Below are 72,089 nucleotides of genomic sequence, written 5' to 3'. Positions count from 1 at the left end.
GGAAAAATGTTTTGGGATTGTATGGCCGAAGCACGGTAATGTATGGAGGTACAACATGGGCTGTGGGAAAACTGGGAAGGAAGAGACTCTAAGCACTTCAAATACGGTGCTACAGAAAAATAATATTGGGAGGACTGGCAAGAAATGAGGAGATCTGCCATAGACTTGGAAAGGAATATGTAGCATATACTGGTAATAAGAATGGACAGTATGATAATATGTATAGGGGAAGTTAAAGATTGAAACAGAATCAAGAAATAATTGAGTAAGTTGGGTCTACATGCTATTATGAGATGAAGAGTGTGGTGGTTTTTGCGCATCATCAACATGAACAAATGCAATTAATATGGATGATATGATACTCTCTGGTATTCTGAGGTTTGAATTCACTCTGTTTTTCTTAGCAGTTGTATTGATTTGATTTTGTAAATGATACTGACAATATTATACACATGTATAACGCATCATTAATACTACAACTTCTCCCCGATAATTATTTTGTTCAAATTGCACAAGAATTCCACCTGACGTAGTGTAAAAATGTTGACTGTAAGTTGTGTTCATATCACTAACATTACAGATCGTACATCAGAGCTTTTATAATTTTTGTCTTCGATGGATTTAATTATCGATAGCAAATTGGTCATGAAAAGAAACCACAGAATGCCACCCGCACACAACACTGACGTATGCTACCAGAAATATTTTTCTCCGTGATTCGTGCGTCGTTTAATTTTGGCCTCATACATCAGCAATGAAATCTTGTTCAACAATAAATACCATCAACACTGTTCTTAGAAAATGCAGTCTGATTCGATTAATTTTTTTCTTTTATAAATAGAGTTCAGTACCACCGGTGCACATTTATTTCTTACACATCGGAATATTGTTTGCAGTTTCAAGTAATTTAAATTTGCCACTGTGATAAAAGTTAAGATGGCGGCCAACAAAAGATAGAGGATATCTTTTTTAATTAAGATTTTCCTTTGCTCAATAAACAATCATTTAAATTGATGTCACCAATAAAAAGATATTAAATTGCTTTGCAATTAGTTTAACAGAAACCCATGCTATTTTCAACTAGAAGTACAGACGAAGTTGCTATACAGGGTGGTCCCGAATTCATGGTACAAACTTTAATGGTAGGTACAGGACATTGTAACAAGGATTTATTGTATAGGAATGTATAGTCGCAGGTGACGCGGTGAGGCGTAAACAGGGGAAAGAGAAATGGAGTGATCGGTTGGTGTCACTGCCGGTAGAGGGCAGTAGATGAACATGATGTATCGCAGTAGGGACAAGCGCCATTCACAATTGTGCTGCCGTAGACGATGGGTGACTTTACGTATGCAGAAAAAGCAGACATGCATTACATGTACGGCCGTGCAAATGGTAACGCCAGAGCTGCGTTACGAATGTATCGCGCGGAGTATCCTAATCGACGAATGCCGGATCATAGAATTTTTCAACGGTTACATCGTCAACTTTGTGAAACAGGTACGTTCGACGTCAACAGACATGACGCTGGTCGATTAAGAGCTGTACGCACTCCACGACTGGAAGAACGCATCTTGAACATAGTGGCTGATAGACCCGAGTCAAGCACAAGAACTGTTGCGCGTGACGTACATGTGAGTCATCAGACTGTATGCAGAGTGTTAAATGAAAATCGCTTACACCCCTTCCATTTTCAAAAAGTACAAGCATTGAATCCGGCAGATTATCCTCTTCGCGTGAACTTCTGCCAGTGGTTGTTGCAGCAATGTGCGTTGCAGCCGGATTTCGTAGGTCATGTGCTATTTACAGATGAAGCGACATTTTCACGCGAGGGTGTCTTTAATGCGCACAATTCCCATGTGTGGGCAACAGATAATCCACATGCAACGCGTCCACATGCGTATCAACAACGTTTCGGTATTAATGTGTGGGCTGGTATTGTGAACGACTTTTTGATTGGGCCATACTTACTACCCACGCGACTCTGTGGCGAAAGCTATCTTATTTTTCTGCAAGAAGTGTTACCAGAACTGCTGCAAGATGTTCCGCTCGCCATTCGTAACCGCATGTGGTTTCAGCACGATGGAGCGCCAGCACACTTCAGCACTGCTGTACGGAATTACCTGAATGCCACGTTTGGTGCTAGATGGATTGGGCGTGGTGGACCAGTCCCTTGGCCACCCCGATCTCCTGATTTCTCTTGCCTCGATTACTTTTTATGGGGACATCTTAAGAGCCTTGTTTATGAGACTCCAGTTGACTCAGATGAGGATCTCGTTGCTCGCATATCTGTAGCTGCTGCAGGTGTGCGTGAAATACCAGGCATCTTTGAACGTGTACGCCAATCGCTGCACCGACGCTGTCAAGCATGTATCGCTCATGGTGGACGCAATTTTGAACACTTACTGTAAACATGACACTTGTCAACAACGATTTCAATAAAATCTTTCGTTTTCCTTTCGGCCGTTATTTCCCCTGTTTACGCCTCACCGCGTCACCTGGGACTATACATTCCTATACAATATATCCTTGTTACAATGTCCTGCACCTACCATTAAAGTTTGTACCATGAATTCGGGACCACCCTGTATAATGGCAACTAACAATAGCTGTGCTTCTTGCAGCTATGATAAAACAATTACTACAAAATTATAATTGAAAGAGGAAATGAATTTTCAATAATTACTCATAAATAGTTTTAACGCATTTGGCTCTATTTGTTTTTACCAGCAAATGAACATAAAAGTACAATAATTTTACGTTAAATGTTTTTCATTCAACAGACGTCAAATCGATTCGCGTCTTGCGTCGGCGACGTACATCAGAAGAAGACGACAAAAGGGTACAAAACAAAAGAAAAGAATGACATAGATTAACAAAGAATGTGAAACAAATATTGTCTCTGTTTTACATAATTATCATCTTTTTAAGAAATAATTACATAATTGAATGAATATTATTGAGTTACGTAATTTTCCACGCGTTCATATTCCACTAAGAGGTTTGTACAGGACAGGAATTTGTGGCGGGCAGCATCAAAAGAGTCTGGAGACAGAAGACGCCAGTCCACACATCGGGCCACTCTCCCCAAAAAAAAGCGAGAGTAAGAGATTGAGAAGTTAACCACCACTTCAGATACACGTTCCCTCACACGTACTTCATAATTCAGCTCTCTAGGTCGCACAGCAGAGGACGCGCCACGAATTAAAACGGTCGTCGCCACTGGAGACGTCATTCGGAGAGCGGGAAACCCGGATAGTGGGCACTCGGGCTCCGGAGTGGGATTACCTCGACAATGGGGCAGGGAGAGGTCTGTAATCCCGAGCGCGCGGTCGCGCAGCAACTGCTGGCTCTGGGTACCCCAGTGCGGCGGCCAGCAAGCCACAGTAGAGCGCCTGTGAATGGCGGGCCCGCCTCAGCCCGTGAAATGCCAATATACTCGGCCGGCGCGCTGCCGACGCAGCACTCCCGCGATATTCAATATCCGCCTCGGCCAGGCGGCTGTCCGCGCTATGACAAAGACTCCATCATTCCCCAGAGACGGCCTGCTGCTGCTGCTACTGCTGGCTGTTACTTAGAAAGAAGGATACCCTGCCCGCAACAGGTTGTTACCTCACTTTTATGAACCATGACACACTTTCTCAAACACTTACTTCTCTTGTCAGAGTTGCTATGTTTTCGACAGCACGCCACCACATTCAGATGCCCATGAGTTGCCAATATACACTACTGGCCATTAAAATTGCTACACAAAAACGAAATGCAGGCGATAAACGGTTATTCATTGGACAAATACATTATACTAGAACTGACATGTGATTACATTTTCACGCAATTTGGGTGCATAGATCCTGAGAAATCAGTACCCAGAACAACCGCCTCTGGTCGTAATAACGGCCTTATTACGCCTGGGCATTGAGTCAAACAGAGTTTGGATGGCGTGTACAGGTACAGCTGCCCATGCAGCTTCAACACAATACCTCAGTTCATCAAGAGTAGTGACTGGTGTATTGTGACTAGCCAGTTGCTCGGCCACCATTGACCAGACGTTTTCAATTGGTGAGAGATCTGGAGAATGTGCTGGCCATAGCAGCAGTCAAACATTTTCTGTATCCAGAAAGGCCCGCACAGGACCTGCAACATGTGGTCGCGCATTATCCTGCTGAAATCTATGGTTTCGCAGCGATCGAATGAAGGGTAGAGCCACGGGTCGTAACACATCTGAAATGTAACATCCTCTGTTCAAAATACCGTCAATGCGAACAAGAGGTGACCGAGACGTGTAACCAATGGCACCCTGTACCATCACGCCGGGTGATACGTCAATATGGCGATGACGAATACGCGCTTCCAATGTGCGTCCTCCGCGATGTCGCCAAACACGGATGCGACCATCATAATGCTGTAAACAGAACCTGCATTCATCCGAAAAAATGACGTTTTGCTATTCGTGCACCCAGGTTCGTGGTTGAGTACACCATCGCAGATGATAGTGTCTGTGATACAGTGTCAAAGGTAACCGCAGCCATGGTCTCCGGGCTGATAGTCCATGCTGCTACAAACTTCGTCGAACTGTTCGTGAGGATGGTTGTTGTCTTGCAAACGTCCCCATCTGTTGACTCAGGGATCGAGACGTGGCTGCACGATTCGTTACAGCCATGCGGATAAGATGCCTGTCATCTCGACTGCTAGTGATACGAGGCCGTTGAGATCCAGCACGGCGTTCCGTATTACCCTCATGAACCCACCGATTCCATATTCCGCTAACAGTCATTGGATCTCGACCAACGCGAGTAGCAATGTCGCGATACGATAAACCGCAATCGCGATAGGCTACAATCCGACCTTTATGAAAGTCGGAAACGTGATGGTACGCATTTCTCCTCCTTACACGAGGCATCACAACAACGTTTCACCAGGCAACGCTGCTGAATATTACAACGGGAACCAGCTTCGACCTAATCCAGCAAAGACGCAGACTTGTTTATTTCATCTAAACAACAAGGAAGCAAACAGGGAATTACAATTGGAATGGAACTCAGTTAAACTTCAACACTGCCCAAACCCAGTTTATCTTGGAGTCACGTTAGATCGAACATTGTCTTACAAGAAACACGTAGAGAAAACTAGAGCGAATGTCAACACACGGAACGGCATAATCCGTAAACTTACCAACTCACACTGGGGAGCAAACCCTGAAATTCTACGTGCATCATCCCTGGCATTGTGCTTTGCTCCAGCTGAATATGCATGCCCCGTCTGGAGAAGATCGACACATGCCCAGAAGCTAGACGCAGCACTGAATGCCTCATGTCGATTAATCACGGGATGCCTGAAGCCTACAAACCGTGATCTCATTTATATGTGTTCTGGAATAGCCCCCCCCCCCCCCCCCCACAGATCAGACGGCAAACGTTGGCGATGGCCGAACGAAGCAGGCAGTGCGAAGATAGAAGACATCCCCTGTACGCACATCAGCCAGCGGAGGCAAGACTTAAATCTAGGAAAGACTTCATAAAAGTTGAACGTCCACTAACCGAAAGTCAGTCTACAACTAGAGAATCAATTTGGAAACAGAAATTGGATAAAGGCAGTCTGAAAAGTTGGAACATTAAAGAAAAACTTCCTGCTGGATCACAGTTGGAATGGAGAGTCTGGAAGAGCCTAAATAGACTTAGATGTCAAATGGGAAGATCACAGGATAACCTGATCAAGTGGGGATACGCCGAAGAAGAGCCCTGCCAATGTGGAGGAAAACAAACCATGACACACCTGCTGACCTGTCCATCTTTGCTGGCCCCATGCACTTTCCAAGACCTGTGGTTGGCCAACGACGCTGCAGTGAAGTGTGCCGAACACTGGAGAGAGATATGAGCCTTGCTTTAGACAATAATGACGACTTACAATATGTGAAGATCATGAATGTATATATGAATGAATAACTATCATTTACTTGTATTTGTAATCTAGCATATATAGCGTATTAATTAATTACAGATGTAGCTCAGACACGATTAAATAAATAAACCAGGCAACGCCGGTCAACTGCTGTTTGTGTGTGAGAAATCGGTTGCAATCGTTCCTCAGGTCAGCACGTTGTAGGTGTCGCCACCGACGCCAACCTTGTGTGAATGCTCTGGAAAGCTAATAATTTGCATATCACAGCATCTTGTTCCTGTCGGTTAAATTTTGAATCTGTAGCATGTCATCTTAGTGATGTAGCAATTTTAACGGCCATCCTAAGTACTACATGATAATATTCGAATCACGCTTCTTCTCCCTCTTGGAAATTTATTTACGAGTGTTTAATTAACAGCAAACAGCACGCCGTAATATACTGGGTGTTAATGGTATAGGTCCGGATGTTGCGATCATTGGCAGCTCTTAATATGTACCCACTTCAGGGTTTATTTATTTATTCATCGTTGTAACTAAGCCGCGTAGTAGACTACACCAGTCAGTTTAGACTCCAAGCGTCGAAACTCCTTTACCTGGCCTGCTTTCCAGAGGAAAACGAACGTTAATTGACTTGCTTGTGCCAAGAGCACTGGGAGCTACGTGGTAGTTATAATTAAAGTACAGATACTCATGGAGTTCTAGTTGAGTTGAAGTTATCGTATGGCAGCGAATTTTGATAGATATGCTAATACGTTAATGAGGAACCGATTTACCCCGAAAAAAAAGTTACCATTTCGGCCACTAGGTGAAAATCTGGTGCAGCATGTGTGCCGGCCACTGTGGACGAGCGGTTCTAGGCGTTTCAGTCCGGAACCGCGCTGCTGCTACGGTCGCGGGTTCAAATCCTGCCTCGAGCATGGATGTGTGTGATGTCCTTACGTTTAAGTAGTTCTAAATCTAGGGGTCTGATGACCTCAGATGTTCAGTCCCATGGTGCGTAGAGCCATTTGAACCATTTTTGAATACTGTATGTATCTCTGCAGGCTTTCGTGGCCGTTGTCACTGAAGTTAAAATCTTCTGGGTTATTAGGCGGCGTCATGTTTCTTAAAAAATGTTCGACGTTTCGACACCCTCTGCTGGGATCTTCTTCAGGACCTATTGGTGTCAACTACTGCTAGAACACTGTGTGTTTTTAACTTCTCTGTATGTACGCCCTCTGAAAGGCCTGAGAAAAGGCCCGATGTTATTAAATGGTTTATAGAAGATGATAGTGCAGTTCGAAAACCCTGTTCGGCTTCATGTGGCACTTGAGTGACGAATGCGTCCTATCCCGGTGGAAGTTATTGACGGCGTTTACTGTCGCCGTAAGTGACCTAGCAGCACGTGGTCTAGGTATAATCAGTGCTCGTGCTGTGTCACGAGAATTTTCCATCTCAAGGTAAATAGCACGGGAAGGTTTGTGTTCTATTTTACACAGTCTCCCGTACAGGATCCAGACTGCGCAGCAACTGAAACCTCATGACTCTCAGCAACTCACTGAACTTGCTCTTCGGTTTCTGGCACAGAACGGAATTGATGACATGTGGCTGGACAATGTCCTATCGAGTGAACACGCACATTTTACAGTACAGGGTGCAGTGAATACGCAGAACTGCATAATTTGAGGTACTGTTAAACCCCGAGTTCTGCACGAAGAGCCACTGCACTCGCCTTATGTGACTGATGAATTCACACCCACCTTTTTCTCGGTCCGTTCTTCTTTGAAGAGGGCCTGTCAGGTGTACCGTGATCTCCTTGTACAGCAAGTTATTTTGCTTTGAAAGGGCACCAGTATGAAAACAACTGTTTTCATGCAAAACGGGCCAACATCTAATGTTGCTCGCGCAGTGAAAGATCTGCTTAATTGAACCTTCCACGAACGTGTTATCTCCAGATGTTTTCCTGATTTATAGCCTGCAAGATCACGTGATCTTAATCCGTATGAGTACTGGCCCTTGGGACATCTAAAAGGACGTTTTTGTCAGTGACATGTTCGCTCTCTATCTGATCTGAAGGCCAATATACAGGAGAACGTTGCTCAGATTCCACCGGAACTGCTACGAGCAACTGTTTATCACATCATTTTACAGATGCAGCATCTCATTGACGTCTCCGGTGCTCATTCGGAGCAAATTGTGTAAGTGGCGGTTTATAACAAAATCAACAAAACGCCTTTGTCACTTGTTTGACATTTGCTGCCCAAATCCTGTTCCTAATTCACTACATATGCGAATGTTTCTTTCTTGCATTCACAGCAGCGGATTAGCATACGGTGGCCAGAATTATAACTATTTTTTCCAGCTTAAATCGGCTCCTCATTAACACATGAAAATGTCTACCAAGCTTCGTAGCCGTGTGATAATTGCAGCTCAATCTGGATCTCTGCGAGTAGCTGCATTTTAATTACAGTCATCCATGCTATACGTGATAGCTGTATTTATTAGTCTGCAAATGATGTAATGTTTGTTCAGTACACTGTCCTCAGTCATCAGTAGAGATATCTGCATTTATACATTTATTTTATTTTTTTATTTGTGTATATGCAAGGGTCGTTCAAAAATAATGGAACATAGTTTTTTCTCAGAACTTCTTTATTCCTAAGAGTTAGAATTTGGTGACAATATTAGTCAATACTTCTTCTAGATGCACCATTTTTATGCCGAGTCCCCATAATGTTACGGCGACTTTATGGAAGAATCTGGGTTTCCTATTGGTAAAAGCTCTTGCTTGAACTTGTAGTCATTTTTTCACTGCATAAATTACATTTGCATCATCTTCAAGCAGTGTCTCATGTAGAGTCCTTAAATGGGTCAAACAGATGGAAGGGCGAGAGTGCTTTGACGAGTGGCTTTTGGTGTGAAACGCTGGACATGGCCGATCACCTAACGCTTTAACTCTCTTTACCCATCGCCCAACTGTATTCCTATCAACTGAACAACTACCACACACTGTATACAAACGTTTATGAACGCTCGCCACCGTTTCTTTTTCCGTAACCATGTTGCTTGTACCGAGTGTCTTGTTGAGAAGCTATCCTGAGGGTTCACTACGGCTGTACCATCTGTTGGAATTGTTAGAGGCTTCTCACACGTTCACAAGAAGCATAAATTTGAAGCACCGGAAAGGACAATTACCTACACACATAATAACAGCTGTAAAAAAATGGGGCATTATTTATTCTGAGAAGCTTGTATGACACATCATAGTGCACAGCAATTTTTCCATACGGGTAATGTGTTTTAAACGTAACATTTTCGAGTAAACCCCATCTAATTGGGCTCAGATTTCACCCATGGCTCATGTTTGGGGAACGTGATATATGCATGATGGGGCAGACGACATTTAACACACTTACATCGCCCGAGATGGGTAGCTCGAGCAGTGTCTGTCCCTCGCCCTCCAACATCACCCGATCTCGATAGTGCTCGATTCTTCTGTCTGGGGTCATCTCAAAAGTGAAATGTGCTGCGCTCCCGTAGGTGTGGTTCAAAAGCCGGAGCTCTAAATAATAGTCTTTTCAGACTTTACGTGAGAATCCATGGGTTTTTTAAAGAATTCCCAGTTTACTGCTGGGACGACAGTCGTATTGTATCCAAATGCGAGGACAAGTGGTGCAGCACCTTCTCAGACAAGTAGCTTGTAAAACTGACACGATGAATTAGTACTGTAACATTCATGAAGCGAAGTCATGGTTGAAATTTGAGCTCAATTTGAGGGAAAGTTTTCTTTTTCCTCTCTGTTATCATATACGTTCGTCCATTTCACTTTTAGTTACAAACTATGCTACACGCTGGAGCATACATAGGATAACAGTTACATGTCACTTTTTTGTAGACAGAATGCCTGACTTCTTTTTTCAAAAATTCGTAACACCCGTGTGAATGTGCAACGTAATTGCTCAGGAGCTTAGGACTTAATGTACCATTGATAACGCGGTCATTACTGACGGACAACGAGATAGCATTGTGCAACGATGGCGCAGGAAACTGGACGTGTTATTTTCAAAGGCATCACTCCGAGAATGGCCTTAATGAATTTATGAAAACCACAGAAATCCTTAATCTGGATGACCGAACGAAGAGCCGAGCGGTTCTAGGCGCTTCAGTCCGGAACCGCGCGACTGCTACGCTCGCAGGTTCGAATCCTGCATCGGGCATGGATGTGTGTGATGTCCTCAGGTTAGTTAGGTTTACGTAGTTCTAAGTTCTAGGGGACTGATGACCTCAGACGTTAAGTCCCATAGTGCTCAGAGCCATTTGAACCGAACGAAGATTTTTACCCTTGATGCTCCCGAAAATGATTCCAGCCTCATTTAAATTATTTCGCGAAAGGTCAAAATATCTAAACACGGTTTCCACGACGTGATATTACGCAGAACGTGATGCAATACTGTTATGCGGTTTGTAGTCTTAAATTACAGCAGCTGTGTTCTTAACGACTTTCGAAGGCCTTTGACGAGACAGGTACAGCGATTTAGCACTTATCATTGTTCTCGTTGAAACTTTTCGGAAAACTATATGACATGAACCGGTATAGCAGTGCTACACCTCTAAGCACTCTTGTGAAAGGTTTCAGTTTTAATTTACTATCAATAAATGAGTGGCAATGAATGAAACGTCCGCTAAACTCGCAGGGCAAAACAGGTGATTGGGATTGTGGAAAGGGCCAAATAAGGTGTCGGTCAGATTCACTCAAATTGTAATTTACTGTAATTTAATAACACCTTTAAACCAAAACGGCGCATAGCCGAACCTTTAGAACTACGAGTTCCAAAAAGGCAATTATTTCACGGCTGAAGGCCTTCAAACAAGAAATCTTAAAACTACAAGCTAAATCTCAAGCGGTAAACACATGCATTTAAAATTGCAAATAAAATAATTAACATATATATATATATATATATATATATATATATATATATATATATATATATATATATATATATATATATATATATATACTCCTGGAAATTGAAATAAGAACACCGTGAATTCCTTGTCCCAGGAAGGGGAAACTTTATTGACACATTCCTGGGGTCAGATACATCACATGATCACACTGACAGAACCACAGGCACATAGACACAGGCAACAGAGCATGCACAATGTCGGCACCAGTACAGTGTATATCCACCTTACGCAGCAATGCAGGCTGCTATTCTCCCATGGAGACGATCGTAGAGATGCCGGATGTAGTCCTGTGGAACGGCTTGCCATGCCATTTCCACCTGGCGCCTCAGTTGGACCAGCGTTCGTGCTGGACGTGCAGACCGCGTGAGACGACGCTTCATCCAGTCCCAAACATGCTCAATGGGGGACAGATCCGGAGATCTTGCTGGCCAGGGTAGTTGACTTACACCTTCTAGAGCACGTTGGGTGGCACGGGATACATGCGGACGTGCATTGTCCTGTTGGAACAGCAAGCTCCCTTGCCGGTCTAGGAATGGTAGAACGATGGGTTCGATGACGGTTTGGATGTACCGTGCACTATTCAGTGTCCCCTCGACGATCACTAGTGGTGTACGGCCAGTGTAGGAGATCGCTCCCCACACCATGATGCCCTGTGTGCCTCGGTCGTATGCAGTCCTGAATGTGGCGCTCACCTGCACGGCGCCAAACACGCATACGACCACCATTGGCACCAAGGCAGAAGCGACTCTCATCGCTGAAGACGACACGTCTCCATTCGTCCCTCCATTCACGCCTGTCGCGACACCACTGGAGGCGGGCTGCACGATGTTGGGGCGTGAGCGGAAGACGGCCTAACGGTGTGCGGGACCGTAGCCCAGCTTCATGGAGACGGTTGCGAATGGTCCTCGCCGATACCCCAGGAGCAACAGTGTCCCTAATTTGCTGGGAAGTGGCGGTGCGGTCCCGTACGGCACTGCGTAGGATCCTACGGTCTTGGCGTGCATCCGTGCGTCGCTGCGGTCCGGTCCCGGGTCGACGGGCACGTGCACCTTCCGCCGACCACTGGCGACAACATCGATGTACTGTGGAGACCTCACGCCCCACGTGTTGAGCAATTCGGCGGTACGTCCACCCGGCCTCCCGCATGCCCACTATACGCCCTCGCTCAAAGTCCGTCAACTGCACATGCGGTTCACGTGCACGCTGTCGTGGCATGCTACCAGTGTTAAAGACTGCAATGGAGCTCCGTATGCCACGGCAAACTGGCTGACACTGACGGCGGCGGTGCAAAAATGCTGCGCAGCTAGCGCCATTCGACGGCCAACACCGCGGTTCCTGGTGTGTCCGCTGTGCCGTGCGTGTGATCATTGCTTGTACAGCCCTCTCGCAGTGTCCGGAGCAAGTATGGTGGGTCTGACACACCGGTGTCAATGTGTTCTTTTTTCCATTTCCAGGAGTATATATATATATATATATATATATATATATATATATATATATATATATATATATATATATATAGGCGAATACTGACGAACCGATCCCACAGACCGAACGTGAGGAGAGGGGCTAGTGTAATTGTTTAATACAAACCACACAAAAATGCACGGAAGTATGTTTTTTAACACAAACCTACGTTTTTTTAAAATGGAACCACGTTAGTTTTGTTAGCACATCTGATCATATGAACAAATACGTAATCAGTGCCGTTTATTGCATTGTAAAATGTTAATTACATCCGGAGATATTGTAACCCAAAGTTGACGCTTGAAACCTCCGACGTTCAGTTGTGAGAGCCGGTGGACTGAGTCAAAGTAGTGTCATGCGCATACTGCATCGTCACCGCTTTCATCCGTTTCATGTGTCGCAATTACATGGTGATGACTTTAATCATCGAGTGCAATTCTGTCAATGGGCATTAACAGAGAATGCGTTGCAGTTCTACCCGTTTACCGATGAGGCGGGTTTCACAAACCACGGGGCAGTGAATCTACGAAACATGCATTACTGGTCCGTATACAATCCTCGCTGGCTCAGACAGGTAAAGCGACAGCTACCGTGGACTGTAAATGTATGGTGCGGAATCATTGGCGACCACCTCATTGGTCCTCACTTCATTGCAGGGGCCTAAACAGCTGCAACATACATCGCGTTTCTACAGAATGGTCTGCCAACGTTGCTCGAAAATGTCCCACTGGAAACGCGTCGACGTATGTGGTACAGCATGATGGTGCACCTGCACATTCCGCAATTAACACTAGGCTGACCCTTGACAGGATGTTCGACGGGCGATTCATAGGACGTGGAGGACGCATAAATTGGCCAGCCCGTTCTCCTGATCTTACACCTCTGGACTTCTTTCTGTGGGGTACGTTAAAGGAGAATGTGTACCGTGATGTGCCTACAACCCCAGATGATATGAAACAACGTATTGTGGCATCCTGCGGCGTCATTACACCAGATGTACTGCGGCGTGTACGACATTCATTACGCTAGAGATTGCAGCAAATGATGGCCACCACATTAAACATCTATTGGCCTGACATGTCGGCACACACTCTATTCCACTCCGTAATTGAAAACGGAAACCACGTGTGTACGTGTACCTCACCCCTCATGGTAATGTACATGTGCGTCGGTGAAAAACACCAATAAAAAGGTGTTAGCATGTGGACGTAATGTGCTGTTCCAGTCTCTTCTGTACCTAAGGTCAATCATCGTTCCCTTTGGATCCCTACGTATTTCGGTGCTCTCCGATACACACGATCGAACAGCGAAGGAGTGGTTCTCAAGCGTCAACTTTATGTTACAATATCTCCGAATGTAATTAACATTTTACAATGCAACAAACGGCACTGATTACGTATTTGTTTATATGTTCAGATGTGCTAACAAAACTAACGGGGTTCCATTTAAAAAAACCTAGGTTTGTGTTAAAAAACATACTTCCGTGCATTTTTTTATGGTTTGTATTAACCAATTACACTAGCCCCTCTCCTCACGTTCGGTCTGTGGAATCGATTCGTCAGTACTTGATGTGGTTTTTCATTCTATTTGATCATTCTGAGAGCTATTCGCTGTGTACATTGGTAGAAAACAACTCAGTGTTCAGACTTCTATCGACTTGGTGTGGAGACCTCCCGTGGAAGGTGGAGCCGGGGGCACGATATTTGCATCTGCTGTCAGCGTGTGAGACGCGAAGGGGCCTTTAAGCTTTATGTCCCCATCCGGGGGACGCATCACCATCAGCAGCGTGCCATGCGCTCACTTCAAGAGACATTCTGGAGAGATTTGATATTTAAACCAGGACATTGGTGCAAAGTCTGATGATCAGGAGCCTTAGACCACCGCCTCTCCTCCGCTTGCCGACCAGATACCGGCCATCAAAATATTTTCCACCTGCAGAATTCGAGCCAGCTGGCCGCTGGGTCGAGTGCCACAGCACAAATATGTGTTAGCGTCCTGGGAAATCAAGGTGGGTTAATAATCTTGGTCGTGGGTTTTCATTCGTAGCTCCATCACCATCTACGACAACGTAGTTGTAATGGTCATTATGAGTTGCAAATTAATTTGCACATCACTCACTTGACACTACCTCCATTTGCATAACAGAATTGTGAGTACATGGTTCATGGAGGGGGGTGGGGGGTGGGGCGAAGGAATGAAAAGAAGGACTCAGACTAAAAAAGGTACACTACTGGCCATTAAAATTGCTACACCACGAAGATGACGCGCTACAGACGCGAAATTTAACCGACGGGAAGAAGATGCTGTGATATGCAAATGATTACCTTTTCAGAGCATTCACACAAGGATGGCGCCGGTGGCGACACCTACAACGTGCTGACATGAGGAAAGTTTCCAACCGATTTCTCATACACATACAGCAGTTGACCGGCGTTGCCTGGTGAAACGTTGTTGTGGTGCCTCGTGTAAGGAGGAGAAATGCGTACCATCACGTTTCCGACTTTGATAAAGGTCGGATTGTAGCCCATCGCGATTGCAGTTTATCGTAACGCGACATTGCTGCTTGCGTTGGTCGAGATCCAATGACTGTTAGCAGAATATGGAATCGGTGGGTTCAGGAGGGTAATCGGAACGCCGTACTGGATCCCAACGGCCTCGTATCACTAGCAGTTGAGATGACAGGCATCTTATCCGCATGGCCGTAACGGATCGTGCAGCCACGTCTCGATCCCTGAGTTAACAGATGGGGACGTTTGCAAGACAACAACCATCTGCACGAACAGTTCGACGACGTTTGCAGCAGCATGGACTTTCAGGTCGGAGACCATGGCCGCGGCTACCCTTGACGCTGCATCAGACAGAAGCGCCTGCGATGGTGTACTCAACGATGACCTTGGGTGCACGAATGGCAAAACGTCATTTTTTCGGATGAATGCAGGTTCTGTTTACAGCATCATGATGGTCGCATCCGTGTTTGGCGACATCGCGATGAACTCGCATTAGGAGAGTCTATTCGTCATCGCCATACTGGCGTATGTCCCGGTGTGATGATATGGGGTGCCATTGCTTACACGTCTCGGTCACCTCTTGTTCGCATCTAGGCACTTTGAACAGTGGACGTTACATTTCAGATACTTTACGACCCATGGCTCTACCCTTCATTCGATCCCTTCGAAACCCTACATTTCAACAGGATAATGCACGACCGCACGTTGCAGGTCCTGTACAGGCCTTTCTGGATACAGAAAATGTTCGATTGCTGCCCTGGCGAGCACATTCTCCAGATCTCTCACCAATTGAAAACGTCTGGTCAGTGGTGGCTGAGCAACTGGCTCGTCACAATACGCCAGTCACTACTCTTGATGAATTGTGGTATCGTATTGAAGCTGCATGCGTGCTGGTGGCTAGCGACCTTCGGCGGTACAGTGCACCATCTCCAAAACTGAGTCAGAATCATAGTATAATGTAGGGCTTCTCGGATAGCTTTGTTATTGTGGTGATTTTATTTGTATGGGCATTGGGCCTTGGTCTAAGTCAAGGATTATAGAGGAACGGCAACCAGAGCTGAGTGGGCCTGTGTGTCGGGCAGGCACGTTTCAGTGGAACAATGGAATTTTTAAGGGTCACCGACAGCTGGTGAAACGAGAATTATTACAGGCTCCTAGAAAGCGGGAAATCTTTTCTATACATGGCTCTGACATTCACAACAAGATTCACAACCATTTTAAAAACTGTAGACTCAATTAGCAAAGTGTTGTGGGATTGCCTCCAGCCACACCACGTGAAAATGCCACCTGAAGATAATTTTCTAAATTCTGTAAATGATATATATAGAGTACAGTACTTCCAAAATGCAGTTGCTGATGTTGGCAGGGAATGCATTCGTCCAAAATGCCCAGAATGTTCTGGTAGAGTTTTATAGCTACAAATATTTTCATTCAGTCGTACTACAAGTAGCTGCAGATCCTTGCAGGAAATTTATTATAATCGATATTGTGGGATTTGGGAAGGAAACCGCAGGTGGTAGATTTCATTTTTCTAGTGAATTTCCTTGATGATGAAGGGGAACGTTATACACCGCCATACTCTGTACTACCAAAGACATCAATTGTGTTGCCTTTTTTTGTCACTGGAGATAAAGCATGTCCATTGTTGAAGCATTTCATCAAATTTTGGGTTTTGACATGATTATCTTGTTCTGAACTCAGGTTCTATGGGATTCTAAATGACTATAGATGCCAATCGGGGAGTTGCAGATTTTTTCATGTTGCTGACACACAGTTGTTCTGGTGGGAACTGGCTGCTTAGCTTTGCCCAACTTCAGTTTTCGATGCTTCCTAGCATTGTGCTTAGCAGTTTCTGTTTTCCGCCTCAATTGCTCGAAGCGCTGAATTCCTTCTCAAACATTGCGACATTATACTGGACGATTAAGTGCAGTAGTTTCCCAGTTACCGGTTTCAATCTGATATTTTTTCACGTTGTCCTCTAATAAATTGTTGTATAGTTTCTTTGATCTTCCTAGTTTTCTTTGACCGTCGCTTCCATAATTTGTTTTGCTAGACGGGATTCAGGAATATGAACAATGTGGCTCGTACAACGGATATTATGCTAGATGAACATGACTTCGACGCTAGTCGATTTTGCTTCTTGCAAAACCCTGATATCAGTGTGCTTATCTTGCTATTTCACCCTTAGGCTCCTACTCAGGCAGCGCTGACAGTACTTTCCCAGACATCATATGTGACTTCTGTAAGTCGTCTGTGCTTCAAACCCATATGCGCGGGATAGTATGACTGTAGCTTGGTCGTAATGCTGATGTTATGGTTAGCAAAGACCCTTATCCGAAGATGAGCGACAGCTGTACTGGCACATTTGAGGCGGTGTTAGATTTCAGCATAAATACTTACATTTGCTGAATGATGGCTGCCAAGGTATGGGAAGTGTTTTATGTCCTGCAGGACTTTGTTTTGGACTGTGATTCTTCGGGGTATGGTGATAGAGTTGGTGCAGACTGATGGTCCGTAGTCTATGGAGACTGGTCACACCACCATCAAACACGTCGTCCATTTCTATGACCTTCGGCAGCTTCCCGTCTACAAGATGTAGTTCCAATAAATATTTAAAATAAAGTGGGAGCTATCACACAACCTTGCTTCAGACCCCTTGTGATTTCGAAACTATATCCACGGCTATTGTTGACGAACCATGCCATTCATGTGATTCTTGAGTTTCTCCCGGCGTATTTGATAATCAAAATATCCACGGGTGTACTGCCGGTCTACAGTGTCCAACGGGCACAATATTTCGGCGATCATGCATGTCGCCATCATCAGGTGAACTGACGGACTGAGCTCCTGTGAACGTGCCGGCACGGAGATCCGTACGATATGGCTGCTCAGAGGGAACTGGTTTCGGTCGCGGCGGCGGCCGATTTAAATACCCTCCGCCCGCGGCGCGCTCCCTCCACCATCCGCGCCTCGCGCCACGGTTGCGCGGTGGAACAGATTGCGACGGCGTCTGAAATGACGTCGGTGTGATGGCTCTGTCCGCCTTGGTCTCACAACTATACGTTTGCTCGATTTACTCTTGATTAACCCAATCGCTGGTTCCCAAGCCTTGCTAAGATTATAGCCACAGTCACGGTTTATGAGCTCGTCATTGGTGCGAATTTCGATGGCCTCTCTAACAACGCTGTCCCAGTATCTCGACGTCTGTACCAGAATCCTCGTGCGTTCGTACTCCATAGCGTGATTTTCCGACAAACAATTTTCAGCGACCGCCGACTTGCTCATTCGAGTGTGCCTCTGGTGTTCACGGCATCGATCCTCGACGGTACGCATCGTCTGACCAATATACGACTTGCCACATTGACACGGAATCTGGTACACGCCGGCCTTCCTCAAACCGAGGTCATCTTTGGTGCTCCCCACCAGTGCACGAGTTTTATTCGGAGGACAAAACACAGTTCCGACCCGGTGTTTCTTCAAAATGCGGGCGATTTTCCCCGAGAGGGCGCCTGTATATGGAATAAATGCAGTGCCTACCTCCTCCCTCGTGATTTCATCCATTTCCACAGGTTGTGCTGTAGTGGTTGGGCGGAGAACACGTTGAATCTGCCACTCTGAGTACCCATTTTTTCGAAATATAGTTCTCAGATGTTCCAATTCCTGGGATAGAGTCTCTGCGTCAGAGATAGTGCGCGCCCTATGTACTAGAGTTTTAAGTACCCGATTTCTCTGTGAAGGGTGGTGGCAGCTGTCTGCGTGCAAATACAGGTCAGTGTGCGTTGTCTTCCGATACACCCCATGACCTAGGGTGCCGTCAGCCCTTCTCTTGACCAAGACGTCAAGGAAAGGTAATTTATCCTCCGTTTCAGCCTCCATAGTGAATCTGATGTTGGGGTGTATGGAGTTTAGATGTGTAAGGAAGTCAAGGAGTTTATCCATACCATGTGGCCAGATGACGAACGTGTCGTCCACGTAATGGAAAAACAAGTAGGTTTCCATTCGGGTGACGACAGGGCTCCCTCCTCGAAGTTCTACATGTACAAATTCGCTACCCATGGCGACTCCCTCCGTTTGTTCGTTCTCCATTAAAAAGAAAATACGTGTAAGTCAAGACATGCCTAAAAAGTTCAGTGGTATAGTTGTGACGACCACGGCGGACAGAGCCATCACACCGACGTCATCTCAGACGCCGTCGCAATCTGTTCCACCGCGCAACCGTGGCGCGGGGCGCGGACGGTGGAGGGAGCGCGCCGCGGGCGGAGGGTATTTAAATCGGCCGCCGCCGCTATGGAATCCAGTTCCCTCTGAGCAGCCATATCGTACGGATCTCCGTGCCGGCACGTTCACAGGAGCTCAGTCCGTCAGTTCACCTGATGATGGCGACATGCATGATCGCCGAAATATTGTGTCCGTTGGACACTGTAGACCGGCAGTACACCCGTGGATATTTTGATCATGCCATTCATGTTATCGTGCTGCAGTCTGACAACATTTGTGTGCTTCACAGGACAGCCTATTTCAGCTAAGCTCGCCCAGAAGGCTTCTCTCTTGCCTGAGTCGAAGGCCTTGACAAGATCTATTCCATCTAATCCATCGGCTTTGTTGTCTTTGAGTTGCGTAATAGCTTTCAAAACTTCTCATAGAGAAGGGACGTCGCAATGATGAGTTTGTGTATATTCTTGCAGAATTGTGGAAAGTATGATTTCATTGCTCTCTGGGCCTTTATTCAAGAGTTCGTGGAAATGGCCCTTCTATCCTATCTTAATAGAATTTCTGCCCTTCAGAAGAATGGAACCATCCCTAGATTTAAGTGGGTTTAGACTGGGCCATATATTTTTCGTCATGCTGAAGAATGCTTGAGTTCAGTTAGTTTCTACTAGATGTTGTTTGAGATATCGTCGTCTGCCATTAGTATTTCAGAGCACGAGTATTCCTCTTCACTTCTTCCTTCTCTCTTTGGTATTCCCTTTTCTTGACGACAGGCTTAGGATTGCTCCGCCAAACCTAGCGTGTCTTTCTCTTTTTGTTTAGTGGTGCCTCAATGTCTTCGTCATTTTCGTCAAATCAGTCTTTGTGTTTGGTCTTGCAGTGTGAAACTGGTTCTTCCGCAGCTGACATTATTGCAGCCTTCGTTGTCGCCCAGTGTTTTTTAGTGCTTTCAGTAGCCTTTTATCCAAAAGTTTCTAGAAATCTTCTTTATCGCTAGTGCCCTTAACACGATTTGCGTTCATTTTAGATCTTGCACGTTTTCTCCGTTTCCTATGTTGTCAGTGAACGTGAAGGCTCATCACAGACCGTATCCGTCGGTGGACCATGCAATAGTCCTTAGCACTTGCCAGTTCTTTCGTGATTAAGATATCGCGTTGGTCTTGGGAGCTCACAAATCGGAAATCGAACCCGGGTCCTTAGGATTGACATTCTGTCTCGCTGGCCACTAAGCTACAGGGGACGGACTGCCTAAAGATGTATTAAAAGCTATTTGCTCTGACTCCATTGTTCGTTCGTTCATGAGCATTAAGAAGATTGTCTGCTTTTTACTCGAAACTTAATGTACTGTTCTCTGTTATAAAAGAGTTGCATTGAAATTACTATTGCGAACAGCGTGTCTCATTGCACACAATTACGTAAAGGCAAAACTAACTGGCTATCACTGTGTAGGAAATTAAATCAAAACTGTTAAAAACCACTTCAAACATCAAACTGTGCACTGACCAAAAAAACTTAAACACTAAAATTACGAAACAACACTATGAAACGCACACAGTTCATTGGCCAGTTAAAAACCTGAACTACAAAGAAAATGCTCAGTGGAAACGTGAGATGAGAAACGAAAGAACCAACAACATACGAAAAGAATCTCACTCGAAAAATTACAGCAGCAACAGCAACAGCTAACATATGATAAAGTAAAACTAAACTACTGGAAGAAAAATTGGGATGATTACCTCGTACCCCAAAAAACTTGTTACGTGTAGTGAAAATACTAATTTGTTCATTATAATGAATTATATTATAATGAATTATATGAATTATAATGAAATATGTTTTAATAAATTATGTTATAATGAATTATGTGTCACAAGAGCATAAACCTCACAGAAAACTAAAAACTTAACTTTCTTTACAAAAGTCCTAAAAGGTAATGCATTTACGATTATGTAAATCGAAATCAGTTAAACAGAAATGACCTAAACAGATACTGGGAGGTGGACTGTTATGTTTGCAAGAATCGCTAACATTATCAGTATGGGGCACAGCAACAATTATTACCTTCAAAATAAATCCATAAAGCAAATCCATTCTCTGTGTTCTGTAAATGCTGCGTCTGTAAGACCTTGCATCAAATTGATAATTCAAATGTTGAAATGACTCTGAGCACTATGGTACTTAACATCTGAGGTCATCAGCCCCCTAAGCTTAGAACTACTTAAACCTGACTAACTTAAGGACATCACACACACATCCATGCCCGAGGCAGGATTCGAACCTGCGACCGTAGCAGCATTGTGGTTCCGGACTGAAGCGCCTAGAACCGCTCTGCCACACCGACTAGCGCAAATTGATCATTCCTAGCAATTCTCCTCCTCCAGTAGGCACTACGCTAAAAGTTCTGCCATCTTACTCCATTTTCAACACTCACTGCTCTCCACTCTACAACTGAGCCAAAGATATACAAGTTCAGAGATACTACTGTCACTGCCATGAGTCGACTGTTCTACAGATACCACAGATTCTCACTTGTAACATGAAATTTCCACTTATTCTGAAACTATCGCCAAATAAATGCCTAGTCCACCTGTATATGTCCGTCCTTCAGTATTAGTGATACCTAAGATGTGCTCTGAGCATTTCGTGAGATAAGAAGTTTCGTTACAATTGACAATTGCACTCCCCTAACTCCTCTTCTTCAGTAACTTTGCGCCGTAGGGTTGAGTCTTTATCGGTTCATGCGTTGAAGTCTCCCAAGAGAATGAATTTGTCAGCTTGGAGAATTCTTGTTAGAAGCATTCCAAGTTGGGAGCAGAAGGTTTCCTTTTCATCGGCTTTACAAGCGATGGTCGGAGTGCATGCACTGATAACTGTGACTCGTTGGTTACTCCTGAGTTTGAAGCGTAAGTAATGAGTCTTCAACTTCCGCAAGAGGGTAGTTCATAAAACTGAGGAATAAACTCATTTGCGACAGCAAATCCGACACCATGAACGAGGTGGGGGGGGGGGGGGGGTCATGAATTTCTTCTACTTTTCAAAAGAACTGTAGCCGCTTCCTCGTTCTTTGATCTGTCCTTCGCTTGGTCTTCTACTCTCATTCAGTGCTACAACATCGATCTTAAGTCTTTTAATTTCACAAGAATGAAAGTTGTACGCCTTACTGGCCGATTTATCGTATCATTATCCAGTAGAGTTTTGATGATCCAAGCAGCAGTTCATCTTTGTATTCTGTCGCCACATATGTTATTTCATCTGAGTGTCACTTCCTAATCGGTTCAAAATTTAGGCTGACTATGTTCTGGACACAATTTATAACACTTCCGATTCGGAGTTCCTGAATAGACCTGCTCAGTCACGAACGCAGAACACAAGTAACTTTACAAAAAAATGGCTCTGAGCACTATGGGACTCAACTGCTGGGGTCATTAGTCCCCTAGAACTTAGAACTAGTTAAACCTAACTAACCTAAGGACATCACAAACATCCATGCCCGAGGCAGGATTCGAACCTGCGACCGTAGCGGTCTTGCGGTTCCAGACTGCAGCGCCTTTAACCGCACGGCCACTTCGGCCGGCAGTAACTTTACAGCCTCCCCTCAAACAAAATAGTAATGACACATTTCTTGAGAGCTTGTAGACCTGTATCCAGTAGCAGTTACGACGACTGGAGATTCCGAACCTTCATCTGCATTTCCAGCCTTTGGTGTAGTAGAGAGGGGCTCCTTGTACTGAGAGTATATCGAGGATTTTGTACTGTGGTTTACTCCCTTAGCCTTTTAGGACCACAAAACAGTTGGTTGCGTCTCTTTTAACCCAGAAAGATGGGAGCTCCACCGATATGAATTCCACACTCTAAGCCTTCGCCATCGTTGAGGTCTTCACCAATCCTGACAATTGCCCTCACCAATGGTTTTTAAGTGGTTCTACCCCTCCCCCTCGTCCTTTCTCAACCGGACTTGGGATCGGCTATGTGTTTTTTTGATCCAGGGACAGAATATCTCAAGAAACGCTTCACCAGATAACGATGTTTAATTAAATGTGCTTTTGGAATAGTTAATGCTTAGTGAAGCGTATTTTGGAAATCAATAAAAACATCGCCAGAATTTTCTAACAATATTGTGAAACGTACAAATGGTTCAAATGGCTCGGAGCACTATGCGACTTAACTTCTGAGGTCATCAGTCGCCTAGAACTTAGAACTAATTAAACCTAACTAACCTAAGGACATCACACACATCCGTGCCCGAGGCAGGATTCGAACCTGCGACCGTAGCGGTCACGCGGTTCCAGACTGAAGCGCGTTAACCGCACGGCCACACCGGCCGGCTAGTGAAACGTACATATTCTCCACAACACTGTCATTGACCTAGAAGTATCCGTGAATGTCGATTGGCATACACAGTAAAACTCGAGCGTTCCATGCAAGACACTTAACAGACAGGGTGAAACTTTGAGCTCCAATTAATGATGCTCTCCAAATGATTAATAAAACATGCTTTTCATGTTTTTATCAGCTAAGCAGCTTCAACTTAATTATTGCTTGTCATTTTAAGTCAATGGACGAAATAAGAGACTAAGGAAATGTATTCTGTACTCCCAGTTTGTAATTCTGCTGCCGCCTCATCAGATAAATCATATGAGATGAATCACTTACGATAATAGTTGTTTCGTTGGGACGCCGAGTGAAAACAGCTGCAACGAAGGCTTGCGCAAATGCCATTTTCTCAAGAGTACGACAAAAGAACATAAACGCCAGTAACAGTACTTTTTCTGCTACCCGCAGCAAGAGCTGAAAACTGTATGCGTTGCCAGAACGCAGCCAGAGCTACCTGATCGCTCTGGTCACGCTCTGAGAAACAAACACGTTTGCTTCACTCAGCGCCGCCCTCTGCCACTCTGCTAAGCACCTATCTGCTGGCAGCGCCACTATAATCACGTGCACTGAGCAGCACTGGTTTCTTTCAGCAACGCTGTTCCACTCGCCGCACCGTACTGCTCTCGTACTGCAGCGATAAGGCAGCCTAAGGCATGTTTCTGTCCCTTACGTTCATCACCTAATCCTGGAGACACCCTCCGAGTTATGAAGACTTCATTACCTGCCCATACAGGGCAGACAGAGCACCATCTAGCTGAGACAGTTCTCCAGCAGGACAATGCCACTATACTTGCACTGGCGCCAGCCGAAGGCAGGGCTGGGGCAACAGACTGAAGGGACGCATCTACGCAATGGAGTTGTAAACTGGGCATTCTGTGCTGCACCACGACAAATAAAAATTTACAAGATTTCGTGTTCACTGATACAGCAAATAGGCCTGTGACCTACTTCCATCGAACGCCTCGGTCATAAAAGAAACTCTGGCGTCTGAGAAAGAATCTTTATTACACCTCATAGGACTAACATGCTCCAAGGCACAGGCAATTTAGATATCGCTCTTTAAGAGTGTATCTGTTTGCTGTTGTGGGAAGCGACGTGACTTCAGAGAAAAACAACTTATCCCACGGCGAAAATTTAAAAAATCCAGTAATTGGCAGGTTCTTTTTCTTCCAGAGACGCAGGTTTCTTAACTCTTGCACTGGTTGGACATAAGATTGTGCTGTTGTGTAGGAGGTGAGATTTAGCGCCTCTAAAGCCCTATGATTGGCTCAAGACGGGGTGAAGGTGGTGTCATTTGTGCACTTGGTGGAAAAACGAAATTGTTTTCTGTTGGAGAGGTGTGACGCACTCGGACTCTGGACTTTGGTCTGGAAGCAACTTCTGGTCGAAGCTCTGGCATGTGTTGGTGGTATGTGGGACCTGTCCTGACCTCACTTGCGAGGAGTTAGACTGGGGACCCTGTGGTGAACTTCTTGCTGTACAGACAGTGTGACTTCAAACGTCTGGGACTACTCGTTTGCTGAGGCCACACCCGTCCGTTTTTGGTTTACCATTCTGGATGTTTGGTATCCTTGTGCGCTCTGTCATATAAGTGTACCAAATTGGTCCTTGGTACAACCAGCAAACGAGTGTGTGACACACTAAAATCTACCATGATTTCAGGGCTCTGGCAGAGAGTAAATTGCGATACCTCTGCCTGATAGCTAGATCGTGAGATTTTGCATTTATTTCGTGGCCATAATCGATTCACAGGCGCCGCCTTACGCCTCGCCCCCAACGCACACACCTCGCCAACTGCAAGTTACATCGCTGCACGAAGCAAACATGGCAATGTACTGCTGCTCCGGCCTTATCAGAGTGTACAAATCACAATCGCCACTTGTTCTCAGATTCTGCAGATTATCGTACAAAGTCTGGTCAGCGTCAGACACATTCAGATTGCGCTATTCACACTTTTAGGGACAGCTAGACTCTCCTTCGCCACCAAGGATCCTTGTTCATTGTGGTCTTAAACCACCTGTAAGTTCTTTACGATATTTTGTCATAATTTGTTTTGCTTAAATTAGGTAAGTCTTTGTTTTTGGGAAGATAAATGTAAGTAAACTAAGTTTTGCATACATTCTCAATCATTTTTATAAAGCCCCCAAACAGGATTAACTTTCAACCTCAATGGAAGCTAACGTAGAGAAGGCCAAAGTACTGGATACGGTATTCCGGAAATGTTTCACTGTGTAAGATCGTAACACGGTTCCTCATTTCAGTCACAGTGTGACCCTCGAATTTGTGGATATTCTAATAAGTGATCAAGAAACAAACAATCAACTAAAATCATCCAACAGTGGAAAGGCATCTAGACTAAATGAGATACTTACGACATTGTACATAGATTAAGCGAAAGAAATTGCTCCCCTTGGAGCCGCCATTTATAAAAGACAGATTAGCGAAAATATTTCCACTAATTGTTTAATAGCGTGTTGGTACGCATTCGAAACGAAATACAGCGTTGATTCTGCGTAGTACGGGAAGTTTTATGAAAGTTGTTCTTAGCGTATATTGCGTACGAAAAGTTGTGTGTGATGTTTAACATCAGTGAGACTCTGCATAAATGGACCATAACCGGCGGATGTGGCCGGGTGGTTCTAGGTGCTGCAGTCTAGGTTCGAATCCTGCCTTGGGCATGGATGCGTGTGATGTCCCTAGGTTAGTTAGGTTTAAGTAGTTCTAAGTTCCATTGGACAGATGACCTCAGAAGTCCCATACTGATCAGAGCCCGTAGAACATTTTTTTTGACCATAAAAAAACTTAGTCCACAAAACAAAGCAAAACCTCACACATTCAAGACATTACGTAAGAAAGACATAGTAAAAAAGCAAAACAAACTTTAAAAGTGAATCGTTTCTCGATGCGCGCTGTGTAAAATATGAATAAAAAATCGTGACTGGTTTAAGAAATTATATTTATATACAAAGCCATCATACACTATTGGCCATTAAAATTGCTACACCAAGAAGAAATTAAGATGATAAACGGGTATTCATTCGACAAATATATTATACTAGAACTGACATGTGATTACATTTTCACGCAAATTGGGTGCATAGAACCTGAGAAATCAGTACCCAGAACAACCACCTCTTGCCGTAATAACGGCCTTGATACGTCTGGGCATTGAGTCAAACAGAGTTTGGATGGCGTGTACGGGTACAGCTGCGCATGCAGCTTCAACACGATACCACAGTTCATCAAGAGTAGTGACTGGCGTATTGTGACGAGCCAGTTGCTCGGCCACCATTGACCAGACGTTTTCAGTTGGTGAGAGATCTGGAGAATGTGCTGGCCAGGGCGGCAGTCGAACATTTTCTGCATCCAGAAAGGCCTGTACAGGACCTGCAACATGCGGACGTGCACTACCCTGCTGAAATGTAGTGTTTCGCAGGAATCGAATGAAGGATAGAGCCACGGGTCGTAACACATCTGAAATGTAACGTCCACTGTTCAAAGTGCCGCCAATGCGAACAAGAGGTGACCGAGACGTGTAACCAATGGCACCACATACCATCGAGCCGGGTGATACGCCACTATGGCGATGACAAATACACGCTTCCAATGTGCGTTCACCGCGATGTCGCCAAACACGGATGCGACCATCATGATGCTGTAAACAGAATCTGGATTCATCCGAAAAAATGACGTTTTGCAATTCGTGCACCCAGGTTCGTTTTTGAGTACACCATCGCAGGCGCTCCTCTCTGTGATGCAACGTCAAGGGTAACCGCAGCCATGGTCTCCGAGATAATAGTCCATGCTGCTGCAAACGTCGTCGAACTGTTTGTGCAGATGGTTGTTGTCTTGCAAACGTCCCCATCTGTTGACTCAGGGATCGAGACGTGGCTGCACGATTCGTTACAGCCATGTGGATAAGATGCCTGTCATCTCGACTGCTAGTGATACGAGGCCGTTGGGATCCAGCACGGCGTTCCGTATTACCCTCCTGAACCCACCGATTCCATTATTCTGCTAATAGTCATTGGATCTCGACCAACGCGAGCAGCAATGTCGCGATACGATAAACCGCAATCGCAATGGGCTACAATCCGACCTTTATCAAAGTCGGAAACGTGATGGTAGGCATTTCTCCTCCTTACACGAGGCATCACAACAACGTTTCACCAGGCAACGCCGGTCAGCTGCTCTTTGTGTATGAGTAATCGGTTGGAAACTTTCCTCATGTCAGCACGTTGTAGGTGTCGCCACCGGTGCCAACCTTGTGTGAATGCTCTGAAAAACTAATCAATTACATATCACAGCATCTTCTTCCTGTCGGTTCAGTTTCGAGTCTGTAGCACGTCATCTACGTGGTGTAGCAATTTTAATGGCCAGTAGTGTACTATCGCACGTCAACCAACGACCATTCCTGCTGTTGTCAACCAAGCCAGCCAGACAATGTAACGCCCTACCACAAGAACTCCTTTCCAACATTGTGGCCGGTATGGGAGCATGGTACACAGCCTGCGCTGCCGTCAGTGGCGACCACGTGCCATACCGAGGACACGTCCCTGCTTTTGTAATGTCCAGCGGACCATCAGATGTCACGGTGGCTGGTGTGTAACGAGTGTCTTTGAGTGAAAATGTCATTTCTAATCGCCTCATTGTGTTTGCCTTCCAATTAACTTATTTACTATTCTGTAGCACTTCTTTCGATTTATGGACCTAGCTTCATCGAGATAAATTACTTACGAGTAACACATCTTGCGTAAGTTACTTTCGTTCTTAAATTTGGTGCAACTGCAAATGTTTGTTCTTATTGAATCGAGAACGAAAGATGGAAAGGCATTCGGCGAGAACCCTAATGGCATGTTATGGGCCCATTACTGTTTACAATATACGTCAGTCATTATCTCCTTGAAAACGTTTGTAGCTCCACCGACATTACTGTTGTCTACGGGATAGTTGGAACGGCAGAATGTCGAAAATACAGGTAAAGCTGCGAATAATCGATGATTGGTAGGGTGCCTGGTCGCAGCTTATCCTCACTACAAACATATGCTGTATTTTTCGTCGAAATTGGCAAAGATGTAGTTTATGATCTATTACGCTATAAGTGTGAACCGTGTCGTTTGCCACGGTTCCTGTTTTTCCCTTGGTTTATTCCGGTTTGGAGTTTCCGCTCCTTCCTAGAGGGCGTTCCGGGGCCTTCGCGAACGCGCTGCTAGCGCGCCCGCTGGGAGGAGGCGCTGTCTGCCGTGCGGATGCCGGATGGGGGAGTTGAGACGAGTGTTTGGCCCGGGACGTCCGTTCTGCAGAGGGGCCCAAAAACCCGGGGCGTGAGGACACAAGGGGCCGTAAATCTGCGGACAACGTTAGGTTTCCGTTCATGGGCTGGGGAAGCTATGGAGACTGTCTGCGGCTGCCAATAACCTCCAGAAGGTGGTGTCGTCACTGAAAGTAAGATTTTTCATCTAGTTAGTGCAACGGTCATCGTCTGGCGGGGCCAATCGCCCGGTGTTGTGGGAGCTATTAATAACTGTGCGGAAACGTTTCTCTGCTTTGAGTTTCTGATCGGAAATTCCCTTGGGTGTGTTAGTGCCCCCTTTGCATGATCGTGCATTTGAACGCCGTGCTGACTTAAGGCGCACGTCGTAAGGAAACAAACAAAAAAAAATAAACAAAAAAATTTGGCCGTGGACATTTCGCAAGCCGTTGTTTTCCCGTGGTTGGCGTACGTCACTGTCTGGATAAACACGTTGTAAAATGTTAAATAACCTTGCACTCTCTGGCGGAGAGATAGTCAATTAATTTTATGGATGTATGAAATGCGAGATAAAGTTAATGTTCGCCAATATCTCTTATGTTTTGGTACGTAGGCATATTTAACTTTAGTCGTTGATATTGTGTATATATTCTTGTGTTAAGGAGTTTAGTCCCCGTGGCATTTAACTGCTCTATTTAATTATATTTAAGGTAGTGCTAGAGTTTCTGACTGGTGTCGGTTGCTCGGTCTGTTTCATATGTTGGGCCTATTGGGTAGAGACCGTTGTTGACTTGCTCTCCTCAGTTCCGAAGTCCCGTATTGATACTACAGCGGTAGTTCTGCCGGAATCTCATTTGCAGAAGTTACCAATTCTTGTGAGCACAAATAAAGCTACCTTTGCCTTTGTAATTTTCGTCTGCTGGCCATCAAGCTTTGGTTAATCATTAAAAATCGCCAACTCGTCTTCGTCCAACCTAGTGGTTCGTGTTAGACGAATTCACTTTTCTCCTCCTGGCGGAGCCATCCTCTTTCCCTTTCCACGCTGGGGTTAGAGTTGCCCGAGTGTCTATTGCCACTCAGTGTTCCAGGAGAATAAAATAAGAGGTTAATTATCTACTCCACCGTGATACTCGAGAAAGGCGAATTAGAGTAGTTCTGGACAACCTAAGTATTGTACACTATTAAGATAGTTCTAGGTTTGGAGAAATTGCTGTTTGGTAAAATTTTGGCTTGTGTCGGTAATCCGGCGTAGTCCACAATCCAACATTTTTATAGAACTGAAAGATTTGGTTTTGATACATTTGCTGAGACGTGATATAATTATTTGCTATTGATTTTAATTGCTTTAAAAGAAAATCGTCCTTAATGGTGTAACATTTAATGCACGTCTGCTTGTCCCCTATGTCACCTACTGACTTCATTCAGTGACTGGAAAGGTGATCCTTGCTCAAGTTTACAGGACTTAATTAACCGTTGATCTTTATTGTTTGTCTTAAAATATGTTTGTTAAAAAGGAATAATTTTAGATTTCTATTGTTTATTAAGTAATTCTTAAGTTATATAGCAAATACTACGAGTGCAAATATTCTCTCATTGTTACACTTGCCGGCCGGAGTGGCCGAGCGGTTAAAGGCGCTACAGTCTGGAACCGCACGACCGCTACGGTCGCAGGTTCCAATCCTGCCCCGGGCATGGATGTGTGTGATGTCCTTAGGTTAGTTAGGTTTAAGTAGTTCTAAGTTCTAGGGGACTTATGACCACAGCAGTTTGAGTCCCATAGCGCTCAGAGCCATTTGTTACACTTGCTTGTTCTGTGGTTTACACTGAAGGGCGTGACAATAAACGCAAAATCTAAAGTGAAGCGTTGGGGCGAATTAATCCTTTCCCTTATCATTAACGTTAAAGATAACTGATCGTTTGTCGTTTGTTATTGAAAGTGGTTGGGAGAATAGTTTATTGATTGACCCCGTAGAGAGAGTAAATTAAAGTGATAATACAGTGCAAACAGTAACTTGGATAATGTACCTGGGAGCAATAGCCCCGAACGACATAAAGTGGACTGATCCCACAAAGATATTTTTGGTTGAAAAGCCGGTATCACGCTGAGATTCACTGGAAGAATCTTAAAGAAGTATTATTCATTGAATTGTAAGACCACTGTAGGCTACGATACACTATGTGGTCAAAAGTATCCGGACACGTGGCTGAAAATGACTTACAGGTTCGTGACGCCCTCCATCGGTAATGGTGGAATTCAATATGGTATTGTCCCACCCTTAGCCTTGATGACAAAAAATGGCTCTGAGCACTATGGGACTTAACTTCTGAGGTCATCAGTCCCCTAGAACATAGAATTACTTAACCCTAACTAACCTAATAACGTCACACACACCCATTCCCGAGGCAGGATTCGAACCTGCGACCGTAGCGGTCGTGCGGTTCCAGACTGTAGCTCCTAAAACCGCTCGGACACTCTGGCTGGCTCTTGATGACAGCTTCCACTCTCGCAGGCTAATGTTCAATCAGATGCTGGAAGATTTCTTGGGGAATATCAGTCCATTGTTCATGGACTGCTGAAGTGAGGTGAGTATCGATGTCGTTCGGTGAGGCCTGGCACGAAGTCGGCGTTCCAAGATATCCCAAAGGTGTCCTATATGATTCAGGTCGGGAGTCTGTGCAGGCCAGTCCATTACAGGAATGTTATTGTCGTGTAACCACTCCGTCACAGGTCGTGCATTATGAACACGTGCTCGACCGTGTTGAAAGATGCAGTCGCCATCTCCGAATTGCTCTTCATCAGTGAAAAGCAAGAAGGTGCTTACAACATCAATTTAGGCTGTGCTGTGATAGTGCGTCGGTAAACAACAAGGGGTGCAAGCCCCCTTCATGAAAAACACGACCACTCCCTAACACCACCGCCTCCGAATTTTACTGTTGGCACTATAAACGCTGGCAGATGATGTTCACCGGGAATTCGCCATACCAACTCTCTGCCGTCGGTTCGCCACATTGTGTACCGAGATTCATCACTCCTCACAACGTTTTTCCACCAATCGTCCAATTATTACGCTCCTCACACCAAGCGAGGCGGATGTGTGGCTTACGAGCAGCCGCTCGAACATGAAATCCACATTTTCTCATCTCCCGCCTAACTGTCATACTACTTGTGGATCCTGATGCAGTTTCGAATTCCTACGTGATGGTCTGTTTACGACCCTCTTCAACTGCGGTTCTAGGCGCTTCAGTCTGGAACCGCGTGGCCGCTACGGTCGCTGGTTCGAATCCCGCCTCGGGCATGGATGTGTGTGATGTCCTTAGCTTAGTTAGGTTTAAGTAGTTCTAAGTTCTAGGGGACTGATGACCACAGATGTTAAGTCCCATAGTGCTCAGAGCCATTTGAACCAACTGTGAGGGGTCCCGTCAGTCAACAGACGAGGTCGGCCTGTACGCTTTTGTGCTGTACGTGTCCCTTCACGTTTCCATTTCACAATCACACCGGAAACTGTGAACCTAGGATGTTTATGAGTGTGGAAATCTCGCCTACAGACGTATGACACAAGTGACAACCAATCACCTCATCGCGTTTGAAGACCGTGAGTTCCGCGGTGCGCCCCATTCTGGTGTGTCACGATGTCTAATGACTAGTGAGGCCCCTGATATGGAGTGCCTGTCAGTAGGTGGCAGCACAATGCACCTAACATGAAAAACTTATGTTTGTGGGGGTATCCGGATACTTTTGATCACATAGTGCAGATTATCACAAGTAAGCGTAGGCTGCAGTAGCTTTCCTGCTAGTCTTGATGAATTAAGATCATAACCGCATACCCTGTACGTTAAGTGTGTTTCATACCTATTGGGCAACACCTCAGTTCAGTTTCTTTGTTTCCATATGCGATCAGCGTCTTACTAGATTCCCCCAGATAATGAAAGCGGTGAACCATCCAGAAGCTGAGTGAGGATATATAAAAAACGGCCACTTATCCTAGAGAACATGTTCGTTCTACATAGTTATCCTCCTGCTTGTTACATAAAAATAAACAATATTTGCAGCAAAATTTTAAGTTTCAGTGTTTAATTCAGGTGTTATTCGAAAATCTAGGGAGCGCAATTTACTCAGAGAAATGCAAAACACAAAACAAAAACATATCAGACACCGCTCAGTACTTGGGCGAGTATAGACAAAACATGTTTTTGCTATTCATATCCAACTTTCGCAGTTTTCAGTAATACCGGGAAAATCTCGCCCGTGATCATAATGAAGAACGTTCTATTAAACACAAAATAACAACAATGATTAGGCAGACTGCTTATGTTTGTGCATCTTAGCTGTACTTGCATCCAAATCAATTGCTTTAGTTACATAAAAGCGCGTAAGTTACGTGGTCAACTAATTTCTGTTGCTATAATACTAATGTCGTGTGACGAGGGCCTCCGGTCGGGTAGACCGCCCGTCTGGTGCCAGTCTTTCGATTTGACGCCACTTCGGCGACTTGCGCGTCGATCGGGATGAAATGATGGTGATGAGGACAACACAACACCCAGTCCCTGAGCGGAGAAAATCTCCGACCCAGCCGGGAATCGAACCAGGGCCCTTAGGATTGACAGTCTGTCGCGCTGTCTACTATTTTTTATTTTTTTAATTCTCATTTTGTTCGTTTTTGTTGTTGTATCTGATCGGGGCGGACGTCGCAAGACACCCGTTTCGGTTCGTCGTTGACCCATTAACTCAGTTTTTTTATTACAGAGGGCAGCTAACCCTCTGACCGAACACGCTGAGTTACCGTGCCGGCGGTCTACTCACCTACCGGGGGCGGACAATTTCTGTTACTTACAAAATACGATTTGTATTTTGTAGGGATATAAAATGTACAATTGACTGACACTGAAGAAGAGTTGTTATAATTACGCACAAAATAAATAAACCCAGAGAAGTCGCTGGCTCCCAGCCTCTCTTACACATTCATTTATGTTTCTTTACCTAACAGTGCTACGAAAACTACTGAACCGCAGTGCTGATAGAGCGCAACTCCAGTTATCCATCCATGAAAGAAGTGGCTTAAAAATATTTTTACACATATTGTTGACTATAGAGATAGAAAGGATCCAACGAAGAGCTGCACATTTTGTCACGTATCGCTTCGTAAGCACAAAAGCGTTGCAGAAACTCCGAACGAAGACCAGTGGCAGGCGCTACAACAGAGGCGTTGGGCGTCACGAAAATTTTTACTGCAGAACGTCCACGTGTGTACGTTCTAAAAGTAGTCGGCAGAAATGTTGTTTCTTACCATACTCGAGTCGTGAAATGATCATGACGGCAAATCATAGAAATTAGATTTATCGACAATCTCTTCTGCGATGCACCACTTGCAAATGGGACAAGGAACGGGGTAAATTATAGAGGCAGTTGAAGTACAGTCTGCCAGGCATAGATTTAGAATCAGAAACACTCGTCTGAGGAGAGAGGGAGAGAGAAGTAACATGCAAACAGTCTCGCTGTTGGTCACTAAGAAGCCCCGAGCATCCGTGACGGATGATGTTATGTACTGCCTAATTCGCTCCTCTGCTGGCCGTCCATTCAGCAGTTTGTCCGGGGCGATTACTCCTCACAAGTCCTCGAACACGGAGCGCCGCTGACATAACTCTTAGGTAACAGACCGACTGGCATCGAGATGGGAAAAGTCGTCTCCGGCGTCGTAACCACGAAGGCAGCGCTGCGTGTCCCTAACAAAGCCGTGCTGCGAGTAAAAAGAAACAAACAGCGAAATTCTCTCCCCTCAGATTGAATATCTGTGTTCTCTCTCAAACCTGCTTGCAAAACACGTACGGAAGACAAATGCCTCGACGTTATCTTCCCGTTAAACGTGAGGGGCATACACAGCTCTGAGATTCTGTCCTATTCTTCGCTCTTTCCCCTGGAACCAACCTCATTTATAGAAGCTAATAGGAGACATTTCATTGTGTTTTCCCAAATGTGGTTTGTGAGATCATAACTTTGTTTCACTTCGACAGATAAAATTAATCCTGACCCCATCTTTGGCAATAACAGGTTAATCAAGTTAATGAAGACGTGTGCTCTAGTGTGTAAAAGCAGACAGTTAAATGCATTTTATGGGTGAAAAGACACTGGCAGCCGCTAAGCGAAACTCTTTATTGTGTTTCCAGTTTCGGGCTACAAGATTACCGTCAGGCCGGAAAAATTCCCTTTTGCATATGTATGTATAATCGATCAGGATTTCGATAATGACCGGTCTACCTCGGCTTTAAAACATGTAAAATCAAATGTGCTTCTAAATTCTCGTCATGTCGCAGTGTGAAGAAAAATTGGTTGAACGCATATTAGGCTTGTCCCTCCGCATATTAATTTGAAAGGCCAGCGCAGTAATACTACAATCTGATGTGAGAACATGAAATGGTGATCACTGTGGCACTGGGAATTAGATTTCAACTTAAGATTTTGCTAAATACGACACGGATCATTTGTACAACGTGACTTTTGTTACTTTCGGACATAGCAATTGAGAAGGTGCTGGCTTTTGAAATTTTGCTATTTGGTGATATTCAGTGGCAGTCATTACCAACGCTCAAATTGTAATTTTGAGGATTCTTGACATTTCAAAGTTAGAAATTTAGGAGCTGTTGTGACATGCTATGTTGTGAATTTGAACAGAACGATCATTAGTAAAATAATGATACATACCTGGATATGGAACCGATGTTCCGGGAGAGGAAATAAAAACTGATGTTCACCCCTTACATTGCCATTCCGTTTGAGAGACGAAAGATGGAAGATTATACGAACGGAATGAATAATTTCTTAAAACAGATTTACAAGATGGTCAATGAAAGTAATACAATAGCAATGGAGATTAGCCGAATTAAATCAGGTGGTGCTGTAGGAATTAGATTAGACACAAAAAGCAAATTAGGTTTGAATAGATTGCAAATAAAGTTTTATTATCCCTTGAACATGGTTTCGATATTTTTAAAAATATCGTCTTCAGGAACATTGGCCTTGTTACATCACATGATGCCACAATAGATTAGATGAAGCCGAGCGGCTATAGTCACATATGCGTCATCTGGCGCTATCTAAAGCCATGGCATGCAATAACGCTTCGTTTCATCACTTTCGTTCGTGATAAGAGCCGTTCGGCTTCATCTAATCTATTGTGGCATTATGTGATGTAATAAAGCCAATGATCCTGAAGAAGATATTCTTACGCATATCGAAACCATGGTCAAGGGATAATAAACCTTTAATTGCAACTGGCTGGCTGGTTGATCAATCTATTCAAAATTACACAGTTGCTGTTTCTCAACCATTTTTAAGATTTTCAAATTAGGTTTTCTATGGGCGCTGGAAAACACCTGGTACTTATGTAAACTGCATGTAAACTGTAGGCTAGCAAGCAGTCAACGATTTGGTCAAAGAGAAATTTGTTACCATTTAAATGTTAGGAAACTTTTTCGGAAAGAATTTAGAGTGCAGGATTGTGCAGAAGTGGAAGGTGGACCATTTAGCACAGCAGATAAGAGGACAAAAGAAGTTCGTTTAAGCTTGTACAGAACAGGTCAAATCGAAGATTAAATTGAAGCTTCCGATGGTTAACCTCAAATTCGTTGTCAGGAGATGACTGCCAAGAGCGAAATGTGCTTCGTTTGTAGTTTCATTCAAGCTTGTAACGGACAGTCTGAGTAGCGTATAATCCTATTGCCGGTGACGTCACCTGGAGGGCGGAACAATATGCGCAAATGCACGAAATCGGTATCGCAGCATGGCCACGCCTCCCTCCCCTCACCCCACCGGGTCTCGACTGAGTGGAGGAAGAGGAACGGAGACTATCGCAGTATTATGTATCTTCTGAAGAGCTATGATCTCTGTTCGTGTTTGTTTGAAGTGTCATTTTACAGCCAACGCTCAGATTGTAACCTACGTCTCTAATGAACTTTTAAAGGTACAGTCGAGTTTCCACTGCGTCTTGCATTACAAAATCTCAATAAGCCGAGGCATTTGAGAGGACCGTTCTGCTTTATTTTTAATTTTTTTCTTAAGTCATATTGTGCTCCTTTGAAAGACTTTGTTCAAATGGCTCTGAGCATTATGGGACTTAACTACTGAGGTCATCAGTCCCCTAGAACTTAGACCTACTTAAACCTAACTAACCTAAGGACATCACTCACATCCATGCCCGAGGCAGGATTCGAACCTGCGACCGTAGCGGTCGCGCGGTTCCAGACTGTAGCGCCTAGAACCGCTCGGCCACTCCGGTCTGCTAAGACTTTGTTCCTATCTCTAATTTCTCCAGTTTGCTCTACTTGATGTGCCTCTGTCGTCTTTGTTCATTGCAGCGCTCGGCTACTGCGCATATTGTCTGCTCTACGTAAGTTTCGCCACATACACATGGCACATTCTAAACAATAGGTACTCTTCAATTCAGGATGTCTGTGACTGGGTGCCGCAAATTATTAACTTTCCACGGAGGTCAGGAAGAGGCCCTTTCTTATGTGTGTGCTGGGTTCGATGCCAGCATTGCTGGGGACGAGGCGGAAGGTAAAAGAGTGGCCCAGCAAGAGCCACTGAAGAATATTTTTGTTTTGTGAAGACGGAGAACTACGAGTGTAGTTTAGTGCTGTGCTGTGATTCCTTGTCAGGTAACAGGTGGTCAAATTAAGAGTCATTTGCAGCGAGTACTGTGTAAATGAAGGGGATGGTGTATGTGTTTTGAGCGTGCCTGCTCATTTCAGTTATTATATTACATTACGTGACTGTGTCGGCGAAATGGTCTTCTTGCGACATGTTCCTTCTTAATCTGCCTGTGTGTTTTAACGTTTCTCAGACTGAAAGTTCTGTGCATTATTTGTTTGTTATACTGAGTGCTTAATCGATATTGCGTAGACCTATAAGTTACAGAATTGATAGCGGTTACCTTTGTTCATAGCCTACACAGATTCATAACCTGGTTGACTGTTGTAATAGTAATTGCTGTAGGTGCTGTTTGGTACTAAAAACTAAACTCCCCCCGAACAGGCCTCGGAAGGCCCAACAGGACCGACCGGCCGCCGTATCATCCCCAGCGCACAGGCGTCACTGGGTGGGGATATGGAGGAGCATGTGGTCAGCACACCTGTGTCCCGTCCGTATGTCAGTTTACGAGACCGGAGCCGCTACTTCTCAATCAAGGACCTCCTCAGTTTGCCTCACAGTGGCTGAGTGAAGCCCGCTTGCCAACAGCGCTCGGTAGACTGGATGGTCACCCATTCAAATGCTAGCCAAAAAAAAAATGGTTCAAATGGCTCTGAGCACTATGGGACTCAACTGCTAAGGTCATTAGTCCCCTAGAACTTAGAATTAGTTAAACCTAACTAACCTAAGGACATCACAAACATCCATGCCCGAGGCAGGATTCGAACCTGCGACCGTAGCGGTCTTGCGGTTCCAGACTGCAGCGCCTTTAACCGCACGGCCACTTCGGCCGGCTGATAGCCAAGACCGATAGCGTTTAACTTCGGTGATCGGACGGGTACCAGTGTTAGCTGGTGCCTTGTGTAATGTCTAATGGTCGAAGGTTTGAATATTTCATTCTGCATTTGCTGTACTTGTTTGGTGCCCACTTTATATGTCACTGGGACTGTAGCTAAAATTGGGTTGTTTAATGGTATTGTTTAAGGAGTCTTTAAATTACAGTGTGATTATTCGATAGCTAAATTGTACAAGCACCAAGTCTGGGCAATATAGCACTGAGTGGTCATTATTTTTTCGTATTCTACTCTCGTAATTTGTTTGTGTAAGGTCATTGTTTTCAGTAAATGTTTTCGGTAAAAGAAGTCAAGGACTGCACAAACGCAGCCAAATCACCAATTGACCACAATCCTTAGCTACAAGCTGGATGGTACAAACTGCTCACGTTTGAGTAAAGATATGTGTTAATTAGCTTTTTGTGTACTAAATGAGCCAGTCGTCCATCTTCCAACACGTCCAGGCATGAGAGCTTGCCTTCCACAGTAAAACACGTTTGACAGAGATGAACAAAATGTAAAGCCAGTTCTTTAAAGTCTACTTTAAAGAAGTTAGCAACGGGTGGTGATGAGGGAGAGCCCATAGCCGTACCATCTGTAATTTACAATATTCCTAATTGCACAGAAAGTGCTCATTAAGACGTGGTTAAAAGGTTTTATAATGCCAGGTCTATAAAGGGCAATTGGAAGTTCCAATACATCTGCTATTGGTATTTTCACAAATAAAGACAATACATAAAGGTTCCCCACAAGCTCCTGCATGTCCTCAATTATCTCAAAGAAATCCTTAGAATTTCTGATGTGACAAATGTAGTAACTAACATTAGTCATCAAAAGCTTTATCAGGTATTTAGTAACGAGATATGGTGTCGCTAATAATCCATTCGAGAGTATTTCCCTATTTATGTGTTTTTGGCAAACCATATAGTCTATGTGGTCTGGTGGCGCAAGGCTTGAGGCTTTTAACCACCTCATTAGAAGCTCCAAGTTTTTCAAAGCTGCCCTGTTTTTCTACTGATTGTGGGAATTGGCCCTCTCTTGAGTAACTGGTAGGTGCTATCAGACAGCAACATTTCAGTGGATACAGACCTCCCCAATATCCGATTCGTCATGGCGTACTTTCAAAGCGCAAGATAAGAGGCAGATGTGTCACAACGTGTAGGCAAATCATTTGCTCCATTTTGTCTCGTCTTAGTGGTCCATTCCAGGAGATAGGAATCCCAGTGAAAATATTTCCATAGGGGCCTGCTGTCGTTGCGAATTCATGGGCATCAGCGGCAGTGACTTCAATTACACTGTCCAATCACATTAATGTGACCACCTGTCAAAATCCTGCATACACATCGCTTGCAGCAAGGACGTGCAGGAAGAGTCAGCGAGGTTCTGGAAGGTACTGACAGGCATGTGGAGCCCTGCCAATGTCACTGCTATGACCAGCTGCGCTAGGTTTCTCTGCTAAGGATCCATGGAACCGTAGTAGACCCACAGCTTCTCTTTTGGGTTTAAGTCAGCGGAGTTTTGTGGCCCGGGGAGTACGATAATCTCATCGTAGTGCTCTTCAAGCCACGCTCGTCCACTGCGAGCTCGTGAAGCTTTCCTTTCAAGCTTTTCACACTGTGCAAGACAATGGCCACCTGTCCGTTGGAGCATAACACGTGATGAATGGGGAAAGACCACCTATCGCCATTCAGTCCAGTTGCGGTCTCTCTCTCTCTCTCTCTCTCTCTCTCTCTCTCTCTCTCTCTCTCTATTCGTTTAGTCGGTTCCGACTCTTCGTGACCACATGAACCAAATCACGCCACTTTTTCCTGTCTTGCACTTTCTCCCGTAGACCTTCCAGGTTGGAACACATTGCTTCTGTGATGCCATCGATCCATCTCATCCTCTGACGTTCTCTTCTTCTAGTTCCTTCAATCTTCCCCAGCATTAATGTTTTTTTTTTTTTCCAGCGAGGCATGGCTTCGCATTGTGTGTCCAAAGTAGGTCAGCTTTTGTTTTAACATTAGACCTTCCAGGGAGAAATCTGGTTTTATTTGCTCCAATATTGATCTGTTGGTTCTCTTTGCAGTCCATGGAACTCTAAGAAGTTTCCTCCAACACCACAATTCGAAGGAGTCAATTCTTCGCCGTTCAGCCTTTCTAATGGTCCAGGTCTCACATCCATACATCACAACTGGAAAGACCATAGCCCTCACAATACGGATCTTTGTTGCTAGTGTTATATCTCTGGACCTTATAACCTTGTCAAGGTTTGACATCGCCTGTCTACCGAGCAACAGGCGTCTCCGGATTTCATGGCTGCAGTCGCCATCAGCAGAGATTTGGGAACCGAGATAACTGAATGTGGTCACTACCTCCATGGTTTCTCCTGCTATATCCCACGAATTGGTAGGTGTAGTTGCCATAATTTTCGTTTTCTTCACATTCAGCATAAGACCGGCCTTTTCACTTTCGTCTTTCACCTTCAATAAGAGTGTTCTCAATTCTTCTTCACTTTCTGCCAACAGGATCGTATCATCCGCGTACCTGAGGTTGTTTACATTTATTCCAGCTATTTTAATTCCTGTTTCTCCTTCATCTAGCCTCGCATTCCTCATAACATGTTCTGCATACAGATTGAATAAGTACGGTGATAGTATGCAGCCTTGCCGGACCCCATTCTGAATCTTTATCCATTTCGTTGATCCATACATACGAGGTGCGGCTAGAAAAAAACCGTACTGATGCTGGAAAAAACATTTATTTACAATTATTTACAATTTCATGTTATCTCCTTCAATGTACTCTCCTCCTCGCTCACTACACCGCTCCATACGAATTTTCCACTGTTCTTAGCAATGCTGCAGATCATTTTCGGTAAGTCCATACATTACTTCCGTCGCATTTTCTTTTACTGCTTCAACAGTCTCAACTCTAGTTCCTTTCAAAGCTGACTTGACTTTAGGGAAAAGAAAAAAGTCACAGGGGGCCAAATCAGGTGAGTAGGGTGGATGATCTAAGATGGGAATGTTGTGTTTTGCCAAAAACGTCTTCACTCACAACGCACTGTGAGCTGGGGCATTGTCTTGGTGAAAGATCCATGACTTTTTTCTCCACAAATCGTTCCGTTTTCTCCGTACTCGCTCACGTAGGGTAGCCAGGACGCTAATGTAGTAATGCTGATTCACTGTTTGTCCCTCTGGTACCCAATCAATGTGCACAATCCCTTTGATGTCAAAAAAACAATCATCATTGCCTTGAATTTCGATTTTGACATTCGTGCTTTTTTTTGTCGTGGAGAACCAGGAGTTTTCCAATGCATCGATTGGCGTTTAGTTTCGGGATCGTAAGTAAAAAACCACGATTCATCGCAAGTAATAACATTTTGTAAGAAGGTGGGATCACTTTCAATGTTTTCCAGGATGTCAGAACAAATCATTCTTCGGCGTTCCTTCTGTTCAATTGTGAGACACTTTGGAACCATTTTTGAACACACTTTGTTCATGTTGAAACTTTCATGAAGAATCTGCCTAACACTTTCCTTGTCAACTCCTGTTAACTCAGACACTGCTCTGATTGTTAAACGGAGATCTTGTCGAACAAGTTTACCGATTTTTTCAATGTTTGCATCAGTTTTTGCTGACAATGGTCTGCCAGTGCGAGTGTCATCACTGGTGTCTTCGCGGCCATCTTTAAATCATTTAAACCACTCAAACACTTGTGTTCGCGATAAACAATCATCGCCGTACACTTGTTGTAACATTACAAACGTTTCACTTGCAGATTTTCCTAGTTTGAAACAAAATTTGATGTTAACACGCTGTTCTTTCTGTACACTCAACATTTTCCGACGCGCAGACAAAACGTCAACTACTTAAAACAGACGCGACGGGCAGACTGAGTGCAGGAGGCAGATGAAACTCGAGCAGTAGGCGGAGCGAGAGTCACATGACAGGCCACGCGACTTTCAGCCTTATTGCATTCGCTTTATTGTTTCACCAGTACTAGTCCGGTTTTTTTTTTCTAGCCACACCTCGTACTTCTCACCGTGGCTTCTTGGTCAAGGTATAAACTCCGTATCAGATGAATGAGGTGATCTGGTACACCCATGTTTTTCGGTATGTTCCATAATTTGTTGTGATCGACGCAGTCAAAGGCTTTGGCGTAGTCAATAAAGCAGAGGTACTCATCTTTCTGGAATTCTCTCGCAGTTGCGGTACTGGCACGCATATCACAGACTTCATCGCCGATGACAGCAGGCAGCATCAATCAGGTGTGTGTTGCGGAGGCGCAGATATCGTTGAGGAGACACTGTTGGTACCCCTTGGTTCATCTGATGGTCTGTTACTCATCAGTTGCACGTGTCTTTGGCTGCACCTTTCCTGCAGCCATCGTTGATCACTGTCGTCTACGGCTCATAGTGTACCACAGCAGCCTCGGTCACCGGTTTTGGGTAGGAGCATTCTGCCATGCATGGCATGCTTTAACCACGGTAGCAGACAGTTTATAAACTTGATCCTATTCTATGTCAGATAAATCGCTCAGTTTCTGGCACACTTTGTACACTTTCCACTGCTAGTGCTGCCACCTGCCGTCTATGGACCGTGTGATGTGTATAAACGTATTGACGTTTGTCACACACCAAATGATGATCATATTGAACAACTGTAATGAGAGTTAAAAACTTGGAAAGATGCTCCCTCCAGTGACACGTTGCTGTTTTTTGTGTGGCTTATTATTTTTACGGTGTCATCTGAGTCCATTGGAGATATTTGTGAATAGATCTGCACTTAATTTGCTCATGGTGAGAAGTATAGCTGTAGGCTGCAGTAGTTACCCAGAGATGGGGCGACTTGAATAGACTAGTGTATAAAGCTGCGGCAGTGTGCTAATATGATGTTTGATTGTGTGATTACTAATTTGTATGTTTAAAATGTCCTGATGAAAAGATTCACTTAATTGTTCGCAGTGCAGTTTAATATATGATTTTCATAAAATATCATCTTTTCCTGCTATATTCACCTTAATCATTATCGATTTTAGTGTTTGTGCTCTGTCCCGAAAACTTGTTTATTATCTAACTACAATAGACGTGATAGGTCTCAAATTAAGAGAGAACACCAGGATAAATCAAATGGAACAATCATTAGAAATTTCTTACACACACACACTCACACACATACACGCACACACACACACACACACACACACACACACACACACACACACACACACTCTCACTCACTCACTCTCTCTCTCTCTCTCTGACACACACAAGAAAACTGTATCTTGCAACCAACAAAAGTATTAGGTCCTTGCAGTAGCTCCTGTTGACCAGTTTCATTTGGTGTCAATGAAAAAGTGTCCACTGTCTTGTACACTGGTAGTCTGCTCCTCCTCGCATATCTTCTACGACGATAACCCATGGCTGTGTGCTCCGTGCGGCTGCCTCGAGTCGAATGAGCCTGCTGCTGCCTCAAAACAGGATGTACTTCCTGCCCCCTACCAATGTGCGCAGCGCCATTGCGCAACCACTTCCGCTGATAAGTTTGATTTTTGTGAAACACGGGCCTAGTAATACTAGGGCCCGTGTTACGCTCTCTCTCACACACTCCACAGCGCTCTCTCTCGCACACTCAAGGTCACGCGCCTTACACACAGAAACATAAGTCCAATACACACAGCCATCATTAGAAATTTCTTACACACACACACTCACACACACAAACACACACACACACATATATATATATATATATATATATATATATATATATATATATATATATATACTCCTGGAAATAGAAAAAAGAACACATTGACACCGGTGTGTCAGACCCACCATACTTGCTCCGGACACTGCGAGAGGGCTGTACAAGCAATGATCACATGCACGGCACAGCGGACACACCAGAAACCGCGGTGTTGGCCGTCGAATGGCGCTAGCTGCGCAGCATTTGTGCACCACCGCCGTCAGTGTCAGCCAGTTTGCCGTGGCATACGGAGCTCCATCGCAGTCTTTAACACTGGTAGCATGCCGCGACAGCGTGGACGTGAACCGTATGTGCAGTTGACGGACTTTGAGCGAGGGCGTATAGTGGGCATGCGGTACGCCGGGTGGACGTACCGCCGAATTGCTCAACACGTGGGGCTTGAGGTCTCCACAGTACATCGATGTTGTCGCCAGTGGTCGGCGGAAGGTGCACGTGCCCGTCGACCTGGGACCGGACCGCAGCGACGCACGGATGCACGCCAAGACCGTAGGATCCTACGCAGTGCCGTAGGGGACCGCACCGCCACTTCCCAGCAAATTAGGGACACTGTTGCTCCTGGGGTATCGGCGAGGACCATTCGCAACCGTCTCCATGAAGCTGGGCTACGGTCCCGCACACCGTTAGGCCGTCTTCCGCTCACGCCCCAACATCGTGCAGCCCGCCTCCAGTGGTGTCGCGACAGGCGTGAATGGAGGGACGAATGGAGACGTGTCGTCTTCAGCGATGAGAGTCGCTTCTGCCTTGGTGCCAATGATGGTCGTATGCGTGTTTGGCGCCGTGCCGGTGAGCGCCACAATCAGGACTGCATACGACCGAGGCACACAGGGCCAAAACCCGGCATCATGGTGTGGGGAGCGATCTCCTACACTGGCCGTACACCACTGGTGATCGTCGAGGGGACACTGAATAGTGCACGGTACATCCAAACCGTCATCGAACCCATCGTTCTACCATTCCTAGACCGGCAAGGGAACTTGCTGTTCCAACAGGACAATGCACGTCCGCATGTATCCCGTGCCACCCAACGTGCTCTAGAAGGTGTAAGTCAACTACCCTGGCCAGCAAGATCTCCGGATCTGTCCCCCATTGAGCATGTTTGGGACTGGATGAAGCGTCGTCTCACGCGGTCTGCACGTCCAGCACGAACGCTGGTCCAACTGAGGCGCCAGGTGGAAATGGCATGGCAAGCCGTTCCACAGGACTACATCCAGCATCTCTACGATCGTCTCCATGGGAGAATAGCAGCCTGCATTGCTGCGAAAGGTGGATATACACTGTACTAGTGCCGACATTGTGCATGCTCTGTTGCCTGTGTCTATGTGCCTGTGGTTCTGTCAGTGTGATCATGTGATGTATCTGACCCCAGGAATGTGTCAATAAAGTCTCCCCTTCCTGTGACAATGAATTCACGGTGTTCTTATTTCAATTTCCAGGAGTGTATATATATACCAGTTTTTAAACTGTATATCTATGTTTTGAAGACTGAGATATACTCATGTATAGACTTGTTCGCCCCCGTAATAAACACCTCGGACCTCAATCAACAACAATAAACATCATACGCAAAACACTCCGTTCCCAAATGCGCTAAAATAAACACCGCCATGCCCTCGGTTTCGTCGCTATAATATGCATGTGATCTATGGACACCATACTTCGAACACGCCTTTTTCGCAGGTGCTTCAAATAAACAGGCCACTTCCATTCGCTTCACTATTACTATTTTACCCAACTTGAATAATTCAAGCATATAGTTTTCCTTCTCCATCTTGAAGTATTTCCCTCAGTAACGTAATGTTAACTGTGCACATCCCGTGAAGAAAAAACCAAAACAGGCTCGTTTTGTGTCCTGCACTGCCTTCCTCAGATCTGACGTAATATATTCACTGAACTCTATTTCTTCCTTTAGCCTTACTCGAATCATTTACAGGTCTTCAGTAATGAGCTCCACTTCGAACTGTGCTGCGATCACAAGCGAAGACGTGTCTGGCGACTCCCAGGGCAACGTCGGATGCTAACCTCTCACTCGCCATACGGCCCCACATCCACGAGTGATAGTATACCGTTCCATTTCATTTCATAAAAGGAAGCCACTGGTTGCGATCCGCGGCACCCTTACAACAAAGCAATATGTCAACGATATTCTACGCCCCTTTTTGTTGCCATTCATGGTGAGCCATCCTAGGCTTACATTTCAGCAAGATGTTTTCCGCCCGCACACAGGAGAGTTTTACTGCTTGACTTCGTGCTTGCCTAACCCTACCTTGGCCAGCGAGGTCGCTAGATCTCTGCCAATTGAGAACGTGCATCCTGCATATATGACTTGTTGAAGCATGCATGGCGGTTTTGACTCGTGTTATTTCTATATTTTAATACTTGTTGCAGTGCACCAAACTAACATGTGTATTGTCTCTCTTACTATGGCTTCCGTGATTAGTTTTTATTGTTTGAATGCAGTAATGTGCTTTCTTTTATTTCTATAGCAGAACCTAAAGATGGCTGTTGCATAGCTGAAACCTGTTACTCTATTCAAAAACACAATGAAATAAAAATTATGTACATCATGATCGCTCTCCAGATGCTCGTTCAATGCAAAATTCTGTTTAACTTCATCTTGTTTAGCTTGGCCCCGCCCATGTTTATGTACTCCAGTTTTTCTTATGCTTTCCTGCTATTTCTTTCAACCTGTTATCCGAGCTGGAACACTATAACTGACCACAATTACACAGAAAAACAAATTCTCTAAAACAAAACAAGTTCCAAAACAAAACATTATCGTCACTGTCGTTTAGAACCAAATGCTGTTCATACTACGTGGTAAATTACTACTATTTGTATAGGCTAACTTCTACTGATTGTGCGACTTCATATCTGACTTATAACTGTGCACTATGTCTCAATACATTGCACAACACTCAAAAACACGCGTCACAAAATGAAACCAAAGGAAATCTCTAACTTCTCTCTAAATATATGCGGTCGGTCCAACGAGTTCCGAGATCTAATTTATTCCTGGGGTACAAGCGACGTCAGCACAGTAGCTACGGTAGCAGCTTCGACTAGCAACTATAAACAGTAGATGAGCATTACACCAGTCAGCTGTAGCAGCCATTGTTAAGGGATCAACGTGCGTCCATAATGTGTCAACGTTGTTGTGTCACAAATCGCGACGGAGCAACACCTGTAACTCATGTCTTCAGTGCATTCCGTAGAATGTTTGAAGAAGACAAATGTGTGTGCAAAGTTTATCCCACACACCTTGAAAGACGAATAAAAGAACCGTGTGGAGGCCTTCCGCGGCGTGATTGAAACGTGAAGTACGAGCAGTTCTTTTGCGGAAAAAAGTCATTGCAGGTGACGATAGTTGGTGTTTATAACAACGAACCTACCACAACACGACAAAGTGTAGAAATTCATATGAAGTACCAATACTTCGACGACATAACTGACATTCAATCCAGTGTGATGCGACAGTTGAAGGACATTCCAAAGGAGGACTCATCTGAGAACTACAGTTGGTATGAAACGATATACTCAACGGGGGGAAATTACAGAGAACAGCTGAAGTATTAAAACCACCATCTTAACTTTTCTGCATTTTTTAATTAATTCAGTCTTGAAAATTCATTAAGTGAATACTGATTAACCGGAGTGCCAATACAGCAGCTGTGTAAGTATTCAGATAATGGTTTTTTACGTTTTCCGTTAAGGTTTGTCAGTTAATGTTGCAAACAAGTAGATAACAGCTAGTGTTTACCAATTTGCTACGAACACATGTAGATAGACTGTTCTATACAGCTTTATCTATATTTCATTTTCGTAAGACAGAAATTAGTCCTTATCAATCGCAAGTAACCAGCGTAATGTCAAGAGGCAGAAAACAAAAGATTTAGACAGAGTCGCCAATTTATGTATGAGAGACTCTTTCTCTGTTTGTATCCCAAGCAATTGCGACGGAGCTACTTTCACTCATAATACAGCTACCAGTATAAATGAAAATCATGTGTCTCATTCTCAATGCTAATTAATCAAAAATACGAACAAATAAACAAAAATCTGACTATGTGTTAGCGAAAGCTTACGATTAAGACTGTTATAATGTACCTGAAATGTTTGAGGCTTGTTGCGGGCTGCAGATAAAAACCTCGCAGTAAGGATTCTTTTTAGTTGGTAGGTGAGCTGTAGAAAATGCAATGTCAGTATGTGAATACTACCTTCACTTTCAAGTGTGATTTGACTTAGTTCCGATTTTCAGATCCGTACTCCTGACGGTAGATTGTTCGAACACCACATAGTGGACTAGAATTTAACCTATGTAATTTCCAAATAAAATTCAATCGTCAGTCGCACAGATTTTTTTATTTCCCTTTATTGGTTCCAAAAAACAGATGGTCATCTTCAGAAGCATACTAAATTAGGGATATTATAAATCATTAGATCTTGGCCGTGCATTTACATAAAATATAATTAGTGTATTACAGAAACTTAATTAGTATTGGTTTAGCAGATGTCAATATCTTCTTCACAGAAGAAAATGTACATAATGTATGTGATTGCTGTAAACACAAGTTGACACTTTTCAATAAATGAATCACATCTATGTATATGAATGTTGTGTCAGAAGGAAGGAGCATATGTACTTCGATGTGCTTTATTTACTGTAGATCTTCAATTTATGTTTACAATAATCAGTAGGTAAAGTTTTGCGAAGAAGATAACTAACGTCTTAGAAAATAATGCTAAGTATGTATGTGTCATACATTTGTTGTACTTTTGATAATTGAATGGTCAAGATCTAATAATTTATAAAAACGCAAATTTTACAAGTTTCTCAAGATAAAAATTAATTTATTCCCATAAACAAATCGGACAAAAAATATCCGAGCTACTGACGACTACATTTTATCCAGAAATGTTTCACATTAGGTGAACGAAGCATCACTCAATGTATGCCGGCTGACAACTATTACCCTGAAATGCTTGTTGTTGTTGTTGTGGTCTTCAGTCCTGAGACTGGTTTGATGCAGCCCTCCATGCTACTCTATCCTGTGCAAGCTTATTCATCTCCCAGTACTTACTGCAACCTACATCCTTCTGAATCTGTTTAGTGTATTCATCTCTTGGCCACCCTCTACGATTTTTACCCTCCACGCTGTCTTCCAATACTAAATTTGTGACCCCTTGCTGCCTCAGAACATGTCCTACCAACCGACCCCTTCTTCTTGTCAAGTTGTGCCACAAACTCCTCTTCTCCCCAATCCTATTCAAAACCTCCTCATTAGTTATGTGATCTATCCATCTAATCTTCAGCATTCTTCTGTAGCACCACATTTCGAAAGCTTCTATTCTCTTCTTGTCTAAACTATTTATCGTCCATGTTTCACTTCCATACATGGCTACACTCCATACAAATACTTTCAGAAACGACTTCCTGACACTTAAATCTATACTCGATGTTAACAAACTTCTCTTCTTCAGAAACGCTTTCCTTGCCATTGCCAGTCTACATTTTATATCCTCTCTACTTCGACCATCATCAGTTATTTTGCTCCCCAAATAGCAAAACTCCTTTACTACTTTAAGTGTCTCATTTCCTAATCTAATTCCCTCAGCATCACCCGACTTAATTTGACCACATTCCATTGTCCTCGTTTTGCTTTTGTTGATGTTCCATTCCGTTCAACTGGTCTTCCAAGTCCTTTGCTGTCTCTGACAGAATTACAATGTCATCGGCGAACCTCAAAGTTTTTATTTCTTCTCCATGGATTTCAATAGCTATTCCGAATTTTTCTTTTGTTTCGTTTACTGCTTGCTCAATATACAGATTGAATATCATCGGGAACAGGCTTATTTACAACTGAAATGCTTATTGCAATAGCTGGATAAAATATTACTCAAAATTTACTTTAATAAACAAATAACATACTCTGTCTGTGTGACATTAAATGTTCAGGATTAATATTTAATGCCGGCGAGAGAACATAACTCTCGGCGGTACCCTTGGTGAGATTCAAGAGGAGTAGACTATTTGCTAGAATCGAGTTTTATCCCTCCGTTCTAATCTTCACGTTTCTCTTCTTATTTAGTATTTAAGGGCACCCATGGCACTGGCTGCATTAGAACAATTTATTTATTTGTTACCGGTTTCGGTCAACGACCATCAACTCATACTAAAAACTGGCCGACACAAGTCACAAGTCAATTAGCTTGACAGCTAATGCGACTTTATGGCTCAAGATGATTGATATGTGACTTATACTGCCCAACTTGTTGTAACGGGTTGAACGAACCGTAAGGAAATAAATAAATAGTTCTAATTCACCCTAATGCTATGTAGTTCCTGCGATATATATCAGCTGCTGACTTTTGTTTTTCTTTTTCTGAGTCGTCGGTCCTATGACTGATAAGATGCGGAACGCAGCGAATTTCTCTCCTGCGCCAACGTGCCATCTCAGAGTAACACTTGCCACATCTCAAATGCTTCGATTCTGTTGTGTTGCAATTTTCCCACAGTCCATGTCTCAAGGCTGTGCTCCAAACATACAGTCTTAGAAACGTCTTACTCAAATTAAAGCCTGTGTTTGATACTAATAGACTTCTCTTGTCCGGAATGCCTTTTTGTATTTACTATCCTGCTTTATTATGTCCTATCTCCGTTCATCACAGCCTATTTTTCTGCTTAGGTAACAGTATTTACTTCGTGATCACCAATCCTGATGTTACGTTTTTCAGTGTTTTCATTTCTTCTGCTTCTCATTACTTTCGTCTCTCTTCGATTTACTCTCAACTCGTACTCTGTACTCATTAGACTGTTCCATTCGACAGGTCCTGTAGTTGGTAGTTCTTCTTCACTTTCACTCACTACAGCACTCTCGTCAGGGAATCTTATCATTGCTATCCTTTCACCTTGTGTTTTAATTCCACTCTTGAACCTTCTTTTTATTTCCATCATTGTTTCTTCGATGTATAGATTGAAACGTGTGAAACACTACATTCCTGTATTACTTTCTTTTTGATCCGTTCTTGGTCTTCCGGTCCTATTGTGCCCTCTTGGCTCTTTTACGCGTTGTTATTAGCCGTCTTCCCCACTGCTTAGCCTATTTTTCTCCGAATTTCAAACATTGTCGAATACTTTATACAGATCAATGAACCCTGTGACTGTGTCTTGATTTTTCAGTATATAAGAAACTATCAGCCTCTTTTGCGGTAATGAAATCAACCTTTACCTAGGTTTCAGCCCAAATAATTGAGCCTTCTTCAGAAGATATATCTGAATCTATAACTTGTCTAAGAGGGTACGGTCTAGAAATAAAACAGGCTGGTCTTGATCCCGTTATCAACCGAAACGTCAGAACCTCCTCCCTCGTGCATCTACCTTTCCTAAACCGAAATTGATCGTCATTTAATAGTTCCTCGATTTCCTTTTCAGTTCTTCTGTATATTACTCTTATCAGCAAGTTCTCCACCCCTGGTAGCTGAGTGATCTGCGTGACATAATGTCATACCTAACGGCCCGACTTCGATTGCCGGCTGGGTCGGAGATTTTCTCCGTTCTGGGACTGGGAGTTGTGTTGTCCTTATCATCATCATTTCATCCATATCGATACGCAAGTCGCCAAAGTGGCGTCAACACGAAAGACTAGCACCAGGCGAACGGTCTACCCGATGGGAGGCCCAAGCCACACGGCATTTCCATTTCCATCAGCAAGTTGGATGCATGAGCTGTTAAGCTGACTGCGTGATAATTCTCGCACTTGTCGTCTCTTGCTATCTTCGTCATTGAGTGGATGATGTTTTTCCTAAAGTGAGATGGTATATCGCCAGACTCATGTGTTCGACACCACAATATGAATAGCCGTTTTGATACCACTTCCCCTAACTATTTTAGAAATTATAACGCAGGGGTATCTATCCCTTCTGCCTTATTCGATCTTAAGTCATGCAAAGCCCTTTTAAATTCTGTTTATAATACTGGAAGCCCTATCTTTTCCCTGTCAATGCTTGTTTCTTCTTCTATCACATTAGACAGGTCTTCCCCTCATAGTTGCCTTCAAAATGGCTCTGAGCACTATGGGACTTAACTGCTGAGGTCATCAGCCCCCTAGAACTTAGAACTACTTAAACCTAACTAATCTAAGGACGTCACACACATCCATGCCCGAGGCAGGATTCGAACCTGCGACCGTAGCGGTCGCGCGGTTCCAGACTGTAGCGCCTAGAACCGCTCGGCCACAACGGCCGGCTAGTGGCCTTCCGTGTGCTCTTTTCACCTATTCGCTCTCTCGTCTGCATTTAACAGTGTAACTGCCAGCGTATTCTTAATGTTACCACCCTTGCTCTTAATTTCTCAGGAGGTCGTTTTGACTTTTCTATATGCTGAGTCTGTCCTTCAGTCATTTCTTTTTCGATTTCTTAATATTTTTTTATGCAGCCATTTCCCTTAGCTTCCCTGCACCTCCTTCTTATTTTATTGGTAGGTGACTCGTATTTCTGTATTCTTAAATTTCCATGAACATGTTTGTACTTCATTCTTTCATCAGTCAACTTCTGTTACCCATGGTTTCTTCGCAGTTACCTTGTTTGTATCTATGTTTTTGTTTCCAACTTCTGTAATTGCCCTTTTTAGAGTTGTCCATTCCTCTTCAACTGAACTGCCTACAAAGCTATTCATTATCGCGGTATCTATAGCTTCACTCGTTAGTACTTCTGTATACCACTTACTCGCGCATTGATTCATCCTGACTAGTCTTGAACTTCAGCCTGCTCTTAATCACTACTCGATGGTGATCTATACCTGGTCCTGGGTACGCCTTACAATAGTGTATCTGATTTCTGGATCTCTGTCTGACCACGATTTAATCTAACTGAAATCTTCCCGTATCATTGGCCATTTCCAAGTATACCTCCTCCTCTTGTGATTCTTGAATAGACTATTCGCTATTACTAGCTGAAATTTATTGGAGAACTCAGTCTTTCTCCTCTCTCATTCATAGTACTAAGGTCATATTATCCCATAATCCTTTCATCTGCTCCTTCCCTATTACTGCATTTCAGTTTCCTATGACTATTAAATTTTGATGTCCCTTTATGTACTGAATTACAAGTTTAATGCCCTCGTACACTTTCTCTAAGTCTTCATCTACTGCTTGCGACTTCGGCATGTATAACTGAACTACCATTGTCGATTCTACTTTGCTGACTATCTGAGAGATAAACCCTATCACTGAATTGTTCGCAGTAACTCACTCTGCGCCCTACCTTGAGACTCATAACGAATCCTTCCCCAGTTATACTATTTTCTGCTGCTGCTGATATTACCCTGTACTTATCTGACCAGAAATCTTGGTCGTCTTTCCAGGTCACATCACTATCACCCACAATATTTAGACTGAGCCTTAACATATCCCTATTCAGATTTTCTGGCTTCCCTACCATGTTAGAAGTCTGAACATTTCACACCCCGACTCGTAGAACGTTATTCTTTCGTCGGTTTTTCAATCTTTTTCTCATAGTCGCCTGCTGACAAAAGCCTGATAACGTCTTTTATGATGCGATGCTTCACAAATTTTTATCGTTTTCCAACATCTTCATCTCAGAGCAGCTTCGGTACCCAACGTTTTCAGTTATTCTCTGTTGGTCCATAATGGACAGGGGAGATCGTCTGATTAAGTAATTTTCAATGTCAATGAAATTCTCCAACACCCGTGTAACTTAAGATGTTATTTTATTTTATTTTGAAGGCTACTAGTTTCGGCATTATGCCACCTCAACCCGCATATGCACGTCTCCAAATAAATGAAAATATCATATAGTGTCATAAATCCCTAGAAGTCGTGAATTCAATCGTCTCTCTGGTGCTTCATTCGAAGACTTGATAGCAACATACTTTGTAAACAGATTAACCATCAGAATTACTTTATGCAAATAGTCTTTGATGTACAGTCCTATCATAACAAATTTATAGTGCTAGTTTGTAATCTGTTGGAATTTTCCTGTTGCGTTTTGTATATATTTTTTTCCTTTCGGTTTCTTTAATTGCATGTATGTAAGTACTGTATGTGTGGAGTTTCCGTTCTACTGTTACTACGCCCAGAAACATAAACTCTTAACGTGTAACATCTCAGAAACGTGCGCAACTAGAAACATAAGGTATCTTAGAACTTGTAACGTTTTTTATCACAGAACTCCGTATTAGTTGACAAAAATAAAGTAAGCCGTCAGTTAATTTTTATTGTAAGTAAATTTAGGGGTATTCAGCATGCATAAATATTTTGTTGCTTACATTATTTCAAATAAACACGAAATATCATGCGTGCATGTAGTCGTTGTTAGTCTTGAAATGATTTTTAATACTGTAACACCGCTCACGATAGTCTTGTCTATAAATGCTTTCAGAAAATGTAAAGGAAGATAATAATGAAATGAACTGAAAATATTAAATCACAGGACTTCTGCACAGTCGACGCACAACTTTCTCCGATATTCCAGGCAAACTGGATGAACACATTACCAAATTACACACTATTTTCCTTTTCTTGGACCCAGGACACTTCATAAACGTCTTACGCTTTGGGAATTTATATTTTCAGTCCTCTGCCTCTAGAGGGCTCCGAATTATAGCGTGTAACATGGTGGTGAGTAATCTAAGGAAGCGAACAGAATGCTGTAATCGAGTTTCGAATTCGAAGAGCTCGTCCACACATCCTCTGTTTCAGCAAGAAAATTCCAGACCACATACGAGCTCTGCGACATCTGCAACAATACGACGTCTTTGGTTCACTGTCAACGTCAACGATCATCCTCCATACAGTTCCGACTTGGTTCCATCCGATTTTCATGTGTTACAAAAACTTAAAGAACATCTTCGAGGACCTCACTTTCATAGTTATGAAGCTGTGCAGTCAGAGGTGAAGTCAACAAAGTACAGTGACGGTACCAACAAACTCGTGTTTCGCCTGGGTGACTATCTTGAGAAATAAATTAGTGAACATGAAGAATAAAGATGCAGTATGTTAATAATGTTTGTTTTACTTAAAAAGTTTTAAGATTTTTCATATAAAAATTCGGAGGTCTTACTTTTCATCACACCCTCGCACTTTACCGCTAGACTGACAATTTCAGACTGATTGTTGGATGTTCCATTACATGCGGCAAGCTTTAGGACGAAGATTCCGGTACTGATAAAGGGAGACCGCGATTTTTTGCAGTGCTACCACACTTGGTCCCCCCATGAACCATGGACCTTACCGTTGGTGGGGAGGCTTGCGTGCCTCAGCGATACAGATGGCCGTACCGTAGGTGCAACCACAACGGAGGGGTATCTGTTGAGAGGCCAGACAAACATGTGGTTCCTGAAGAGGGGCAGCAACCTTTTCGGTAGTTGCAGGGGCAACAGTCTGGATGATTGACTGATCTGGCCTTGTAACATTAACCAAAACGGCCTTGCTGTGCTGGTACTGCGAACGGCTGAAAGAAAGGGGAAACTACAGCCATATTTTTTCCCGAGGACATGCAGCTTTACTGTATGATTAAATGATGATGGCGTCCTCTTGGGTAAAATATTCCGGAGGTAAAATAGTCCCCCATTCGGATCTCCGGGCGGGGACTACTCAAGAGGACGTCGTTATCAGGAGAAAGAAAACTGGCGTTCTACGGATCGGAGCGTGGAATGTCACATCCCTTAATCGGGCAGGTAGGTTAGAAAATTTAAAACGGGAAATGGATAGGTTAAAGTTAGATATAGTGGGAATTAGTGAAGTTCGGTGGCAGGAGGAACAAGACTTTTGGTCTGGTGATTACAGGCTTATAAATACAAAATCAAATAGGGGTAATGCAGGAGTAGGTTTAATAATGAATAAAAAATTGCAGTGCGGGTTAGCTACTACAAACAGCATAGTGAACGCATTATTGTGGCCAAGATAGACACAAAGCCCATGCCTACTACAGTAGTACAAGTTTATATGCCAACAAGCTCTGCAGATGATGAAGAAATAGATGAAATGTATGACGAGATAAAAGAAATTATTCAGGTAGTGAAGGGAGACGAAAATTTAATAGTCATGGGTGACTGGAATTCGTCAGTAGGAAAAGGGAGAGAAGGAAACATAGTAGGTGAATATGGATTTGGGGGAAGAAATGAAAGAGGAAGCCGCCTTGTAGAATTTCGCACAGAGCATAACTTAATCATAGCTAACACTTGGTTCAAGAATCATAAAAGAAGGTTGTATACCTGGAAGAATCCTGGAGATACTAAAAGGTATCAGATAGATTATATAATGGTAAGACAGAGATTTAGGGACCAGGTTTTAAATTGTAAGACATTTCCAGGGGCAGATGTGGATTCTGACCACAATCTATTGGTTATGAACTGCAGATTGAAACTGAAGAAACTGCAGAAAGGTGGGAATTTAAGGAGATGGGACCTGGATAAACTGAAACAACCAGAGGTTGTACAGAGTTTCAGGGAGAGCATAAGGGAACAATTGACAGGAATGGGGGAAAGAAATACTACTGCCTACAGGAAAATTAAAGAGACCTTTGGAGAGAAGAGAACCACTTGTATGAATATCAAGAGCTCAGATGGCAACCCAGTTCTAAGCAAAGAAGGGAAGGCAGAAAGGTGGAAGGAGTAAATAGAGGGTTTATGCAAGGGCGATGTACTTGAGGACAATATTATGAAAATGGAAGAGGATGTAGATGAAGACGAAATGGGAGATAAGATACTGCGTGAAGAGTTTGACAGAGCATTGAAAGACCTGAGTCGAAACAAGGCCCCGGAAGTAGACAACATTCCATTAGAACTACTGATGGCCTTGGGAGAGCCAGTCATGACAAAACTCTACCATCTGGTGAGCAAGATGTATCAGACAGGCGAAATACCCACAGACTTCAAGAAGAATATAATAATTCCAATCCCAAAGAAAGCAGGTGTTGACAGATGTGAAAATTACCGAACTATCAGTTTAATAAGTCACTGCTGCAAAATACTAACGCGAATTCTTTACAGACGAATGGAAAAACTAGTAGAAGCCAACCTTGGGGAAGATCAGTTTGGATTCCGTAGAAATATTGGAACACGTGAGGCAATACTGACCTTAAGACTTATCTTAGAAGAAAGAATAAGGAAAGGCAAACCTACGTTTCTAGCATTTGTAGACTTATAAAAAGCTTTTGACAATGTTAACTGGAATACTCTCTTTCAAATTCTGAAGGTGGCAGGGGTAAAATACAGGGAGCGAAAGGCTATTTACAATTTGTACAGAAACCAGATGGCAGTTATAAGAGTCGAGGGGCATGAAAGGGAAGCGGTGGTTGGGAAAGGAGTGAGACAGGGTTGTAGCCTCTCCCCAATGTTATTCAATCTGTATATTGAGCAAGCAGTAAAGGAAACAAAAGAAAAATTCGGAGTAGGTATTAAAATTCATGGAGAAGAAGTAAAAACTTTGAGGTTCGCCGATGACATTGTAATTCTATCAGAGACAGCAAAGGACCTGGAAGAGCAGTTGAACGGAATGGACAATGTCTTGAAAGGAGGGTATAAGATGAACATCAACAAAAGCAAAACGAGGATAATGGAATGTAGTCAAATTAAATCGGGTGATGCTGAGGGAATTAGATTAGGAAATGAGACACTTAAAGTAGTAAAGGAGTTTTGCTATTTAGGGAGTAAAATAACTGATGATGGTCGAAGTAGAGAGGATATAAAATGTAGACTGGCAATGGCAAGGAAAGCGTTTCTGAAGAAGAGAAATTTGTTAACATCGAGTATAGATTTAAGTGTCAGGAAGTCGTTTCTGAAAGTATTTGTATGGAGTGTAGCCATGTATGGAAGTGGAACATGGACGATAACTAGTTTTGACAAGAAGAGAATAGAAGCTTTCGAAATGTGGTGCAACAGAAGAATGCTGAAGATAAGGTGGGTAGATCACGTAACTAATGAGGAGGTTTTGAATAGGATTGGGGAGAAGAGAAGTTTGTGGCACAACTTGACTAGAAGAAGGGATCGGTTGGTAGGACATGTTTTGAGGCATCAAGGAATCACAAATTTAGCATTGGAGGGCAGCGTGGAGGGTAAAAATCGTAGAGGGAGACCAAGAGATGAATACACTAAGCAGATTCAGAAGGATGTAGGTTGCAGTAAGTACTGGGAGATGAAGAAGCTTGCACAGGATAGAGTAGCATGGAGAGCTGCATCAAACCAGTCTCAGGACTGAAGACCACAACAACAACAACCACACTTGGTCTTTAAATGAACGATTGCTCTGAGAGTCCGACGCTTGAAGGGTTTATGTGTGTAGAGACAGACGAATGGGAAGTTGAGGGACAGTGTATAGAGAAAGAGAGTAATACGATGAGTTTTTATGGAGATAGAGTCTGTGAAAAAGAAGACTTTGGCGACTCAAGGACAAAACTGTATAAAAGAGGAGTGCAGAAAGTATGATTGCAAGTAATTAAAGTCGTTTGGGTCCCACACCCGTAAATGACCATAGAGGAGTTGGTGAATTACGAATTATGCATAGCGCCTCTGTGCTTATAGTCTATATCGGACGTTGTGTTCAGAAATGAAACTCGGGGATTGTGAGTAACTTGAAAATACTATTCCCTCTGGACTCCGTCATATTCTCCTCCGAGTTATTTTGTTCTTTTCAGAAAAGTTGTTTCATTCAAGCCGATTTGTCGGGAAGAGAGTAAATAATTAGTTTACTCTGTGACAACAAACTCCCACCTCCGTTTCTACACTAGTGGGCAAAACTTAAAAACGGATGTAACTTTCGCATGATATGCCACGGCCAAGCAACAAAGCTCAAGAAAAGTGGAGAATATATAGAAAGAACTGCTACAGTATAGCACAGAAGGTAACTGAATGAAGCGCACAATGAGAAATGGTTCAAATGGCTCTGAGCACTATGGGACTCAACATCTTACGTCGTAAGTCCCCGAGAACTTAGAACTACTTAAACCTAACTAACCTAAGGGCATCACACACACCCATGCCCGAAGCAGGATTCGAACCTGCGACCGTAGCAGTCCCGCGGTTCCGGACTGCAGCGCCAGAACCGCACGGCCACCGCGGCCGGCGCGCACAATGAGACGAACACATTTTATTCGAGGACAATAATTATACTGAATGAAATGAAACAATTTCAGAGACTTTACTGGTCTCACACAGATATGATTTTATGTACATAGATTGAAGGGGCAGTGAAAATTGATATCAAGGTCGGGAATCACACCCGTGCAGTTGTGTGAACCGCTGTGCCAAGGTCGGTTAGTAGCTAACACACATGCCTAGTAAGCAAGAGACCTGGGTTCGATTCCCATCCTTGGTACTAATTTTCTCTCGCCACTTGTACCAAGGCAGGGAATCGATCCTGTGCAGTTGTGAGAACCGCTGTGCCAAGGTCGGTTAGCGTCTAACATACCTGCCTACTAAGCGAGAGACCCAGGTTCGACACCCTGCCATGGTACAAATTCTCACTCGCCCCTTCAGTTTGTATACATAAAATTACGCTAAAGTAACAGCGATCTATGATGGAATCCTGGACCTTATAAAAGGTGGGATAGGTTCTTAACAGAGTGTGCGATGACCTCGAACAGCAATGCTTGCTCTACAACGTGCTAGCCACGAGGTTGGTAACGAGTTCTTGTGGTAGGGCGATCCATTCCTCCACCAGTGCGATTGACAACTGCTGGGTGGTCTTTAGTGTGCATGGACGAGCTGCAGTACGTCTCCATAACGCATCCCACATGGGCTCGACGGAACTTAAGATGGGAGAAAGGACAGGGCATTCCATTCGCCGAATGCCCTCTTTTCCTAGGAGCTCCTCCAAACGCGCTGTTGGATGCGATCTGCCTTATCCATAAAACTGAAGACAGGACCGAGTTCACCCCTGGGAAGACGTACATGGGGAAGGAGTCCAGGGTCGTGATAACGTTGACTGCGAGTGTACCGTGTTCACGGATTTGAGATCAGGACGCCCATGTAACAGATGGTTCAAATGGCTCTCAGCACTATGGGAGTTAACATCTGATATCATCAGTCCCCTAGAACTTAGAACTACTTAAACCTAACTAAGTTAAGGACATCACACACATCCAGGCCCGAGCGGTAGCGCGGTTCCAGTCTGAAGCGCCTAGAACCGCTCGGCCACATCGTCCGGCGCCCATGTAACATTACGCCAATAAACTTTCTTGTGACTGAGAAGCTTATGTCGACTAACCAGTATGGTTTTAGAGAGCATCGCTTGTGCGAAACCCATATTAGCCTTTTCTCACATGATATATTTCGAATTATAGATGAATGGCAATAGGCACATTCCATATTTCTAGATTTCCGGTAGGCATTTGACACGATCCCCCTTTGAATTCTGTTACGAAGGTACGAGCATATGGAATAAGTTCACAGATATTTGAGCGGTTCGAATACTTTTTAAGCAAAAGAACCCAATATTTTGTCCTAGACGGAGAATGTTTATAGGGACAAAGTGTTTCGTCAGGAGCACCCCAGGGAAATGTGATACAGTCAAAACTACGTACGACGATTACCAATACAACGATAAACCCGGGTACAGTGATAATTTTATATAGTCACGGCTGATTTGTTAATTACCCCTCACTACAACGATGAAGTAAATTCAGCTACACCCTGTTTCGAGGAATTTATCATTTCCTACTTCTAAGAAGCTCACTGTAGCGGTAGAAATTGTTTGTTTAGCTGCTTGACCTTCGGCCTTTCCTTTTCAGAAGCTTCGCTACATACTGCAGTACTGAAATTATTCTATCGGTAAAGTAAATAGCGTACAGCCGCGGGAGAGCTGTGCTGAGCTGCAAATGTCAGAGTTCCTTTGTTTGAACGAGTGTTCATTTTCTCCAATGTTGAGCTTCAGTAGCAGACAGAAGTGTTTTGTCGGGCTCATACGGAGCTTATCTCCGTGATTTTTGCATTCTGTGCATGTTTTTAGTTTATATAAACGCTTTGGACTACGCTACGGTTTGGACAATGGCTGGAACACGAAACAAGTAAGGTTGGAGACAAAAATGGTTATTTTCAAAGACATTGATAACGGAATGAAACAAGCAGACTTGGCGAGGAAATATGGACTTCCACTATCAACGTTAGCTACATTCCCTTAAAAAAAAAAAAAAAAAAAAAAAAAAAAAAAACTGAAGAAAGTTTTGTAGGTGCAAAATTAACCCTTCAAGAAAAAGAATGAAGATGGCTGCTGCTGACGATGTGATGTGGACATACACTGCGGTGGTTTAGTGAGGTGCGTGCGCAGAATGTATCAGTTAATGGTCCGTTGATATGTCAAAAGGCTTTTGACTTCTCTAAGTTGCTTGGCGACTCGAATGTTAAGGCAAGTAATGGATGGCTGCAAAGATTTAAGGACGGACATGGAATCATTTTTTAATTGATTCCAGGAGAAGAAAGATCAGCACCTTTAGGTGAAATTTGGAGGAAAAACATCATGCGTAAACTGTTAGAAACATACAGTCCTGAAAAATTGTAGAATGCAGATGAGACGGCATTGTTTTATCAACGCCAGAGAAGACGATGGCCTTTAGAGAAGCAAAGTGTACAGAATGGAAGCGGTCTAAAGTGCCCCTAACTGAAATAGTCTAAAGTGCGCCTAACTATTCTTCTCTGCAGCAACGCGTCAGGGACACACAAATTGACACCAGTGGTGATCGGACGATCAGCATACCCAAGCTGCTTCAAAAATGTAAGAAGCTTACCAGGTAAGAGAGTACATACATTTTGTTTTATCTGCCTTTAATTTCTAATTTAATTCAGTACAGTATAGTTTCAGCTGTAATGTTTTTCTATAGTCGTACTGTAAACAAGATTTCTTTTATTGCAGTCAGTAACAAGGGTTGGGGTTGTTTGGGGAAGGAGACGAAACAGCGAGGTCATCGGTCTCATTGGATTACGGAAAGAGGGGGAAGAAAGTCGGCCGTGTTCTTTCAAAGGAACCACCCCGGCATTTGCAACAATAAGGCAAATCGAAAAGCATGGATGACGTCTACTCTTTTTAGTGAGTGGCTGTTTACGCTTGATAAAGAGATGTCAATGAAGAATAAGAAAATTACATTGCTGGTGGATAATTGTAGTGCGCATACCAACATGCCGGCGTTGAAGAACGTTGAACTATGCTACTTCACACAGAACTGCACTTCGACTTTTCAGCCACTAGATACGGAGATAATTAAGAACTTTAAGACAAAATACCGTTCACGTTTAGTTCAACACGTGATCCCAAACACTGAAAGAAAGGTGAGCAATCCCTACAGTTTCAATGTGTTGCAGGCCTGTGACATGATTGCATGTTCCGGGAATAGTGTACGCCGAATGTGATTGTGAACTGCTGGAAAATGCAAGAATTTCCGAAAGTGAAGATGTTGGTGAGAATGTTGTGGATGGAATAATGTAGGATGATATTCAAAGTGATCTAGAGATTTATTCAGCAGTTAGTGATAAAACCATAGATGTTTCAGTAGTTGAATACTTGTCAGTGAATGATGAGGCGTTGGTGTTTGAAACGTATACCGACGAACCTATGATCGAGGAGTTAAAGGGTAACTCACTTGCTGAATATTTTGGCCATGACAGTGATGTGATAAGTGCAAATCCCCCTCCTCTGATGGAGCTAATAGGTCTGTTGGAAAATATTCAGCAAGGTAGCATCTTTAATCCCCACTGTTTCAGCTTAACAGTTGATTGCGTTCCAGGAGATAAAGACAATATTCACAAGCGAATCTTTAAGAAAATAGAAACAAAGGAATAAAAGTGAATTTTTTTGTGCACAGAAGTAAGACAGTCTACAGGTACAGAATTAATAAATGAAGCGAACAAAATGAGTTTCATTATTCGCCTTTTAACGTTATTTATTTCATCAGAAAAGTACTACAGTAATGTACTTCTCAGCCACGAAAACATAGCTCCTTGCTCAGAGTCACGATAACAAAACCTCATTATAACAGTAACCCTGGTACAATAGTTTTATTTTCTTAGTCCATGAAAGTCATTATATCGAGGCCTGACTGTATTACCCATTGTTCTCTACATATATTACTTGGTAGACAGGGTGCGCAGCAAACTGTGGTTGTTTGCTGATGACGCTTCTACACACTGACCTTCAAGTGACGTACACTTTTCCCAGTGACGGGTTAGTTGGCGGAGACCGTGATTGTAGAATGCTACATTTTGATATTGAGGGAATGTTTCACTTCGACATGATTCTCAGAATGGTTTCTTCATTCAACGGAAGAAGAAGAAGTTTCTGGATGCCATGTCTGTAGAATACGGTAGATGGGGCAAAATTTGAGAGACTAAACTAGATGCGTCTATCATTGTGTGCTGTGCTGAGTGAACTGGAGTGTCTTTGAGGAGCAAAATCAGCCGGCTGCGGTGGCCGAGCGGTTCTAGGCGCTCAGTCCGGAACCGCGCGACTGCTACGGTCGCAGGTTCGAATCCTGCCTCGGTCATGGATGTGTGTGATGTCCTTAGGATAGTTAGGTTTAAGTAGTTCTAAGTTCTAGAGGACTGATGACCTCAGATGTTAAGTCCCATAGCGCTCAGAGCCATTTGAACCATTTTTGAGGAGCAAAATCATATCAACGCACAGTTTCCTCCATAACATTATGCATAAAACATCACCCGAAATTGTGCTAAACGTATTATCTGAAAATTATTTCGAGTAGTTAGTTCATGAGCCCACGCGAATAGTAAACAGTTGTGAAAACACACTTGCCCTCTTAGCAACAAATAATCCTGAGTTAATAACGATCATCAAAACGGATACAGGGATTAGTGAACACAGGATTGTCGTAGCGAGACTGAATACTGTAACCCCCAAATCCTCCAAAAATAAACGAAAAATATACTGATTCAAAAAAGCACATAAAAATTCACTTGACGCCTTCCTGAGAGACAATCTCCACTCATTCCAAATTAATAAGTGTAGACCAGATATAGCGTAAATTCATAGAAATAGTATCGGTAGCAATTGAGAGATTTATACCAACTAAATTAACAAAAGACGGAGCTGATCCTCCTTGATACACAAAACGGGTCAGAACACTGTTGCAGAAACAACGAAACAAACATGCCAAATTTAAACAGACGCAAAATCCCCAAGATCGACGACCTCTTACAGAAGCTTGAAATTTATCGCGGCCTTCCATGCGAGATGCTTATAGCAGTTGCACAACGAAACTTTGTCTCGAAACCTGGCAGAAAATCCAAACAGATTCTGGTGGTATATCAAGTATGTTAGCGGCAAGAAACAATCAATGCCTTCTCTGCAGGTGTCAAAGTTGGTGACTCTAAGAAGATACAAGACCACTTAGACAAAATATCTAGTAGGAGTGATGAGTGGCAGCTAGCTCTGAACGTAGAAAAATGTAAGTTAAGGCGGATGAGCAGGAAGAAGAAACCTGAAATGTTCGGATATAGTATTGCTAGTGTCCTACCAGCAGCTTAAATATCTGGGCATAAAGCTGAAAAGTGATATGAAATGTAACGAGGATGTGGGAAATGTGATAGGGAAGTGAGAGGTCGACTTCGGTTTATTGGGAACATTTTAGGAAAGACTGGTTCACCTATAAAGGAGACCACACGTAGGACGCTGGTGCCACCTGCTGTTCAGTACTGCTCGGGTATCTGGCATCTGTACCAGATCGGATTGAAGGAAGACATCGAAGCGACACGGAGGCGGGCTGCTAGATTTGTTACCAGTAGATGGAATAAACGTAAGTGTTATGGAGATGCTTCGGGAGCTCAGATGGGAATTCCTGGAGGGAAGGCGACGTTCTTTTCGAGAAACTCTGTTGAGAAAAGTTTAGAAAACTGGCATTTGAAGCTGACTGCCACACGATTCTCTAATCGCCAACATACAATGCGCGTTAGGACCACGAAGATAGGGTGCGAAAAATTAGGGCTCGCACGGAGGCATTTAGATAGTCACTTTTCCTCGCTCTCTTCTCGAATGGAAGAGGAAAGGAAATGACTAGTACTGGTACACAGTACCCTCCACCACGCACCGTACTGTGGCTTGCGGAGAATCTATGTAGATGTAGATGAACACCAAAATGAAAATGTTTGACATAGTTCCAAGGTGCATTAGGTGTTTTCATTTATAGGTACGAGGGATTACGCACAGAATTAGTGCTCTGAATCTGTTCTCATCGCTTTGCTTTTCACTTCATCGCAAGCAGTACCGCCGGCGTACGGGAGCTAACGGAACACAATGTGCGAGTCGTCATGCCAACACACCACTGCCATGCACCCTCATGCAGCCGATGTGCCACTTTCGGGAGTGTGACTGATTGTCCTGCTGTCCCGCTACATGTGTTTGCAATTAGACCCACTGATTGCCGTCGATTCCTTTTTGTCTCACAATGTAACGGTCATCTGCTGCTAACACAGCTACATAGATGACGATACAGGAAGCTCGAAATTTATCATGCATTTAAAAATAAATCTGAAGCTAGGACTGAAGAACTGAAAACTCTAACGATCCGTTATGACATGAACACGACTGGTTGTTGACACAGTTACATAGATCTGAAGATGATCCAGGGAGATCGAACCTAGTCGTGTACTTTAAAAAAAATGAGCTACTAGGACCGAAAACTAAACGAAACACTACAATGGTTTTAAATATCAATACGTTGCTGTTCTCTTGTGATGTATATGTTGGTTACAGTGACAATATCAACCAAGCGGAGAAACGTTTAAAAATGAACAATTATACGTAATTCGTAACATGCACTTTACCTAGTACCAAGAGATAAACTGTTTTGGACGAGAAGAGACCACATTTTGTAAAGTACACACGTGACCTAGGTGGCGTACAGTACATGAATCTCGTATATGACTTAGGGAGAACATTAGTAAGCAAGTAAAATGTTACGTTAGTGCATAAGTTCATAGCTTTTTCCTTTTCCGGTTGCTTTGGATTTGTTTATCGAGTTTGATTTTTTATTGTATTTTACTATTGATGTTTGCGTTAACATACTATCGCTTTGTCGTTTGGAGATGTGGATGATAGAAAATGGAGTGGCTAGAGGAGAAATCGCAATGTTTCGGACATATTCTTGTGTAAGTTCAATAAAGGGCGGAACAAGGAGGAACATTTGCGCCGTGTATGGGGATAATGCCATTGCACAGACCACGGCAAGAAAATGGTTTTCTCCTTTTCAGGAGGATCGTTTTCGCGTTGTTGACTCACCATGTTCAGGAAGACATTCGGGGTTTGATCAAAATCGCTTGAACACATTAATCCACAATGATCTGTCAGAGTGGTCGAGAACTGACACATGTGATGAACTAATGTAACTATCGCCCAGCATTTGCACGGAGTGGAGAAGGTTAAAAAATCGGGTGTATCGGTATTGCGTTCTCTAAGCCGAAACCATAGAAATCAGCGGGTGGCCCTCTGTGAGTTTCTACTTGCCGGTCATCAATTGGCTAGAGAACAACAACGACCATTACTTTAGACAAATAGTATTTGATATACAATCCTTTCACGACATGCTTATAGTGCTAGTTTGTACTGTGATGGAATTTTCCTGTTGTGCTTTCTATATTTTTTTTCTTTCTGTTCCTTTAATTGTATGTATGCAAGTACTGTACTTGCGGAGTTTCCGTTCTACGGTTACTAGGCCCAGAAAGATAAACGCTTAACGTGTAACATCTCTGAAACGTGCGCAACTAGAAACATAAGGTGTCTTACATCTTGTGACGTTTTTTATCAGAGAACTCCATATAAGGTGACAAAAATTAAGAAAACCGCCCATTAACTCTTATTGTAAGTAAATTCAATGCTATTCAGCCCGCATAAAGCTGTTTTTGCTTACATTATTTAAAATGAACACGAAGTATCATGCGTCTATGTAGACATTGTTAGTCTTGAAATGATTGTTAATGCTGTAATACTAGTCACGATATTCTTGTCTACAAATGCTTTCAGAAAATTTAAACGAAAGTAATAACGAAAGTAATTGAAAATATTAAATCACAGCGCTTTTTCACAGTCATCGCACATCTTTCTACGACATTCCAGGCAAACTGGCTAACACATTACCAACTTATACACTATTTTCCTTTTCTTGGACCCAGGACACTTCGTAAACGTCGTACTGTTTTTCATTATATATTTTTATCTTTGCTGGTGACTAAAATGGCGTCTTTATGCTAACATAAGGAAAAGAAAGGAATAACTCGGCCCAAACAAAGCAGTAACTCCGCTTACAAAGATCTGCGCGAGTTCACAAAAGCTAAGGTCATGCATCGAGCGAAACAGTGGGGGTTTGGCGTACTACGTATTGCTTCACAGATACGTTACCATCAACAACTGAGACGAATTGCAGATGCAATTCGAGATCATCGACCAGGAAGACCGCGTGAAGTGATGTAACTCCACTATAAGGCCTACCCGCATTCTGCTACACTGACAAAAAAACGCTGTACTAGAGTTGGGTTGGGAAGTCGTTCTGAATCCACCTTATTAACCTGATCTTGTGCCCTCAGATTATCTCCATGGCAATTTTAGATTCTGAAACGTTGTGTTATTCAGTCAGTTCGATTTTTTTTATTAATTTAAAGTGATTTATCTCTTCAAGAAACTTCCTTTCCCTCCTGAACAAGCTAGCTTCAGACAAGGACGCAGCTGCACCGATCAAGTTCTTGCCTGCCCTTTTTTTTTTGGCCATCAGTCTACTGACTGGTTTGATGCGACCCGCCACGAATTCCTTTCCTGTGCTAACCTCTTCATCTCAGAGTAGCACTTGCAACCTACGTCCTCAATTATTTGCTTGACGTATTCCAATCTTTGTCTTCCTCTACAGTTTTTGCCCTCTACAGCTCCCTCTAGCACCATGGACGTCATTCCCTCATGTCTTAGCAGATGTCCTATCATCCTGTCCCTTCTCCTTATCAGTGTTTTCCACATATTCCTTTCCTCTCCGATTCTGCGTAGAACCTCCTCATTCCTTACCTTATCAGTCCACCTAATTTTCAACATTCGTCTATAGCACCACATCCCAAATGCTTCGATTCTCTACTGTTCCGGTTTTCCCACAGTCCATGTTTCACTACCATACAATGCTGTACTCCAGACGTACATCCTCAGAAATTCCTTCCTCAAATGAAGGCCGGTATTTGATATTAGTAGACTTCTCTTGGCCATAAATGCCTTTTTTGCCATAGCGAGTCTGCTTTTGATGTCCTCCTTGCTCCGCCCGTCATTGGTTATTTGACTGCCTAGTTAGCAGAATTTCTTAACTTCATTGACTTCGTGACCATCAATCCTGATGTTAAGTTTCTCGCTGTTCTCATTTCTACTACTTCTCATTATCTTCGTCTTTCACCGATTTACTCTCAAACCATACTGTGTACTCATTAGACTGTTCATTCCGTTCAGCAGATCATTTAATTCTTCTTCACTTTCACTCAGGATAGCAATGTCATCAGCGAATCGTATCAATGATATCCTTTCACCTTGTATTTTAATTACACTCATGAACCTTTCTTTTATTTCCATCATTGCTTCCTCGATGTACAGATTGAAGAGTAGGGGCGAAAGGCTACAGCCTTGTCTTACACCCTTCTTAATACGAGCACTTCGTTCTTGATCGTCCACTCTTATTATTCCCTCTTGGTTGTTGTACATATTGTATATGACCCGTCTCTCCCTATAGCTTACCCCTACTTTTTTAAGAATCTCGAACAGCTTGCACCATTTTATATTGTCGAACGCTTTTTCCAGGTCGACAATTCCTATGAAAGTGTCTTGATTTTTCTTTAGCCTTGCTTCCATTATTAGCCGTAACGTCAGAATTGCCTCTCTCGTCCCTTTACTTTTCCTAAAGCCAAACTTATCGTCACCTAGCACATTCTCAATTTCCTTTTCCCGTCTTCTGTATATTATTCTTGTAAGCAGCTTCGATGCATGAGCTGTTAAGCTGATTGTGCGATAATTCTCGCACTTGTCAACCCTTGCCGTCTTCGGAATTGTGTGGATGATGCTTTTCCGAAAGTCAGATGGTATATCGCCAGACTCATATATTCTACACACCAACGTGAACAGTCGTTTTGTTGCCACTTCCCCCAATGATTTTAGACATTCTGATGGAATGTTATCTATCCCTTCTGCCTTATTTGACCGCAAGTCCTCCAAAGCTCCTTTAAATTCCGATTCTAATACTGGATCCCCTATCTCTTCTAAATCGACTCTTGTTTCTTCTTCTATCACATCAGACAAATCTTCACCCTCATAGAGCCTTTCAGTGTATTCTTTCCACCTATCTGCTCTCTCCTCTGCATTTAACAGTGGAATTCCCGTTGCACTCTTAATGTTACCACCGTTGCTTTTAATGTCACCAAAGGTTGTTTTGACTTTCCTGTATACTGAGTCTGTCCTTCCGACAATCATATCTTTTTCGATGTCTTCACATTTTTCCTGCAGCCATTTCGTCTTAGCTTCCCTGCACTTCCTATTTATTTCATTCCTCAGCGACTTGTATTTCTGTATTCCTGATTTTCCCGGAACATGTTTGTACTTCCTCCTTTCATCAATCAACTGAAGTATTTCTTCTGTTACCCATGGTTTCTTCGCAGCTACCTTCTTTGTACCTATGTTTTCCTTCCCAACTTCTGTGATGGCCCTTTTTAGAGATGTCCATTCCTCTTCAACTGTACTGCCTACTGCGCTATTCCTTATTGCTGTATCTATAGCCTTAGAGAACTTCAAACGTATCTCGTCATTCCTTAGTACTTCCGTATCCCACTTCTTTGCGTATTGGTTCTTCCTGACTAATGTCTTGAACTTCAGCGCACTCTTCATTACTACTATATTGTGATCTGAGTCTATATCTGATCCTGGGTACGCCTTACAGTCCAGTATCTGATTTCGGAATCTCTGTCTGACCATGATGTAATCTAATTGAAATCTTCCCGTATCTCCCGGCCTTTTCCAAGTATACCTCCTTCTCTTGTGATTCTTGAACAGGGTATTCGCTATTACTAGCTGAAACTTGTTACAGAACTCAATTAGTCTTTCTACTCTTTCATTCCTTGTCCCAAGCCCATATTCTCCTGTAACCTTTTCTTCTACTCCTTCCCCTACAACTGCATTCCAGTCGCCCATGACTATTAGATTTTCGTCCCCCTTTACATACTGCATTACCCTTTCAATATCCTCATACACTTTCTCTATCTGTTCATCTTCAGCTTGCGACGTCGGCATGTATACCTGAACTATCATTGTCGGTGTTGGTCTGCTGTCGATTCTGATTAGAACAACCCGGTCACTGAACTGTTCACAGTAACACATCCTCTGCCCTGCCTTCCTATTCATAACGAATCCTACACCTGTTATACCATTTTCTGCTGCTGTTGATATTACCCGATACTCATCTGACCAGAAATCCTTGCCTTCCTTCCACTTCACTTCACTGACCCTTACTATATCTATATTGAGCCTTTGCATTTCCCTTTTCAGATTTTCTAGTTTCCCTACCACGTTCAAGCTTCTGACATTCCACGCCCCGACACGTGGAACGCTATACTTTCGTTGATTATTCAATCTTTTTCTCATGGTAACTTCCCCCTTGGCAGTCCCCTCCCGGAGATCCGAATGGGGGACTATTCCGGAATCTTTTGCCAATGGAGAGATCATCATGATACTTCTTCAATTACAGGCCACATGTCCTGTGGATACACGTTACGTGTCTTTAATGCAGTGGCTTCCATTGCCTTCTGCATCCTCATGTCGTTGATCATTGCTGATTCTTCCGCCATTAGGGGCAATTTCCCACCCCTAGGACAAGAGAGTGCCCTGAACCTCTATCCGCTCCTCCGCCCTCTTTGACAAGGCCGCTGGCAAAATGAGGCTGACTTCTTATGCCGGAAGTCTTCGGCCGCCAATGCTGATTATTTATCAAAAGACGTTTTGATTATGAATCAAAGACGCTACCCCTAGACCCCTGCCCTAACTACCCATATTGAAGAAGGTTTTCAAGGCCATCAGAAATCAACAGCTGTCTTCATCGACCTGACAGCCGCGTATGACACTGTCTGGTGGCAGGGACTGATCTACAAGCTACTGCAACTTGTACCAAGTCGAGAAATTGTAGATATAATATCCAGCGTGCTTAGTGAAAGGCAATTTGAAGTGTTTCTAGGCAGCTCTAAAATCCACAAACGGAAACTAAATAATGGACTACTACAGGGATCTGTTTTAGCCCCATTACTATTCAATTTATACATTAATGATTTACCAACCACAATATCAACTACATTTATCTATGCTGATGACATCGCACTGGTAGCACAGAGCAGTAATTTCGAAGATGGTGAACGAATTCTTACGGAGGATCTGGAGAAGATGTCATCTTTCTTTAAGACCTGGAGATTGATCCCAATCACATCAAAAACTGAAGTCTCTTGTTTCCATCTAGCGAATCGTGCTGCGAACTACAAACCAAGAGTTCTGCTCAATAGACAAACGTTGAGGTACAATCCTTTCCCAAAATATCTCGGAATCACTCTAGATAGAACCCTGAGCTACAAAGAGCACATCACCAAGTTTTCTCATATAGTTGCTGCAAAGAACAAATTACTACATAAGCTCAGTGGTACCACCTGGGGAACCTCTGCTGACTGTCTGCGTTTAACTGGCATCAGTCTTGTGCACTCTGCTGCCGAGTACTGTGCACCTGTATGGTTGGAAAGTGTACATGTGAAGAAGGTAGACACAAAACTTAACGACACAATGCGCTGCATTACTGGTTCCATCAAATCCACCCCAATGCCACTGGTTACCTGTACTGCGTCACTTCCCTCCACCTCACTTAGGCCAGAAACAAGCTCTACTGAGGGAGGCCAATAAAATCTCTGCATCACCTGCTCTACCACAGCACCAGGAATTCTGTCGTCCGCCACAGCAACGATTTCGATCAAGAAGACCAGCAAGTGTTACTGCAGGACAACTCATTGCGGATGGTTCTGATCTAAATGAAAGCTGGAAGCACGAATGGTCAACAAAAACGTTGGGAACAAGAGCCCATCACCTTGATCCCTCAAAGAAGCCAAAAGATTTTGACCTACCGAGGAAACTTTGGTGCCGCCTCAACAGGTTAAGGACTGGACATGGTTGTTGGAGC

Source organism: Schistocerca nitens, chromosome 1 (assembly GCF_023898315.1).
Source record: "Schistocerca nitens isolate TAMUIC-IGC-003100 chromosome 1, iqSchNite1.1, whole genome shotgun sequence".
Lineage (NCBI taxonomy): Eukaryota > Metazoa > Arthropoda > Insecta > Orthoptera > Acrididae > Schistocerca > Schistocerca nitens.
The sequence above is the reverse complement of the archived record's forward strand: the minus strand, read 5'-3'. Positions refer to the sequence as shown.